The sequence below is a fragment of the Anopheles cruzii genome, chromosome 3 (assembly GCF_943734635.1).
Source record: "Anopheles cruzii chromosome 3, idAnoCruzAS_RS32_06, whole genome shotgun sequence".
In the NCBI taxonomy this organism is placed as follows: domain Eukaryota; kingdom Metazoa; phylum Arthropoda; class Insecta; order Diptera; family Culicidae; genus Anopheles; species Anopheles cruzii.
Genome location: NC_069145.1, coordinates 82261094 through 82332240, shown reverse-complemented (window position 1 = coordinate 82332240; position 71147 = coordinate 82261094). Strand labels below are relative to the sequence as shown.

At 51.7% G+C, this 71147-nt stretch overlaps 3 protein-coding genes across 4 annotated transcripts; 2 read left to right on the top strand and 1 right to left on the bottom strand.

Moving 5' to 3' along the window:
• The first annotated feature begins 15274 nt into the window (after nt 1-15274).
• Nucleotides 15275-35946, top strand: LOC128275579 (inactive serine protease scarface). 2 transcript variants are annotated; one of them, XM_053014131.1, is made up of 7 exons: nt 15275-15413; nt 16628-16881; nt 20845-20997; nt 32681-33778; nt 34067-34221; nt 34304-34581; nt 34663-35946. In XM_053014131.1, exons 1-7 carry the CDS (start codon nt 15275-15277, stop codon nt 35076-35078), a joined length of 2493 nt encoding a protein of 830 aa, XP_052870091.1. In that variant the 3' UTR covers nt 35079-35946. The 2 variants fall into 2 exon arrangements, with proteins under 2 accessions (XP_052870091.1, XP_052870090.1); XM_053014130.1 differs by having other exon boundaries at nt 15275-16322.
• On the bottom strand, nt 35942-37238 carry LOC128275580 (probable GDP-L-fucose synthase). Its single transcript, XM_053014132.1, has 4 exons — nt 37054-37238; nt 36749-36992; nt 36465-36689; nt 35942-36401 (listed from the first exon to the last, which is right to left on the bottom strand). Exons 1-4 carry the CDS (start codon nt 37179-37181, stop codon nt 36027-36029), a joined length of 972 nt encoding a protein of 323 aa, XP_052870092.1. The 5' UTR covers nt 37182-37238; the 3' UTR covers nt 35942-36026.
• A 783-nt stretch (nt 37239-38021) lies between these two features.
• Nucleotides 38022-38718, top strand: LOC128271140 (uncharacterized). Its single transcript, XM_053008579.1, has one exon. It carries the CDS (start codon nt 38022-38024, stop codon nt 38700-38702), a length of 681 nt encoding a protein of 226 aa, XP_052864539.1. The 3' UTR covers nt 38703-38718.
• The last annotated feature ends 32429 nt before the right edge of the window (nt 38719-71147 follow it).

The following is a 71147-nucleotide window of genomic DNA, read 5'->3' as shown; positions in this document are numbered from 1 at the left end:
CGGGTTCTCGATCTGGTTCGCGACCTCCCACGGATTCGGAATCTTTCGAAGAGTCGGATCTGTTTTTAGCAAACGCTGCCTAGCAACTCTCTTTGACCAAATGACACAAATCCGGCGGCCGTCTGACCCGTCCGGTGCCGTCGCCTAAGCTGACAAACCATCCAACCGTCTAAGAAACTGTTGACCCGACTGTCTTCCAGCCCAGCTTGGGGATTTTGATACCGGACTCGGACTTGTTGTTGTGTTGAACGAAACTGATAGGTGCCATTATGGCAACTTTTTTGTTTCTTTCTTCTTGGTCAGCTCTGAAACGCGGGAGAGATGTTTTTCTTGTCCGCATCAGTTTCGTAGGAGGTTGACTCACGCTGTTGACCAGGGAAGCGAGCATTGGTCTAGCCAGCCGACCCGATCCCTCTCTCTCTCTGCCTCTTCGGCGAGGAATGTCAAGGAAAGGTCGCGCTTCGTCCCCAATCAAGGCTTTCTGGTTGACGCTGATAAAGCAGATGTTCGAGAGAAAATTAGATGAACACATATTTTCGATCCCTCGACGGCGTTGACGATCGAGAGTCAAGCGCTAGGCGCATGGTGTCACACACGATTAAAAGAACTTGTAGAAGATGAATTACATTTGTGTGAACGTCATCAGTCGTTTTTATGTTTGCCCACACGAAACGCGACTCATTAGCGCCAAACGGTGAGATAATTGTCCGCGCGCTAATGAGACCGTAAACGCTCCGAAGGACGCGTGAAATCGTTTTGACATCTTCTTTTCTGCCAGCAGCCGACAGCTGCCGACAGCGGCCGGAGTGGACTTCTGGTTGAATGCTATAACGGGCCAAAGCGTACTCGAAGCGGATCCGGCCAGCGGATGACATCCGGTACACGGTGCGCTCACCGAGAGGAGCTCCATTTTTGTAGCTGGCTCCCCGCGGTTAGATTCTACGCGGGGGCTACAATGGGCACTTGAGTCACAATGCCCGCCTGCGCCATACTGGGATTCCGGAGAGTGCTACACGGTCGCCAGATACATGACTAACACGGCGAATGGGGAGGTCGCTTCTCTTTGGAGGTCGGGTTGCATATGCGTTCGGCTGGGTGGGTGTCATTAGCTCCGGATGCCAGTGACCTTCGTAACGGTGGATCGGACCCACGCGTTGCACAAGGAAATCCGTTTTGAGTCATGTTGGTTCATGATCGTGGATTAGTGGAAAATCCCTGCGCAGCCAATTAGTGGAGCTCCCGCGCTGGAGGATGCATGAAATTGGTGGCCGTTAACCTTGCCGGTCATGAACTTCAGTGAGCTAAGCGCCAACTACCGTTAGCCCGGTAGTTTTGGGGATCGCAAGCTGTTTAAAGTTCTGCGACCGGCCACTGGCGATGCGCACTGTACCGTTGCCGGGTTGCGAAACGTCGTGGAAGAAACGGCGGTAACCACAAAGGGCCGTGGATTCGCCGTGAAGATGTTTTTATTACCGGCCGACCAAAGTGCCTCGTTCTCCGTTACTGACCAACGGAGTGCTGGCGGTCCTTTCCAACATGTGCTAATGACATTTACCCAGGGAGGGCTGCTAGGACTAGGCCTTCGGGCCGCATCGTGGGGCCTCCCGTTTTCGCCATTTTGATTTTCGCCCCAAGCCCCAAAATCGTGAGATTTACTCCGTTTGATCGCGGTTTCGCGGACGCGAAGCGCCTGAATGTCAATGCAGCCGGGCACGAGAATGGGCAATTAAAACGATATTTGCTCGTTTGACCAAGCTGACGATCGAGTGGTCCGGCGGCAAGTAAATCGTCTCCCTGTCCGGCCTTTCCTCGCCATTGTTCTCGTGCACGGCGAAACGGCGATCCGTTCCGCGATCCACCGTCCGCTCAAGGATACGACCGAACGAGCATAAATCATGCCGCACGCAGCGCCGCAGCGCCATCATCACCAGCGTCGTCATCATGATCATGATCCGAGATTATCTGAGCGTCCCCTTGGCCACCCTGCGGAAGCCAATGTCGGGAGGGTTGGCACAAACTCCCGGCTGCGGTGGCATTTTCCCAAACGTGCCGCCTGCCTGGGCCGGTTTCGCATGACGAACGCCCATAAAGCTAAAGGTGACATCCGCCAAACGAGAGCCGATCGGCCGTGAGTTCCTTGATCTAAGCATCGCCGACCGCACCGTGGCTTAAGTAAGTAATTTTCCGATAAATCTGCCACTGCGACGCTCGCTCGGTCCGGTCCGAAACGTTCTGCTCCACGAACTAGACGAATGAGATTAGTTCGTGATTTTAATCAAAACTAAATCATCGCTCGGTGAGACGTTCTCCTTAGACGTTCTCCGCAACCGGTGGCCGGGTTTGCTGATTGGCCACTCGGCCCCCATGTGAACCCCGAAAGCGGCGAAGATGCAGATTGTTGTCGTTTTTTTTTTTCGATTTTGCTGACAGACTTAAATCTTGTCATTCTGGTTCTTTGGCGGGTCTCCTTAGTGGCTGACCTTTCTCCGCTTTTTACCGCCGACCGCCGAAGCCCAAGAAGTGAACGCATCCGTCACTTGACACTAATCTCTTAATACCGCGGTCGTCCGCTCGAGTGGCTTCGCTTGGCGTGACAGTGCGCAGAATCAATACCTGAAGCTACTTTCGTCGCGGACCTTCGTTCCGTGGACCGGGGGAGATGTCATCATCGGGCGGTTGAGTCTCGGGCGGACGTCTTGCGCAAGTGGCGTATGTGTCGGTGGCGACATTTCATTCTGACACTTTCTTAAGCTGCGTTGGAGAGGAGAACGACGCCTTGAAGAGGCCACGTGAAAGGGACACCGTATGGTTAAGCGAATACTTCTAATTGGGTAAGACTTAAGCATAACAAATGACCGAACCGGTGTGCCAAATGCTTCATGGGCGACAGGATTCGATTGTGGGTTGCGCGCCAATAGGATTGATAGGATTTGGTGCGTTCCCCAAATAACAAACGGCGGCGATTGGCCCATCGCCCTTGGCAATTTTGCGACGTCAGCGGCTAAGTGTCCGCCGGCTGGCCAGAGATTTGTGACATTTTTGCCATACGTCAAGTAATGCAGCCCTGCTCTTGGCAAGAGTCGTAAACATTCCGGACGAATGATCGAATTCACCGGAATGATTCGCTGTCGCAACTTTTGTTTTCGAAAACTGGCCTTCCTTCGAAGGCTCGGGTGGCTCGGTTGGGCCTAAAACAATCGGGCGATGGTCGGCGGAGAAAAAGGTTCGACAACGAAAACGACAAATTTCTTCACCCACTCATTAGAAATAGGTCGCCCAAACGGCGTGTTTACCAATCTCCGTCGGCGATGGCAACGTCCACCCTTCGCGCGGTCCCGCGGATGGCGCGTTCGGCGGAAGATTGCTACTTGAAATTTGCATTTCATTATGAATCGTGTAGTAATACCTCCGCCCTTCAAAGCTAAACCAGCGGAACCGCACCGCGGCGGCCGCGGCCGCGAGATGGCCGGCGGGCCTGGCGATGGTCCGGCATGGTTGGCCCAATTCCAGCGAACTAGGGTGCCCGACCCGATCGTCACCGATGTCTATTGGTTTGTTGTTTCTTTTTCTGTTTTCGGTGAGCACCGAAACCCGTCGAAGAACCCGTAGTGCTCAACAATCGACTTTTGCGTCTGTAGGATCGGGTTGCAAGATGAGGCTGCTGCTTCCTACACTTGATCGGAGAACTGAAAATGGGTCCTACGTGGTCCTATCACAGCCCGAAACGGTACATGGCTCATCGAGTTGACTTGTTCTGCACTTACAACCCTCCACAATAATGGACCATTGTGTTCGAATGCAAAATCGTGCCCGAAGGAAGTTTCAACTCGCTCGCCGAGGTCCGAAGTTCGCGGATCGGTCACGGGCTGTGTACACGGTATGGATGGCCTGTGATGTTTTTGCTCCACTTTAAATAGGTCCATGCATTCTTCTCTCACCATTTGAAGATAAGCCAACGAGGCAACGATTTCAGGTGAGTAAAATGGACCAACGAATGGACCAGCACGTGTAATGGTCAAACAGCCTCGAGACGAGGTTATGCAAAAGACTGTGACAATTTGCTCTCACCCTGTTGGGCCGTTGGGATTCGCCACTCGCAACGTGTCCGATCGCGCAACAATCACGCATAACCGCACCGAAGATGACGATCAAGTACGCGAACAAAAGCTGGGTGAAGGTGTTGCCGGTTCGACACTCACGGAAAACACCAAGAGAGCGGGCGGTAAACGGCGAAAAATGACACAAATGGCTGGCAAACGTTTGAGCACGCTGAATTCAATAATTGTTTGACGCGTCCGTCGATTACGCTGCTCGGAATGGACGGTTGTTGTTGTGCGTAATCGATCGGCACGCCTCGTTTCAAATCCTGAAGAAGAAGAACTCAGAGCATGAGCTATAGTTGGTTGGCTTGACAGTTTCCGTAGGTTGCTGTGAGCAATATATGAGACAGTTTTGGGTTTTGAACATAATAATAAAATAGTGTACCGTGTGTTGAATTTTGCTACCGACTTTAAACCTATTTTCGTTCTTCTATTTTATGATCGCATCAAAAAACAACCTAAGATCGCCTGGCAGTGGGACCCAACGACGACTACTGTTGCGCTTCTGGTTCTGGTTTATGACCAAACATGGCATGTGCCGTTTTCATTTGGCCCGTATTTTGGCACCGAGTTTGCGGAAAAGAATCCCCCACACATATATTGCCACCAATTTCGTGTGGGCCAAACTTTTCCGACAGCTTTATTGTGATGCGATTGCCCGTCGACACGACAAACAATGGCGACGGCGTTGGTGGTGCACCACCCTCTCTCTCTGATAGGCACGTGCTGCCGTCGCCGCGGACATCTTCCGAGCCGCCGAAGTGAGTGAGTTAATGTGTGGTGATTTGCCGAAATGACCGCTCTAAGCTGGTGGAGGCCAACGGCGATGCTGACCACCACGGCGCATGGCTAATGGGAGGGCTGTGGGCCGCCAAGGTTAGGAAGCGACGGACCGAACCACGCCGCACCTTGTGCGCGGTAATTATGGGAGCTCCGGTCGAGTCCTCCGGAGAGCGTTATAAAACTATTTTCGCTAATTCGGCATCAGATCGTATTTTCGGGGGGAATGTTTCTTGCTTAGGGAAGGCTTGTTTGGGCGCGTGATCATGTTTCCGCGATGCTTCGCGGGTGTGTTGGAGATGATTTATTGTGCCTCGCCTCGGGCCTCGCTTTTGGGTGGAGAATTAATTGGAAAGTTCCCTCCGGTTGAAGTCTTTTGGGTGACGTTGAAACTTGAGATCAATTAGGCGCCGTCTGCCTTGCTGACTGGGCCGGCTCAGAACCGCTACTTTGAAACACGGAAATGTTGGCAAAAATTAAGCGATCCGCAAACGAAACCGGCTAGCTAACTAGCCGGGTGCTAAAGTTAAGTGAAATTTCATAGCCCCGCTGTTTTCCGGTATTCGGTGGAGCTGCTTTACAGTTAGAGGGACCCCGCCGCGCATCTGAAGCCTCCCTTCCGGTGTGCGAAGATGTCCTCAAAACCGAAACACGTTGATGGAGGCATTAAAAAGGCTGTCTAGACGACGGCCCCAAAATAGAAACAAACGCTCGGCCTCGGGTGTTTTTGCAGACGCCGGACAGGAAAGGGAAGCGCCCGACGGACCCAACGATGAGATTTCGAATGACCGGAGGGTGTAATTGACATTTCGCAGATTCGGGCCGTTTGGGGCCGGGATGAACGACCGAACCGGAGCTTCCTGGACGGTCAAGTTCAAGGGAACGAATTTGGCAAGCGGATCAATTATTGAAATTTAATCCAGTCGGACAGAGAAAGTTCGGCAGCTGTTGGCGAAAGTTCATCGAAAGATACCGATGCTGCGTGCTCTGTATCCTTTCACTTTTCCCCAATATGTTTCGCCGCTGACACGAGCCGATAACGAGAATTCAGCTCAGCCAAGTAGCTTTGTGGAACTACATTGTAGCTCGGTAGCAGATAAGGAATGCATGAGCGAACGGAACATTCATATTCATACGTTATCTTTTTGCTATAATTTTGCTCCACGTGTCGATGACAAGGGATCGTAATGCGTTCTAATTATTGCTCGTGCTTCGAAACATGCGTCTTCCTCTGACCGTCTGATGCGTAACTCACACGCTCCCCGTGGAACACGCATCACTAAAGCGTTCCATTTGTACCGCGATTAGATTTCGTCGGACGATTAGGGATGTGGCACGTTGAAGTTCCACATTTGGATGTGAGCTTGGACTTGGTTAGAATCGAACCACTACAGAGCACGTGGGAAACTTTTAACTACCGATGATGCTGGCCGTTTGTAGAACGATGGGAAAAGGGTACAAAGGTTTGGTTGTAAATTTCCCGGAACTGTTCCAGTTGGCTAATTGTTGGAGCCGCCGTCATGTGGCACCACAAGAGTGATGAGTTTCTTGGAGCTTAGGGTCTTCGGAGTAGGAAATGGTTCCGAGGGTCAGGAAGTTGAATATTTTAAAAGTCTGCTTACAATTGAATGGTGAATCCCTTCAGTGGAGATCCCTCCTCGATCGCTCATCGCGTAGCAACTTTTGGTGGCGAATCGTGGGGGAACGAATTCTGCCCAATTTCGAGTGGCCGTGCCCATAAAATGACACCAGCTGAGCGTGAAAAATCGTAAATGGCGTTTTTTATGGGCCCATCCTCGGCTTGGCCTGTAAACTTTGGTAATTCTATCAGCTCAGCACTCCAATCGTTGAAACGATTTGTAGTGGAACAAACCGAACGAACGGGGCAACGTGGGGACCGTTGTGCAGTTCCGGGATGTGCCAGGATTCTGATCGACTCCAATCGTTGTGTCGTTTCGGATCGGTTCGAGTGCCACGATTGGCGTTGTGGAAAAAACCCCGAAATAAAGCCCCACGATCGATGCTCCGCCTCGAGACATCCGGGTGCGATGGAAATCAGTCCGCAGGGGACGGGACGTCCCTCGCCAAGCGCGCGCCGGGCGGAAAGCGTATACGCGAAAACGGACTTTGTGCGGGGCTGCGGATTTGCTGATTAATGGCCGCCGGTATGACGATCTCAAGTGGGGAGCCGTCCGGCGATGACGACGCAGACGGCGATAACGGCAGACGCTCGCGCGGATGAAATCTGGGAAGAAGCGGTTTTGTCGGTCGGGCGATGTTTTTGTTTTGCAGAACCCCGAAGAGGGGTTTTTATGTGTAGCAGCGTTCCATTTGTGGCGTCAAGTGGCGTTTTCTCTATTTTTAGCGTATTTCTCAGAACCAGTCTGCCGGAAATGGAATTTAAAATGACAGACCATTCGACTGCCCGAGAGTGTTTCTCTTTGTTGACCAGACGGAGAACAGAATTTCTAATGGCACGGGTTTCCCCCGACCGGATGTGGATATTGCTCTGGGGCTTGAGCGCCGTTCGAAGTATGTCTTCTTCCTTAATTATGAACAAAAAAAGAAGGGTTAAAAATAATTTGGGGTTTTTGTATCGTTTACTTTATTCTCACCATTGTAGGATCGTGGCCAGGACCCGGCATGCCGCCCGATGTCGAAGCGAACGCATTGTCCGAGCAGTGCACTTTGTAAGACTGGTGGTAGCTTAACGCTCCAGTGCGATTCGCCCGTTCCGCGTTGCAATAAAAGGGGTAATTAAATTGCAATAAATAATATTCTTTTGACGCGTGCACTTCAAACAGTACAACGTTTTGGGTAACAAAATACCGACAACACTCGACGGGTCAGCAAATCGGCGTTTGTGATCCGCTTTTTTGGGAGCCACTTCTCGGAGCCACTTGAGCCTCAAGCAACCTTGCAAATGGCAGGAGAACACAGAGTGACGTGTTGTGGGGCAGTTAGGTTTAAAAATAGACGGCAATGAGCAGATGCAAAATTAATTATCGACAAGCCATTAAAGCACAGTTACACGTGTTCTAGGGCGGGGCGCAGGCCGGAAGACCGACTGAGCTGGGTGCGGTGGGAAAATTGGACTTCCGCAAAGTCGCTCAGTCGCTGGCAAATAATGTAATGAATTTTCTTTAGCCTTCAGCTCAGCTGCGTGCGAGTGCGCCGCGGTTAAGCCTGTGTAGATAATCGATACACATCGCGCTTGGGAACCACTGTGAAGTTGTATTGATTTATGGCGCTTTATCGCTGCGTGTGTGGTGGTGTATTATGTTTCTGCTGCTGCCATCAACAGGGTTGAGTGATGCATTAGGATTAAAGTAAGACACCCAAGCTAAATCATCATGGTAAATGCATCTTCATGTTTCGCTGCCGAGGGGACAACGAACTGGCCGATCTGTACCTATTCGGGACTACACTGACTGGGAAAGACTTTGCGCAGGGAAGAAGATGCTAATGGATGTCCTTAAACAACTGTCGATTATCTGACGTCTGTGCATCTTTGCCTATAAGTGGTGCGTTGGTGAGCGGCGTAATAAAAATGTCTCTTCGTCACTCGTCCTGTGATCGGTCCCCAACGATCGGCACGCTGATGGGATTTCCCATTAAAGATCTTTCCGAGCTAAACGATTGGCTCTAAAAATTACTCATTACTGTGGGGCATTAAAACTCTTGAACAGTACTCCCTCCTGCCGACCTTTGGTTTTGTTCTGCATTCGACCGGCTGGATCCGGTCCCGGGAACTTAGTCACCACGCACTGCACGATGGCACAGTAAGACCGATGAATTTATGATCCTGACTTTGGGCCCGCTCTGCAGAAGTGCAGAAGAAGGTGATCTTGGCCTCCGGTGGGCAACGCACAGCAGCCCAGGGGGTTTGGGAAAATCACCTTCACCTACTCGTCTGCCGACAGCAGAATGTCGGCCCAGATCACGCACCGGGCGATCAATTCCGATGTTTATCGTCTGCCCATCAGCAAGTGACCACCCCGGCACCGTTCGGCGTCCCGGTAGCACGCCGGTGGGTAAACATTAAACGATGCCACCGGTGGTCGTTGGCCTGGAATGTTGGCCGATGGTGTCGAGAGGCTGTGGCTGCCCACGGAGCTCGGCTGCTGTCAAGATCGAGGTGGCAACGCAGATCGGAGGAGGTCAACCCATCGGCAGCCACAAGAATCGGAAATTGATTACTTCTTTTACATTCCCATTTAATCGGACCCAGGCGCATCGATCAATGTCATTATGCTGCACGGCGTGCGCGCGCGCGGTGCAGAAGGCGGCAGCCGGGTGTGCAGCTTTAATTGGTCTGCTGATTGGTTCGTCATTACTGATCGTGCTGTGAAGCGTGAAGCATTAATAAGGCGGTGATAAGTGATCAATTTTTCTGGGCGCCCTTTCTTACTCGTCGCGTCATCGCGTTGTTCTGTCTGCCTTCTGTCGTTAAACTTTATAATTTTTAACACAATTTTGTACTCAAATTTACCGCAAATAAAAAAAAAATCGAGAAGCTGTCGCTCAGATGCTCTCAAATCGGACAACGATCTGTGGTGGCAAACGATCAGCCGCGATCGGCGTCGGTGGTGCGAGTGGATTTGCATCTTTCTCATCCCGTCTCGAGTGAGCACGGCTCACGCGAGAGCCTCACTCACACCGCGCGGTTTGCGAAATCTCGCTCTCTCGTGGCGCCGGCGCGAGAGTGAGTTCCGTTCGGGATCGGCGAGCCGACGCTGCCGCGTGGTTGTATTTTCGCGTTCGGGTACGCGTGCTGGAAGAAGATGGGGTTGATCCGCGAAATTCAGCTCCCGCGATCGTAACTTTTCTAGCGCCCGGTTCGATCGGGTTCCCAGCTTCTCGCCGTCGGCGGTCACTCACGCGCTGCGCGAATCCGCCCGCCGCGCGCAGCGAGAGAAAGATTGAACCGCCCTGCGGCGGGTCGTAAGGAAACCCCCAAATGATGACGCCGCCGCCGTTGGCGTCGTCGGCGCGTCGGCCGTTGCCGCTGAACGGAGGTATATAAAGTGTTGATCTTGGCGTCCCGCACTCATAGTTTAGGTGATCGTTCACCAAAATCGTTCGTTTTGCCCGGCTCGAGAGGTTGCCGAGCCACCGCCTTCGGATTACTAACCGGATCCCAATTCTGTGCCGGGGCCCGCAGCAGTGTCGAACGTAAAATTGTGACAATCGGAAGAATACTATGTTTGAGAAGTGCAAAAGGATCATTTAGTTGAGTTATATTTGATTTAACAACCACGAACCGTTGCGAGGAGCACGCGTTGCTAGTGAAACGAAACCGAAAGTGTTCGGAGGTGTGTTGTGTTCTGGCACGTTCAGCAGCAAGTGGCAAGTGTGGTGCACGTTTCATCCGTGACGGAATTCTGCTTCCCGTGTCCGCACAAGGATAGCATTCAAAGTAAGCACCGATTGGCGACTGGAACATGGATTAAGGACAGGACAAGTGTTTGGTTATTGGCGATCAAGTGAACAGTTGGATCTGAAGAAGTGATCGTTTGAACGCCGTAGAACAATAGAAAAGGAAAATTAATGTATGGTTAACACTTCATCTTTAAAATTGGAAACATTTCGAAAACGGATTAAGCGGATTGTGTGTGATTCGTGTCGAACAAAACGGAAATGGTTCTACCGTTTATGTCTCTTTTCCTGGCAAAGTGTTAGGCAAAGAAATGCGCTTGTGAGCAGCATTATTAAGCAAAAAAAAAATGGTTGTTTGAATGTTTTCAATTGTGAACTTTTAATGCTCAAACTAAATGCTTTAATGTTTGAAGTAATTATCATTACTTCAAACCTCCATCCTTTCAGTTCAAACATTTTTTTTTTAATTCAGAATATTTCTTTTATTATTTTTCGATATGAAAATATTCTTCGATTGAAAACGGAAGCTTAAATGTATGAAAGTTTTCAAGCTTTTCAATCAAGCCCTAAGACAATGCAAAAGCGGGTCACACAACATTCGAAAACCTGTCCCTTTCGCCGGTGAACCCCTCCGGAGTTACCGCCAGATGGCAATCGAAATGACCGAAAACGTTTTAAAATTTGACACATCCGCTTGTGTCGGGCCCGAAATTAGCTGTGCCACTTAAACGCCAAAGAAGCGATTGCCCGACTTATGATCCGTGTTTTTATTGCTTCCATCGCCGTTAAAGAACCGATGTGCGAAAAGCGGAGCGGTGCAAAACTGTAGCAACAGCGGCAGACAAATCGCGACAGCCTAGGGGCACGCGTGTCAACGGATTTCGAGTTAATCCGAAATTGATTAAACACTTTCAATTATCGTTGACTTTGATCTCTGCCCAGGGGGTGGTTCGCCGCGCACGCGAGTCACTATCACCGAGGCCCTGTGCCGGCCAGACGACTGGGATTGCAATTTGTGAAAGTATCCATTTCTTCGGCCGGTCGGCCGGGCGGCGGCGATCGAACACATAATATTAGAGTAACATTAATTACGCCACGCGATGATTATTATTTTGTTTCTTTGCGCCGGCTTCGGCCGACGGTGCCAAAACTGTAACCGTCAAAGTCCGTCAGCGAAATCTAAATGCCACGGCTTGGCAGCTGCGAGAGCAGAAAAAAAAACCGCGTAATGCCCTAGGGCACGGTCAGGGTCTGGGAGTCGTACATTAGTCGCCGCCGGCCGACAGCCGGCAGCAGAATCGGTTTCGTGTATCTGCCAAAAGTCCTTTGCGCGATCTTTGCCGCCGCCAATCCTTGTCCGCATTAAATAATGCAACTTTGTAATTGACACTTTATTATCGCCGTTGACCTCCGGGGAGCCCCTGACAACCTGTGTTTTTCTTCACTCTTTTCTAAGAGTAACACTTTAGGCCAACACATTAATTAGCTGCAGAGGAGCGTAAAGCGAGTGTTCGAAATGTTGCCATCAAATGTGGAGTGTGTTTTGAGTCAGTAGAAAGTGGCACTGTTATCAGTCTTTAACACCCACTTATCGCTCTTTTTTCCATGATTGGCATTGCACGGTGCAGACGTCGATAAACGTTTGGGCCACAGCCCGCCATCCCAAAGCCAATCGATCATTTAATCGAACTCGGCTAAAGGTGTTGTCGATGTCGAAGGCAACGGGCGAAAGGTCATGCCGCACTGGAGTTGGCTGTGCTTTTTGTAGCTGCGCTCCTCGGTTTGGCCAAAAACAAAAGTGTGACCTACACCACCGCGGCCCGATGCTACTTGAAGGATGGATCCCCAAACAAACAAGCGAAAAAAAGGCTCTCACTCAGCTAGTGGTAGTGTTGCGAAGTCTAAGCACCGAGATTGGGTTGGGTTGCGTGAGCTGATCGCCGCCGCCGCCGCCGTGCCGAAGAAGGGTTCGTAAAGTTATGAAAAATCCACCCGAACGGCGGCCGCCCCGAACTGGCTTATGCGCGGTCGGTAAGGTCAAGTTGAAGACGAAACGGCACCGATTCCAACCAACACCTTAACGCTGCCGCCGCCGCGCGATTGGTGGCTTCTCCGATCAAGCGCCGCTTAATCAATCGCTATTTTCGTGCGACGGCTCCGATCGGCACCGGTTACCCAATACCCGATGGATTCCTCTCGAGGTCGCACATAACATAACAGGTTCGATTCCGATTCGAAGATTATTTTTCGATCGCTGCTGAAGCTGCCGACCGGACCTGTTGATATCTAAATTAACTCCGGGCGGCGGAGCACTGTGTCTTTGGCAAACAGTGTCCTTTTCGGCCGGCGGACAATTACTAGGGCGCGGACTACGAAAGACGGACAGCGTCACAGCCTTTGGGTTTCACTTTCTTTCGGTCGCCACTTTCCGGTCCGCTTTCCCATTTCTCGCTTCGAAACCGTGCCGGTGCGCGCCGGGAGCACGCGACGGACGACTTATGCAACCGGGAACTGGTTTCCGCGGTGTGTTCCATTTCTCGGGCTCCTCTTTGTGGCCGACTTCGATTCCGATTTCCCACTGACCGAGTTGGGGGCCCTCCGCACTACCTGGTGGATGAGTCGTCCGCGCCACGAAAGGGTCCTCGATGCGGTTCCCTGCCCTAGGTCAATTCGGGACGACGACGACGAACCCATCAATCTCCCTGTGCCGTTGCATAAGCGGCTCATCCGTGCCGCACACACAATGTAACCGCCGGTGGTGCATTGTTGCGAGCTTCCATCAATTGACACCTCGCGATCGCGAGCCAACCGAATTCGAACGCCCGATCGCGCTGGCGATCAAGACATCGAATGGCTACGGGAGGCTAGCATTAATTTTCACCTTTTCCCAAGTCGCGGCGCTGCTGATGGATTGAGCAAACACAAACAAATTGAGCCACCCAGGCTCCACAGGGGGCGCCTTCTTGTGTTTTGTGTGGCAAATTCACGGTGGCGCTCTAATTACCAGGCCGCTGATATAACGATCGGTGGCATAGGGCGTACTAAATTGTGCTTGGCGTTGTTTGCGGAGCATAAAAAGAGCTTCCCAAGAATACCCATAATCTACGGGATCGCTCCGCTTTGGGCCCTCGATATGTTGAAACGACATAGAGCTGTTGCCGGCATGACATCAGCTCACATTAGTAACCGAATTCGAACAAACATAAAACTAATGATCCCGACCCCAACGCGTGGCACGCACGAGCGGTTCTAAGGTCGACATTCGACAACGGTGCTAACAGCTGATCGTAACATCTTCGTTAATCAACCGTGCCGTGCGCACGATCGCCTTGATTCTGGGGCTGGGCGATCGCATCGATAGACGCACGCCTAGTCTACGGCTGTCGACTCCGTGCTTCGAGTATCGGCGAGGCCATCCACAATCCGCGCTGGCAAACATAAATCTACCTCACTAATCAGCGTGAACGAGGAAGCGGATGACTAGCGGCGGGCTTGATTTATTCATCTCCAAAGCGTCTTCGGTAAAAATGCACGCAAGCCTTGCCGCAAGCCGGACAAAGAATTTGATTCGTTGACGATCGCTAGTGTGTGCCCAAGGGCCTAAGGGTGGGCCAGGCTCGGAAGATCATCTGTTTGGACCGAAAATTAGCCCCCCAAAAATAACCCGCCTCGTAAAGTGGCACCTTTGGAGCCCCGTTTGATGGCCTCCGTTCGCTCCGTGGTAACCTGAGTCCGATCGGACAACGATGCTCCCTCCGGCGGATCACACCGTTGCTGGGCTGTTAAGGTCAACGGCAGCGACGCAGGAATGAGATAAAAACCCACAACAGCAACAACGATCATCCTCACGGCAGTAACCCATAAGGTCGCGATTGCGTTTTTATGTTAACTTAATTTTATTCGTGCACCACCAATGGCCTAGTCCAGACCGGGGGATGCCACCGTGCATCGGCAGCATGAAACGAGGGGGTTCGGTCCGATCGCCAAGATATGAGTGAACAGGGAAAAAAGATGTGTGCGAACGCCCGGCGAAAGCGGTACGTAAACCGCGGGGTATGGTTTAAGTGGCCATGCGGCATGCTACATGCTACCAGCGGCGGAGGAAAAACGGAGAGAAGCGGACAACGCGGACGAAGAAAAAGGAAAAGAAACGAACCGAGCAAGAAACAAGTTGTTGGCCGCGGGCAAAGAAAGGGAAGATGCTTCGCTCCGTGCCCCGAGAGAAGGTGGTAGATGAAGTTCAAGGTTGGCAAGTTGTTGTTGGCCCACAATGCCGCCGCCATCCCCCTGGCCCTCTGGCCCGCCGCACCGTATTATAATCCGGGGTGCTGTCGAATGGAAAACCAAAGAAAAGGCGACCCACTCCGGGGATGTTAGGAAACTCGTCCACCGTCGCCGGCTTTCGCAACATCCCGGAGTGCGTGCGTGGCGTTAGCATACGCGACCACCGTTTGACTACCATTTCCTGTCGCCCGCGAGCATGAAGATCGAACGCGGCGGCGGCTCTCGGTAGACCTTCGTCGGCTAAACGCGAGCCAAGCGGTTGGGTTCAAAATCGATTAGCGCGCCCGCGAAGGGTTTACTGGAGGTTTGGGCGAGGGCTGGGAGACGCGTGACCCGCGGTGGCCTTAAGCGACGCGCGGTTGCCATCGCCATCGGAGTTAATTAAAAGATGTTAGCTAGCGGCCCCCCTAAAGCGCCCTTTGGGAACGGCGGGTGGGTGACCTGCGCAGGGGGTCCCATTGTATGCACGTGACAATGTGCGATGCGTATGCGGTTCGCGTTGCGTAAAGTAAAGACGGTCCCGCGACCGTGAGATAGGAGTTAATATTTTGTGGCCGCGCGTTCGGGGTTCGTCGCTTGCGGCGTTGCGTGAGTCTTTCGTTTCGGCCCGACGACTAGAACCGCACGCGGCCACGTGCTAATGAGGGAACGGTTTGCGGTCCGGCGACCGTCTGATTGCACTGTGCTTACCTCTCTCTCTCTCTCTCTCTCTCTCCCTCTCCGCCGGATAGATGAACCACCGAACGAGGGCCCTGGTGGGGCTGCTGTGCATAGCGGGTCTGGCGTCGGCGCAGCTTAACCAAAACTACCGGCCGGAGTTCTTCTCGCCCGGGCAGGGCTTCCAGTCGGTGTCGGCGCAGATCTCGAGCAGTAATGGCCAGTTTAAACGTCAGGCTCCGGGTGGCGGTGGGGCCGATGTCATCCCGCATGACCAGAAGAAGCAAACCACCTTCTGGTGGGTGGCACCGGACACCCCGTTTAAGGCTACTAAAATCGGTGGCGGTGTCCAGGAACCGCCCGGTGCCGCTGCAGATGGTGATGACGCCGGTGCTGCTGGTGGTGGTGCTGCCGGGGCTGCTGCTGGGGCCGCAGGTGTGGCGGGCACGAGCGTGTCCCAGACGTCCGCGGTACGAACGACGGGCCAGCAGACGACGGGACAAGCGTTCGGTGCCGCTGGTGCCACCGCAACCTCCGTCCAGTCGACGTCGGCCGCCAGGACGATCGGAACGCAAACGCAAGGCTTCCAGGGAGCCGCGGGTACCGCCGGAACGATCACTGGCGGGCGGACGACGGTCAGCAAGAGCTCGACCAGTTCGACCAGCACCTTCGGTCGGGGAGCTGTCGCGCAGCCCGGGGTCATAGCCGGGTCCACGCGGACTAGCTCGACCACCTCGAATACGCAGGTCAGCACGGGAACGACTCAGCCGGGCGTTGGAGCGGGCGGTGTGCGCACGTCCACGATCATCCGCCAGTCGAAGACCCAGTCCACGACCGGCGTTGCCCCGGTACCGGCCCCTCCACCACCACCACCATCGACGTCGATCCTGAGCACGACCACCGGCATCCGGACGGACACGGTCACCTCGAACGTTAACGCTCCGCCGCCGACGACCGTTGGCATTACTAAACAGACTAACGTAGATACGCAGCGTACGGATACCTTACAGACTAACCTCTACCCGGGCCAGCCGGGCCAGCCGGGCCAGCCGGGCCAACCGGGCTCGACCTCCACCTCGACCGTGGTCGGGACGGCCACCAGGACGACGGGAGTGAATCCAAGTAACCCTCTTTGCTATGCTATCCTAGTAACCCGCTAATCCTACTTCAGTTTTCAGCCACCAGCTCTCTAAGGGAACTAGAATGCAGGACAATCCGGTATCGAGTTTTGTTTCGTAGTCCAAATTATTAACCACTGTAGAAACGGTGTAGAGAGCCTTAACGATGCATGAGCTTTGGTTTAGATTTGCGCTTGTGTGAGCTTAACGTAGCAGAAGTTGGATAGATTGGACGAAGTGTCCGAAGCTCAGGTGTTCACCCCCCCATCGGTACTAAAGCCTTTTCTTTACCCGGTACCCGCCGTGCAGATAACTATGGCGGAACGACGGTCACGAAGACGCAGGAGCGTACGGACGGTGGCATCACGAGCAAAGTGATCACCACCGGCACGATCACCCGGCCGTTCTTCAAGCAAACGCAGGTCACTTCCGATGGCTACAACTACCCGGTCCCGGAAACGATTCCCTGCTACGAGCCGAACAAACTGTGCGCCCCGAACCAGTTCTGTAACGATGGGTTCGTGGACGAGTCGCAGCTGAATCTGTTCAACACCAACAACCAGGTAAGCCGCAGTGGAGTCGCATCATAAATCACCGCGGCTAAGGGCCGCGCAAATCGAACGCAAATCGAGTAATAATTTCAGAAGGCGACATTGCTCAACCGCGCGCGGTAGAGGCGTGTGTGTGTTATGATTAATGACGGCGGCCTGGAACGGGGCGAATATTAGTTTGATTAGTTTTGACATTTGACAATGCGCGGTACCATCCGCCGGTGTCCTGTCTCCGATGGCGGCATTCTCGGTGCCGTCCAAATGCCAGACGCCGGCACAAGATAGCGGCGGAACACCGGAGATTTCGTCAACCGCGTCGATGGGAAAAAGTGAAACTTTCAAACAGCTCACGCACGATTGATGATACGTCGATTAAACGCACCACCGTGTAACACATGTAACACATGCCCGTCGCCTGGTCCGGGTCGCGGATTGACACAAATTGATCAGTTTGTGTCAGCCCGTCAGTTGGATCGGCCAGCAATGTACGATCATTAGCCATTAGGGTGCTTCATTCGTTGGGCGGATTCTTATTGAAATGTCAGCTCGACAAAGTCACGCAACAATCGCTCGCTCGCCCGCTGATGGCGTTTTTGCCGCGCCGCCACGTGAGTGCAACGTTTTAATCCTTTACCAAGCCGCGGGTCGATCAAATGATTCATACAATGATTAATAATTTTATAGCCACAGCAGCATCGATTCGAGCGCTCGCGCACTGATTGATCCGCGCTGAGTGGCCGATGACCCAAATCCTCACTGCGGATAAACCCATCCCGTCCCGTCTGCCCATAGTGGAATGCTAATCGCGACCATTCTTCCGAACATGAATGCGCGAGTGTGGCGAAAATAGATAACCCCGGACCCACGGAACGCCACGAATTATCAGCCGGGCGTGAAATGTTACACGTTCCCCGGGGACGGGACAATATTTGGCCTCTTTTCGTCGCCCATCGGTCGCACTGGAATTGAGTCCTCAGCCACATTTTTGGCCAGGCTGATCCGGGGGAGGGCGCATAGTGCTCTTTTGGAATGTTGCCCGGGGACGGCGGGCGCCTTTTTTGTACTGTTTGTTACCAAATCGTCGGATCGGACCGAAGACGGGCGATCGGTTTGTTGTCGATTTAGCTAAAAAAAAATGAAAGAAACACACACAATCGTGGCGGAGTACACGAGAAAATACACGTAATCGACGGAACGTTGACGGCTCGTCAATGGTGACAAATAAATTAGTTCCTTTTGACGTGAGCACGTGCACGCGCTGGCCGTGTAATGCTCCGAAAGCCCGCGAGACCGAAAAACGGACGTATCGAACAGGCGTGTAAAAGTGACAAATGTGCTTGTGCTTGTTGTTTTCGGAGCATCGCAGGCCCGATGCTTACGATTAATCATTTTGGGAGTTGTCATGCTCGAAGCTATGCGCCCGGCTTTTTCGGTGACAAGAATGTTAACCAGTTCACGTAACGGTAGGTTCTGGAACGTTGCGCAACCGCCCCCCGGGATGATAAATCAACTGGCCGCTAGAGCTCGCTTATCATTGGCTTGGCTCGCCCGCCGACACGAGTGCGTTCGAAAGCTGCATCCTTGTTGCATAAGCTTTGCATAATGCACCATTCCAATTTGTCATTCAAATGAGGCAACCTTGCTATTTTGCCGGCGCTGGCGCTTGCCGTGCGCACTCGGAATGCAGACAGGATTTGAAATATCGATATCGAAACAGAAGCACCGTGTGTTCGCAGTTGATTTGTGGCGCACGCCGCGCAGAACGGCTGCACATCCCCGGGTTCGACGGGTGATAATTAAAATAGAAGCATTAAACGATAAATTTCTACCGACCGACCGCAGCGGCTCGATAAACATTCCTGCTGCTGAGACACCGGCCGAAAGAGCAGCTCTCCGTGGCCGATGCTCGAGGCATATTGCGCCCAGCGGTCGATAGTTTACGCGTGCGTACCGCCCGTGTGTCCTGCTGGGAATTAATCTAAGATCGCCGCGCGCGAAAGGTTAAGCAAGGTTGCCATTTAAATCGCTTTTAAATCACCCGACACTCAGCGCGGGTTGATTAAGCAGTGGCGCACGCGGGGATGCATCTAACGGGCCCCCCGGAGGTAGTCGGACCTGTCACTGGCACCGCGAGACGAGAGAGCGAGTCTGGCGGCCTGCGACAACGGTTAGCTTCCGAAGAAGCATAATTGTGGCCGCAGCGTTTGGATGGCGCAACGTCTTGTTCTCGTGCCCGGGCCCGACGGACGGTGGCCTATCAGATGGTGTATTCTCGTGAAGCAGGAAAAATGGCCGATTGTATCAGAAACATGCATTTTTGCATGCTGTTTGCAACAGCAGGCGATGCACGCAGCGTGGTGGTTGCCGTGGGAGAAATTTATGCGCAACACGACGCGGAGCAGGCTATGACCATTCGAGGCATGCGCTGCTTGGCGTTTTCGGCTCCGAACTGTCAAAAGTTTATGCCCACAGTGGCCGTGGCGCTTAACGATGGCTTTGCACGCTGCCGCCGGCGCTGACTCGCTTCCAGTAACCCCGAGACACGGGAAGGAAGAAATTTAACATTTTAACGCGATAATGGATGGGTTATCTGCGTTTTTGGCCGTAGCAGCAGGTCTCGGTCGGTGTCTGGTGATGGCTGTGGCGTGATTAGGAAACATTTGCCCCGAAATCTACGGCTTGCTAGGCTTTTCCGGTCACGCGCTTAAGTGGTGTTTCGGAACGGACCGACTGTGAATGGATAGTCACGATAGGACGGAGGCCCCCAGTGAGCTGATTAGCGAAAATTCGCATGCGAGAGAATATTTATAGTTATCACTCGCTTCAACTCCCTGCAACACCACATTGGAGGTGTTTTTTGGTTGTGTTTCTTGAAGTTTTATTTCACAGCACTCACGTTCCTCACAGCTCCAAACAACGTTTAGGTTTTTTCTTATAAACACCAGGAATTTAATAAAAAATAGCAGATGGAAATATTTGAGCAAAAATAGATTTTTGCACTAGATAGCGGCGCGTGATCGATTTTGACCTTCGACGCGGTTTGTGACTTTTCTAACGAATCAACTCAAAAAGTGGTTCTTGATGAGGAAATTTCGATTTTAAAAGTAGGAACACGCCACTCGAGTGTTAGGGGCTATTTAAAAAAAAAAACTTTTCGAACTGTTTTCCAAAATTGGAACAATTGTAGATGTAGAAGTATTGCATAGAGTAAGGATTATTTTAATGGTGATGACAAAGATTGATGCCCAAACTCCCTGGGCAAACGTCAGAATGATCGCCTAATTGCTTGAGGTGACACAACAAAATGAGCAATGGTAAACAACCTAATTGCAGACGATTGGAGATCAAGCTTGGCCCCATTACACTTCAAAGTTTTGCCAAGGTAAAAAATAAATAATAATAGATCTACCCGAAATTTGATAATGAGCGATTCCGGACACTTCCTGGGAGTCGCGTACGTTCACCATTCATCATTCTCACCGTTCTGTAGCCAATGATGTCACGCAAAGAACTTGGTGTGTGTGTGGTTATTAATTGGCCATATCGTAGGACGGCCGATGGGAGGCGTACAGCCGAATGCGGAACCGCAATGACACACGGAGCACCCGGGGTGTCGGTAAATAGACGATCGGCAATGATCGATGCCGTCAGCCCGAACACCCCTCAATCGAGGCCGAGGGTTGGGTTGGCCATCCCTCGGCAGGCAGATTCCACCACATTCTTGCACACCCCACCTGGCCGGTCCGTGTGAAGCTGCTGATTGTTTACGCGCGCACGCGTGCGGCTACATTCTCACACGGCCATATAAATATTCATCGACATCGGCGGCACCGGGCGGATTTTGGCGGGTTGGTGGACTGTGCAGCATTAGTCAAACGAGGCATTAACATTCTCCCGCGTGGCGCAAGGTGGCGGATCCTCGGCGGAATGTCTGGTTTCTCACACCACGTCTCGTTTCTCTCGCATTTTCCACAGAACTGCAACTCGGCCACCGAGCAGTGCTGCAAGATTCGGCCGACGCCGGCCACGCGCTGCCCGGACGACAGCTACGTGTGCGTATCGCCCAGCTTATGCAACAACGGTCTGCTGAACTTCGACGCCCAGAATGCCATCTCCACCCGGCAACCGGTAAGTCCAGGTCCCGCGACCCGTGGCGCGCGAAGTGCATCTCGCCAGGCTCGCTGCTGCGGGCTCTTCCTGTCTCATTTAATCGTCGCTTCCCTCTCGCTCTCTCGAGCGCGCTCGGGAAGCCAATCAGTTTTGGAAATCGTAGACGTCCGCAAACGACCCCAGACGGCCTTGCCGGACTCGCCGGCTCTGGGGTGCCAAATTCGGGAGGGTCGTGCCGCGGTGATTGCCGCGAGCGTAAAAGCGACGACCCGGTTCGCCGATTTTACTTTCGTTTTTTGGTGACCATTTTTTTCCCCGTTGGGCTCAGCTCTTCCTGGTCGGTGAGTGAGAGAGACGGCTAACTGGTCGTCCTGTTGGCGATCGGGTGGCTATCGAGCTCTCCCCCTGTGACACTTTCGGCCGCTCTCGGAGGAAATGAAGGCGATCGCGACTCCTACAATATAATTGCGTATCGAGAGCGTTACTCGGGTTCCTCCGTCGTGCGTTGTTGTTGTTGCGGTTTTTGCTCGCTGCCGGTAAGATGATCGGCCATCGGCCAGTTGCGTAACCCGTGGTCCTCGCCGGGGCGCGCGCGTACAGGATCAGTCACATTAACCACAGCGGGCCTCCCTGTCTTTCGACAGATATCGACATGTTGATAGTGAATTAATAAACGAGCCAAAGCGGGTCCCTGCCGGGTGGGGCCGGAGTGACCCCCTCCTCCCGGCGCTACTGGCCACTGGCGTAACCATCAAATCGGGTTGGCACAAAGGATGGGCGTCTGGAAGGTGCTTTCGATTCTGCCCGCGCGACGTCCTCGCGGCCTTACGACTTACGTAAAGTCGGGTCACTCACCCACCACCCTCGCACCGGCCACCGACCGGTCTGTTCCGGTAGTCGTAGCCGTCATCGACAGCATTTCGCCACCATCATCATCATCATCATCATCGGCATCATCATCGTCGGCATCTTCGATCGCATCTCGCGTGTTGGACGCGAGCGATGACGTCAAATTGTTGCTGTGCGATGGCGTAATCGATCGTCGATCGCGGAGGTGGGCTGGTGGGCGCGTGAGCTTTCGCACACCGCATACCCCGGCCGGCGGCCGGCGGCCCCCCGGTAGTTACGCGGGTTCGGTACAGGGTCGCCGGAGAAACGAGCCGGCGCAAATCGGCGATGCTGCAGGCTGGCTGGCTGACTGGCTGTGGGATGTTGTCCTAACCTTGACTTTCGTGCGTTAGCGTGTCGTTAGAGGCATTTCGCCTCGCCGCGCGCCTCGAGGAAGTGCTTCCCAAGTGGAGGAGGAAGTAAGCGCTTGAACACGGAGCGTCAAGTTTGTTGTGCGATGGGTGCGTAAATGCCAAGGAACACCTGATAGCCGGGTGGCATCTGGCTCTCGTTGATGCTGACGCTTGTCGGGAGACTCATTCTCGGGTCGGGCGCGTGGTTTGGAGGTTACCTAAAAATTGTCTCGGGTGTCATTAGTGGCCATTTGGAGGCCATAATTTTCTGTTAAGTGTTTTTGGGCTTTTTTTCTCTTTCCGCGCTCCGTCGGTCGGTCTCCGTCGCTTGGTTTGATAGCCGGCCACCGACCGGCGATAAATACGATATCGATTTCGGTGGACCCACCACGGTGGCGGCGGATCGCCGCTACAGGCGATCGTCGTCGGGTGAGCGAAAAGCGTTTGAAACTTTTTATTTCTCAATCCTTCCCCACCGCAAAAGGCTGGGCTAAATGCCAGCCGGGCCAGCCGGAGGTGCTTTGGGTGTCAAAGGTGACAAATGTGAGGATAAAAGCCGAACCCGTGTGTGCGTGTGTATGCGGTCCGGTGCGGCGCACCGTACACGACGCCAAATTTTCGATGTTGATTAATTTCAAACGACAGTCGAAGGTGAGACCGTGTCCTTCGGCCGGGGGTTTTCGGGTGGCAGGGCGGCCTGATTGTGGCCGATTAGCAGCCGATTACTAGCAGACGACGACCGACTGCTCGCCGTGTGGTCGACGTGATACTGGAAATATCAAGGATTGCTCACTGGGTGCTTTGTTAGAAAACACAAAATAATGATCATGTTTGGCCGAGGGTTAGCTCCTCGCGCGCGTTTAACATGTGCTTTGACCCAAATTCCTTGTCAATACCCAAAAACCCAATCGTTGCGCAATGTCCCCCGAAAAACGGTGGTGGAAAAGAATCTTGCCGGATTTGCCGGAATGCGCGCCCGGGATACACCGGCGGCCGGGGAATGATAAATTGAGAGGGCACACCGCACCGAAAAGCACGTCGAAAGAAAGTCTCGACAAAGCGGACTGGCCGAAAACGGAGTCTGGTCTGTAACGAAATTAAATCGTCAATTCATATATCCCACCGTGTCCTGGCTTGCCTGGTTGCCTTGCTGTTCGATCGATCGCTTTCGATTCCGCGCTATCGCGCGATCGACAAGTCGCCCGGAGTTCGCGTACTTCCATTGCTCCACTTCATTAAGTTGTAATTGATGGAACTTAAGCAACGGCGAAATAATCGAACACACGGAGCACTGAATTAAGCACCGGTTTGCAATGCTGGCATACTTGGGGGTCGCTACGCCGATGATATCGGGTAATGACCATTATTAATCGCCAGCACGGTAGCCAATGATTACGCACTCGGTCTCGCACTCGGGATGGATGTGATTTGTTTTGTAATTCATAATTCGAGACGAGTTTTGCAGGAATAGGATCAAATTAATACTTTGGAGTGGCAGCTTCTTCGAAAGGAGTGCTTCAAGTTCAAGATCATTACGTGGTTGCCTTTCTTCTTTCACTTTCTCTCGAAAGGTCAAAATCTGGCTTTGATCGACACGGTAACGGCTTGGCACGATCACTGCTCAAGAGGCGGCGTGACACAATTTGAGTTGAAAGTGACACTCAAAAACACTTCGAAAGGCTCTGTAGCCGAAATTAACGATCGGCCGGCAACCCTACTTGGTGCCCTCGGGTTCGTGTGCTCGTCCTCGATGGTCAGGTCAACATTCTCCCAACAGCATATGAACGTGAAACCGTTCCGTCCCATGTGGCGGCGGCGGCGATGATGGGTGAGTGAATGATCCCCACAGATCATTGGTAATGCATTTTGCTGCGGCGGCGGCGCAATCGACGCCGCTTGTTGTTGCACAATACCTTGAGGGGAGGGGGCGGGGCACCCTTGGGGTGTCGCAGTGCGCAACGCGTGTCCTACAATTCTCGCCCGAGATGGCCCCGACGTGATCCGTTCGATCCGTGGGGGCCGATGAGCAAAAACTGAAGCCAACAACACGTCACAAAACGACAATTTCAACCCCACGGCACGGCACGAAGCGCGTTTTAACTGCATATGAGGTCGCAGCGGGTCAGAGTAAAAGTTCGATGCATGATTTGCATCTTCAAAGTTATTGACATCCCCGCGGGGAGCGTGACGTAAAGAGTGACGAACGAGCTGGGCTGCCTGTCGTAACGAGGTTCTACCTTCGCCACCTTCGCCCCACAGTTACACAACTCCGTTAGGAGTTGAGCTCGAGTTTTTTAGATCCGAAACCCAAGAAAACTATTGTTCCGTAACCGTTCCGTGCGTTGTACGATCGGCACGCACCGCAGATCCTCGGAAGTAGATAGGCTTCCGGGGAACAAAAAAAGGTGAGGCGTTTTGCTCATGCATCTTTCATCAATTGCTCCGAATCACGCTAATTACTCGCGTGGCTCGCGGGAAACGGTCAAAGAATGTGGCATCGAGCGCACGAGTAGAATAATTTGAACCCGGATTTGAGGCCTCTCCGCCGCATGCCGATCCGATCTGAGCTGGGCACGAGCTGGCCGGATGGTCGGCGTTATGATGCGCGCTTCCTGTCGTCAGTACGCCCGTCTGCCAGATCGTTCTCAGCTGATCCGGGTGAAGTCAGCACTTACTCATCGGCCATCGGTTATTGGGCAAGCAGAACGCACACTGCTGTAGGAAGGTAAAAACCCACGAGCCCACGGTACTTTGGGACTTCTTGACGCCGCGTAGGGGTTTTGACCAGCACATCCGGGTTCGCGAGCAGCGGCCCGTGACGCTGGGAATCTTTCGTGTACCCCAACCGAGGTGGCGAATAAATTCTTGGCCCCCGGGGGCTGTAGGGCGGATTAATGGACTAATTGGCTCGTTGTGGTGTGGTTTTCGGACCGATGTCTTTGTGAGAAACGGAGTCCGATGCCCACACACGATGTGAAAGGGGATCCAAATGACAGTTTAACATTCGCTGACCGCGGTTCTCGTAGTGAAAATAAAGTTTTTACGTCCGCTCCGCCCGAATGTAGGTCTTTCCCTGGCGCACGGGCCCTGGCGCACGCTCCGGGCCTCTTCGCCGCGCGGTCCTCGCGAAAGGAAACGGTTGATCGAATTATGCAAATGGCGAATAAACGGCTAATTATAATAGATTACGAGATCGATCCGCGATCGATCGGTGCGATCGGTGGGCCGTCCAAGGAGCACTTTTCCCAGCGCAGCGTCACGGTGCCTTTTTGGGGCCAAAGTTTCTGGCCCAATTCCACGGGCGGCCTGGCCGCTTTGCGGTTTTATGATGCTCACCGTGAGGGACCGGAGGGTGTCTGGTTTTTGTGGTCGATTTCGCTGTAAACCGAGAAACAATACAATAAAACCCGGAGGCGAAGCAAACGGAAAAAATGGGGTCCAGGCTACACTTTTACTAGGACAGTCCGAGTAGGCATTGCATAACCGGGGACGATAGACAGCGGCCCATTAATCAAATTTCCCATGATACACAATCGGCAGCAGGGTCCGGCCGAAGGTCCGGCGTTGCGGGTGGAATTCCGCGGAACTGCCCGCTGGCCGGAGCGCGGATTGTTCGAACCGCGTTCCGTTATCGCTCGGCGTGTGTGTGTGTGCCAGGCATCTGGCATCATTGTTATTGAAACTACCGCAGAGCAGTGTAATACAGCGACGACGACTTGCAAGAGCAATCGCGGCACTTATCGCGTGCATTGTTCGCGAGAATCGAAGCGAAATGATAGCGAATAACTTCGAGATGACGAGTGGTGAGCAATTATGCAAATAAAGGCTGCTCACCCCGTAATGAGCGAGTTCTGTGCACCCATTGGTGTCGGTTAAACAAACAACGCTTCCCTGCGATCGATGGTGGTGTTGGAAAATCAATCACCAAGATAAACGCCCGATCGTGTGTTGTCCTTAAACCGAGGCCTGAAATTAATTTTCAATCAACTGCCGCCGTCTGCTGCTTGGAAGCTAATTCGCGCTGGCGTTGATGGACTGCTTGCGGTTGGACCGTACTTGACACCTTCGATCGTTTCGATTCGACCCGACTCGGAAAGGCAACCGAAGCGTGCCCGAGGCTACATTGTTGCAGCGGAAGGTTCTATCGGAACGTGCCCAATCGATCAAGCCAGGATCGGGTCCAATAATATTTCTGAGCAGCTAGGCTTGACGCGGGCGCGTTTCGCACCACCTCCGGAGTCCGGATGGAGGTCCCTGGTGGGAGTGCCGATTGTGATTTGATTGCCGATCTCACGGAGATCTCGGCGGGTGCCCCCGCAGATGAGCCGCAGATTCTAATCAGTTAATTAAGCCCACACGCCACCAGACAATGCGCAGCGCGTCCAATTAATGACGTGCGAGCCACGACGCTGCGCCTGAGTGGCTGGAAAAAGTTCCCGCGCTGTCCGCGGTTCCCCGGAATCAATCTACTCTCGATCGTGGCTTGGATCTTGCGGGGTTGTGGTTGGTTCATAATGGGTTTTTGCTGGGAACATCATCATTTGTCGCTCATCCGCCTGTTGCGGGTAGCCACAACCTTCAGATTTCGAGCACCTGACAAAGTTGGTGTCCTTTGGGCGATCTATTCTTCGATCGGAAAAGAAGAGCACGCACTAGAACAGAATACGAAAGTATCCGATCCGATGGCCACGAATCCTGTGGGGTCCACCACAAAGGCACAATCGTCGATCAACAGTTTACGAGCCCATAATCAGCGGGCTCGACGGTCGAACATGAATTTTTACCTTTTTTTTGCTTTCTGCCAATCAAGCTCGATTGGATGAATATTCAACAGAGCGTACCGAAAAAGTTCCCGATACCACCGGGCAGTTGGGCCAGTTTAAGGGCCCAGTATTTCATCGTCAAAAGGCCGGAAAAAACCGTGGATCGCATGGTATGACCATGCCCTTAACGAGACATTTATTCAAATAAACCTCACTTCACCACCAGGATGTCGCTGGGAGGAACCGATAAATGCCAACCGTTGTTGTCCGTGTTAGCTTAATAGGCCCGATAATAGTTCTCGGTGCGAGGCCCCTGCGAGGTCTGACGCGTTATAGCGCCAGACACAAAACAAGGAAGTCCGCCCGGGGCCCAGCGTTTACAAAGCATTCAATGATGATCGTCAACGAGCGCACTCGAACAGTGTAAGAACTCAAATTTGTCTTTCAAATTCACACTCTTCTGTCGGGTGCTTCCGTGAGGGCCGCTGTCACTTGAAGCCTGCCACAAGGTACACATACAGTAGCAGCAAAGGAGGCAAACGGTTGACGCCTTCGATGAGCGGGCAAGCGACGAACGCACCGCACGCGATCGATCTACGCGACCGGTGGCCTCGGTTGCCAGAAGTTCAAGCAGATCACTTAATACCGAAAACGTTGCCCTAAAAAGGAGAAAGTAAGGTCACAGCCAGAGTTTTCCCGTTGGGTCAGATTGGGGCGCACCACATCCGCGTGAAGTCTCCGTGAAACCGCGACGTTTGGTGAGTGTTTTAATTGTTTTGGCACGGTTACGGCGTGCGGTACGCCGTGCCGAAGCTCCGATCACCTCGAACCGGTTTTTGGCATCCTCACACGTTGCCGGACGATTAGAGAGGCTGCGCGCGCTGACATTCGCGTGGAGAAGAGGAGAGAAAAATGGTGCCGGTGACAAATCTCCGGCGCTGACAGCAGAAAACCATTACCAGTCTTATTAAGGGTAAACTAATATCATACATCGTGCCGTTGCCAGCCAGCGGCCAACGGCGGCGTTTAATGTCAGGCAGCGAGAGGCGCAAACTGTGCAGCCGGAGCCCGGAGCAGATTCGCCGTCGAGATCTCTAACACGCACACTGCCGACGAGTTCGGGGCGCCCATTCCGCAACACCCGGCGACCCGGGGAGACCATTTTTGGGACTGGCGCAAGGAGCTCATTAGGTATTCCGCCAACGCGCCCTGCCCGAGCCGAGGTTCGCGTGTCTAACAAGGTTGGAATCTAACACCACCGAGATCTGCCGCGCCAGGGTCTGCGCACGCTAATCCCACGTAAATTGGGTGCTTCCGTCGATGATTTTATTACTTCATTCGGTGACAGTCGTCGCCGGTTGTGTCATTGGCATGTCGGGCACGTGATTCACGCCGTGCTTTCGGCTGGAACTTAGTGTCCATTAGAAGGTGACTTTCATTCATCACACAAGTTCCGTTGCCAAATCGCACACCGTGGCATTGTTTTAATGTAATCCCAAGGTCGTAGTGGCAAATATTGGCTGCTCGACGGAATAAAAAAAACCGAACGCGAATCCTTGAAGTGTGGCGAGTGTGTAAATAGCCACGCAAGGCACGAGTTTGCATTGGGGAGGGGTCCCAAATCCAAATACGTTTTGCCATACCGACTCTCACACACACTCTCTTGCCAGCGGCACTCGCTTAGAAAAGCCGAGTTTGTAAATTACACACCGGCGTTTCTATTGTTTGCTCTCCCGGATGGAGCAGAAAATCTTGTCACTGGTCAGTAGCGTAATTTGGATTTCTAGGAATGCCAGCATTGCGTCATCTGGCGTCCGAGTGATCGGAGGTCAGTTACGATGGGTGCCCATACCATCGCAGCCGCTTGCTATTACGCTTAACTAGCATTTCTCTACTAATTTGACCTTTCGGCATCGGTGAAAGCGATCGATTGGACACCGGGAACGTATAACGGATCGACATAACGGGTCAGCCCGCCGGGTGCCCCAGAAATCACCCGGGATCAGCTGGGAAAATGCACATAAATTACGCACGTTATGTCAATGCTCGCCGGCGCCCGGTGTGTAATTGTGATTGGTCCTTTTTCTCCGTCGTTTCTTTTTGCATGTCTCGTTACAGCCCCCGCCCGGGGGGAAATAGACCTCCCCGAGGGAGGAAGAGAGAGAGAGAGAAAAAAAACCATTAAACCAGCAATGTTTTCGTTGGGCCAACATAATTTACGGGCGCCCGAATAAGCGAACCGATACTTACCGCGCGCAGCCGCAGGAAGAAAGTATTGCAGGACTCTTACCCAATTCTCAAACTGTCCCGCCCAGGAGTCCCGCGTTCCGGTGACACTTGACCGCACGCCGCACGAAGAATGTCGTTTTCGGGGCAGGTTTCGGAGTTTCGGAGCCGATTTCGCGTTGCGCGCGTTGTTCACTTTTGGTCCCGCAGTCGCCGCTCACCACGCGTCCAATACGGTGTCCAAACCGGTTACGGTGTCCAAACAGGTGATTGGGTCTGAGTTCGACTTCCTTGAACGTCCGTTTAGCCCGCGTCGTCCGTCGGTTGGCCGGCAGCAAAGAAGAAGTCAAACAATCAGTTGACCTCTCGTTACGCCGGACCGACCGACGCGTTATCAACGCGTCTGTTCGATACGGAATAGCGGAATCGTCAACTGTAGCCCCGGTTATGCAATCGAACGGCGACAGGATGTGGTAACTCCGCGCCGCGTTTAATCAGGACGAAGCAAAGGGAGTACTGGTGCTCCGTCACATGCGCTTCATGAATCATCATGCGCCTCCATCATCGAGTGCGTTCGTTCACCTTTCGGAAGCCATCGGAGGTGATGAAACTTCATTAATGCCGCTAACAAGTTTATTACCCCGTCGCTGGAGGCTGCCATTAAATCGCTAATCAAATATTGCTAATTAAATTACTCGGCCCCAGGGTGTGTTGCGGTCCAAACAGGATTTCCTGCTTCCAAACAGAGTTTGGTTTGGAAATGTTTGGTCAATGTTTTGGTGAAAATTGTTCATTTTAAACAAAACTCACGGAGCTTAGATAAAGAATGTGGCCAACGCAAGAATGTGTGCCCCACGTTCCACTTGCTACAAGGTCTCGCGCTAGACAAGGTCACCGGCTGTCGCTGCGTCGCCAGCGCCACATTAAGGGTGGCTTGATTTATGGCCACCCTTTCGGAAGACCCTCCGGGGCGGACCTAAGATACACGTGCACCTCTCGCTGCCGGTCCGGTCGGAGGCCATAAACGTGGCTTTAGTATCGCCGAGCCCAACACTACGATTAGTCCCCCGGGGCGGGCTGACGATAACATCGGGTTGATTCGTGTTCGTCGTATGTTAATGGGGATGGTTTATGCTCTATGTGCGCTTTTCCCTCTCGTCACTCTCAAGAACGGCAGCCGTGGTGACGCCGCCGCCGCGAGGATGGCTCGCAAAGAAAATGGTCCGGTCATAAGATCAAACGGCACGAACCGCGGTTTAATGGTAGCCCAGCCGTTGACGGATCACCAACACTCCGTCGGGTACACGAACCGGACATCTGAAATGCTGCTGTCAGCCTGTCTTCTTATGGGTGCTTGCCGCCTCGCGGACCGCACCGTGGCTTGTCGCGGTGAAGAAATGTTTACTGCTTCGTGGCAACCATTTCCAGGACCCACGGTACGGGGCCAGCGCAGGCAACCGCGATCAGATTTCGCGTGCCATGATTGAATCCCCGGCCAGTCTTCGCCAGTCAATCATAACTCCTGCTCCGCTCCGGGCCGGCGTTCCGTGCCCGTGTAAGGGAGCCCATCGAGCCCGGACCGGCTCCAATCCAATCTGTAAATCACTAAATGACGACACGAAAGCGGCACTAAAGCGAGCTGTCGCGAGTTGACATTTGTTTACGGCCGCCACGCAACTGTGTCAATGGCAAACGGAACCCGTGCCCTGTGCCCAGGCTTAATTTGAGCTCAACGGCGATCCGCGCGGTAGCGGACCCCGTGAAGCGGATCTGTCGTAAATTCCAGCACCGTTCGAGAACCGTTCTGAAGGCGCACGCCCCACCCGGATTCGGGCGATTCGGGGTGGGGTCACAAACCTGTGCAACCCGCGGTTCGGGGCCCAAATTTGCCTGATCACCCCGCCAGAGGCAGATGATAGGCGTTTTGTTGCGTGTTTTTATTTTTGGTTTACGGCCCTCCCCGTCCCAGTGGACACGCAAGGGGGGTTGTAATAAATGCTGCCAATTAGCATACGATTTGCATACATCAGTGTCGCGCTCAGGCCGGCCCAGCTCAGGCTCAGAACGTAGCTTCGAGTGCCGGAGAAGAGGCTGTCCCTTGACGTCGTAACCAGGATGTGTCGAGAAGCTTAAAAATAGGAGTCGGCCACTCAGACTGGGGAGAGAATAAAGCACGGTGGATGCTTCCTAGAATCGATTGGAGCTGGGTCGTAATTTTGGGCCAATAAAATCCCAACGATCAAATATTGACGCGTGGCATCAGCACCGCCCGGCGGCAGGCAATTCGTCACGCCGCGGCCTCAGGAATGTCGCGCAAAGGCTGACGTGTCCGATCGCCACTCGAAATGGGTCAATATTTTCTTATCACACACATACGCGCGGTCGGGATGGCACCGTTCGATACTGGTCCGAGCGTGTCGTGATCGGGCCACAACCATGCTGATGGATTATGTAAAAAACCCGAGAGAGCATAACTCGGCTCGGTGCAGCGCGCGCCGGTCACGCACAAAAAACGAACGAAACAACGTGTTCAACGTTTCTTCTTTGGTGTAATCCGCGACCCACGAGGGTTCGAGGACTGGAAGCAGAAAAAGCAAATCGACCCAACCTACCGACTGGCAACCGCATTTCGATTATGTGGAGCGCACGGGCGCGTGCGAGAGAGAGACCTGCCAGCCTGCCAGCTGGCTACATCCGGGACTGGGCCGGTTTTTTTTTCGGCCTGTGTCAAGGCGACACGGCCACTCCCGAGCGAGCGAATGGCGGCGAGGATCGTGCAGACTCGTGTCAAGAGCCGTTGGTGTCAAAAACGGAAAACCTGGGGACGGAGACAAAAAGATAGGCAAAAGATTACGACATGATGGGTTGATAAGCGATGGCGCACAGGACTTTCGCAGCTCCGGCGTCCTCCCTGGCCGCTGGTCCCGGGGGGAAGTGAAGGATTACCGGGCTGCATTTAGTGCCTAATTTGAAGTGATCTTTCTTGTGCTACCGGCGTTACTTGAGCCTCCGGATGGCCGGCGATCGTCACGAAAGATCAACGCGCCTGGTAAAGCCTGGTGGCAATTAATTATGCAGCCGGGTGCGACCCACGGATGGCTAGAACTCAGACGGTAATCTCTCGGCGGCGATGATTATAGTGGTACGCCGCCTGCCAGGCACCATTAGCGGGCTCTCGCCATTTTTGGTAAACAGCTTACGGCGGCGCCGGGCCCGAGGATCGTGCACTACGTGCGCACAGGCTTGATCGGTCGGTCGTGGATGCTGCATCGCTCGTTAGACTCGCCGCTGGCTGGCCCGTGAAGGTTGAGGAAGATTAATTTGCAGAAGCGTTTGGGTGAATTGATCGATGACTAGTTTGTGCAACGGACCACGGTGGCTGCTTCTGGCGGGGTCGGTCAGGCCATCACTCGATCTTCGCCCACAGTTCACCCCAAGCTAATCGGCGATCTTGCGTTCTCTTTCTTGCAGGCCGGCGAGTGCTACGCACCGGAAGTTTGCTGCAAGCAGCAGTCGCTCCTGTCCGAGTCGACCGTACTGACCAACGAGGGTTACGTCGTTAAGGTACCGGAAAATCAGTACCTCCCACCGGAGGGTCAGAACACTGTCACAAACATTCAGACTGCACCCCCACCACGACCACCCACCACACCTCGCCCACCCCCACCGCCCACCACACGATATGTGCCACCGCCCACCACCACCCGGTACGTGCCGCCACCGACCACCACCCGGTACGTGCCGCCCCCGACGACCACCCGCTACGTTCCGCCACCGCCGACCACGCGCGCACCGTTCCATGGCGACGAGTACATTCCCCCGCGGGAGGAGGTCCCTGCGCCGTCCAACGACGACCCTAACAAGATTAGACCTCCACAGGACGAGATCCCGAACCCGGCCAACGACACGCCGGTCGTGCTCCGGCCAACGACCCAGCGGCCCTTCCAGCCGCCGCCACAGCAAGGTCCACCGGCCCCGCCACCCCTACCGCCCGTAGGATGCTCGGCCGCGATGGTGTGTACCGAGGAGGAGTACTGCTCGTCGACCGCCGTCATCTCGAAGACGCCCGTCGTGCTGACGGAGGAACAGAAACTGTTCCGCGTGCCCGTTACCGCTTGCCGCGACCTGGGGCGGGGCTTTACCGGGGTCTGCTGCCGCGATCCGGACTACGTGGATCCATGGCCCGTCGGCCAGCTCGGTCAGTACAACCCGGAGATCCTGAACGCGGCGTTCGACGATGGGTCGTACCGGGCGAACGGCAACGGTAACGGCAACGGTAACGGTAACGGACGGCGTCCGGGCGAGCCGATCCAGGCGTCCCCGTCGCAGGTAACGTCCACCCAGGCGTTTGCACCGAACCATTTCGTCAGCCAGACGGCAGTGACACGACCCAAGTCGCAGTACGATCGTGGCGTAACTGCGTCCGCTTCCTTCCAGTCGACCGCAGCCCAGCGGGTCAGTGTCCCCGGACAGTCCGGACTGCAGTTCACCAACAGTGGCAGCACGCGCTTCCGGCCGTTCCAGCGATCGGAAACCAAAACGCAGCAACAGTGCGCACCCAGGAACTACGTAAGTGATTGGCCGCGTCGAAGGCGCTCAAGGGCAAACCTCATCGTGTGTGCCTATTGACACACAACCGGTCAACCGATTTATTGGGGCCATAAAGTCGGAGCTACCGACACCTGACGGGTGCCTTTTGATTCGAGGTTATGTTAATCTATGTGGAAACTATGTAGAAATCCGTTGATCCGTTGATCCGTTGGTCTTGTGAGGTCACTCGCGGGTTATGGTCTTTTAAGGGCGGAAAGAATGGCCATTTTCATCATCCAAACCGGTTGCCCTTTTGTGTACTTACAGAACACCCAACCACGGGGCGCAGGACCCCTCGGAACCGGCTTCGGTGAGTTCCCGTGGCAGGCGATGGTGCTGCTTCAGACGAACAAGAGTCTGCTGTGCGGTGGAGCCATCATTTCGGACAACACCGTTGTCACGGCCGCTAACTGTGTTTATGGGTACGCATCGGCTGTGGCTCAGTAGCAGAGGGGTCAGAGCGTGTAAAGTACGGCCCGCTGATCGTCTTTTGATCACTTGCAGACTGAACCCACGCACGATCCAGATCAAGGGAGGCGAATGGCGCCTAGGAGTGGATGCGGAACCGAAAACATTCCAGATCGTGAACGTCAAGGACATCGTGTACCACCCGGCGTACAATCCGACCAACCTGAACTACGACGTGGCCATGCTGATCCTGGAGGCGCCTCTGCGCTTCGATACGCACATCGGCGCCATCTGCCTGGATGAGAACGACGTGGTGCCGAGTGCGTCGTACGAAAACTGTGTCACCACGGGCTGGGGCAAGGAAGTGCTTCGAAGTAAGACCCTCTGCCGCCAGAGCTTGGCGAGTTTTCGCGTCTCACTGACTGACTGACTGACCATTATTGTGCCATTTACAGTTCACATTTCAAACGCTCTGATGCAGCAGACGCCCATCTCGCTGCTATCGGAAGCGGAAAGTCAAAGTCAGCTGCAGGCCAACGGATTCACCCCGGAATCGCACATCGCGGGCCGTCCGACCGGCGACGCGTGCGAGGTGGACGTGGGCAGTGCGCTGGCCTGTGCCGACACGAGCGGTACCTACTACCTGAAGGGTGTCTACTCGTCCGAGAACGGTTGCAACCGGCCGGATCAGATCGTTTCGTTCTCCAACATCGACGTGCAGTGGCTCAAGCAGGCGCTCAAGAACCCGAGCCAGTTCCTCACCCCGGGCCCGACCTACCAGACCGCGGCCAACAGTCCGCAGGTGACGCGAGTGCAGCTCCAGTCCACTCAGGGCCCAGCGTACAACAACAAGTACCTGCCCCCATTCTAAACGCGGGCGGCGAGGGCGCCACAGCCCCACAGCCTACTAACACCCAGTGATAGTGATCCCCACATGCACCACCACCAACACTACCACACGAAACCAACCAACACTAGCCCATACACCATACCACATTACCAGGCCCAACATTCGCCTCAGCGTCGGGAGATCCTTGTCTCGGTGCGTTGCCCTCTATCGAGTTAAGCGAGTTTTCTTGCCCCAAGGAGGACCAAACGTCCTTCGGGCGAAACGCCCTTTCCCTTCACCACACACGCCCATGTAACGCGATCGCTTATCCCCCTAAGCTGCATCAGTGTTTCACGCTCGTTTCATGCCCTTTAGCGCTGCTTATGGATAGATTTTAAGTGAACCGCCGACACACACTAAGACACCCATCATCCCGTCCCATTTTGAGTTCTTGTCTCTGCACCGATAGTGATAGTAAACGGCGCTCGTATCCGGATCCACCGTGGCCCAGGGATACAGTGGTGGATAGCAACGCATGACAATACTTTCCATAAGCTCATCAATTCCACACACTCCAAAGCCACGCGCGGAATCAATTCCGTAAGCGTTCCGTGGCATTGGTCGGTAGGATACACTGTTCCAGGAGATTCCGACCCCTAACACACACACACACACACACACAACCCGTTTAGAGTACCAGTTACCAGGAGTTTGCTTTGACGCGCACCGCGGTCGAGGAGGAATCACAATCGTCAAATCCACAGATAGGGGAACGGCCTGATCCGGGAAGCATATTCGTGGACAGGGCGTGAAGTAAAAGTATAGCGTAACGTTACTATTCTTTTGATATCTGTAATATTATTTAATTACCTGTACATAATAAATAGCGTAAGCTTTCATCGTTTTTAGGAAATAATTTCCCATTGGGCTGTGGTTTTATTTGCTGCCGAAAGAAAGAAATCACAAACGAGGAGATGAGGTTCGCCCGGTTCACTTTCTGGCATGCTCGTAATGGTCAATGTACCATTTGACCGTGTTTCGGATTGCGAAATCAAAATCGGTAAACTGGAAATCGGGCAACAGGCGGCGTAGTTTCGCGTTCGATGCCGTCTTCTTGTACTGTCCGTCGGCTTTGCTGGTGTCGAACTTGAGTTGACCCTTGAACCCGAACGCACTGACCAGCGACTCGGCCAGCTGGGCGATGGACACTTCGGACGATTCGTCGACGGACAGAACGATCGGTTCAACGCTTTCGTAGTGGCGGAGCACCCAAACGAACAGCTTGGCGAGATCGAGCGAGTAAATGAACTGCCGGAGCGGTTTGCCGGTTCCGTAGACGGAGAACACTTTGCTCTCTTGCGGTTGCTAAAATGGAGGCAATTAAATTAATGGCATTGAACGTGTTTCCGCACAAACATTGGGACGTACATCGGGATCTTTAAGATACATAAGTTCGTGAAGACGGTGTATCATGCCGGGAATGACATGGCTTACACCCGGGACGAAGTTATCGTGCGGTCCAAACACGTTACAAGGCACGACGGAGGTAAACATAGAGCCGTACTGCTGATTGTAGGCCCGGTTCGTGATGTCGATCAATCGCTTGGCGTAGCTATACCCGAAGTTGGATTCGTGCGGTGGTCCGTTGTGTATCTAGCGGGGCGATAAACAGTCTTTACTGCCATCCACGGACCCTCCTGTCGTGTACGAACCATTGTTTCGTCGATGGGATAAGTGGTAACGTCGGGAAAAATGCAGGTTGACAGACAAGACACCACCTTTCTGACTCCCAGTTCGTGGCTCAGCAACAGAATGTTGTCGTTGATGAACATATTTTTACGCAGGAAGTCGAGATTGTTGTTCATGTTGTGAAACAGCCCGCCAACCATCGCGGCCAGGTGGATCACGTGCGTTGGTCGGTACTTTTCGAACATTTGGCGCGTCGATGAGAGGTCACTGCAAGCCAGCAGAGACACTTATTGAGCGACAGTAACAGCATTTCCCGGTGCTGACTTACGTTAGGTCAGCATCTTTTGATCCGACGAAAATCCATCGCTCGTCGCCGGGTTTCTCTTCGTTGATAACCGTCTCGAGAGCCTTTCCGATAAGACCGGTTCCACCGGTGACGAGGACCACTTTGCTCATAATGATCAGCCGAAAGATGGGACACGAACGGACGGGAACGGCAGTAGCACTTGATTAGAAAAATCGGTTGCCACCTGCACTTTAACAGCTTGCATCTGCTGGTTTATCCGTATTTTTCCGGAGTTTGCCGCAGCCGCACTAATTCATAAGAGAACAAAGTTTTACGAACTAAACTTTTTTCAGAAGCCAGGAAAGAAACCAAAACAAACTGAACTCATTTGGCATTTGACAGCTCAGCTCATTTGACAACTCAGCTCATTTGACAGCTCAGCTCATTCTCGGCTTGTTTATGTTTTTCTTCGACGGTTTTGATTTTTCCACCAACCACGAATTTCCATCCCACAGGGTAAATTTGCGTTCGCTGCTTCGCGTGAGTGCGATATTATGGCTTCAAAGAAAAGTGCGGCTCCAAAGGTAACTGCTGATGAATTGGATCGATACAATATGATGGAATGTACCAAATTGGATAAAGACAACGCCAGAAGGGAACGAAAACGGGGAACACGACGGGCGAATACCGAGCGGCGGAGAATGCTATTGGAAGAGAAGTGGGATCGACAATATGCTGTAACTCCCGGCCCCTCCACCTGGCCAAATGTTCCTGACTACCTGCCCGAATTAGCCGATACTCCGTTATCCGAAGATGGCTATGCCGACGACGAGGACGCCGTGGCGGTGGACAGTAGCAACAGTGGTGATGGCAGTTGGATAGTTCACGACTCGTGAACGTTCGAACGTGAACTCGTTCGTTCACGACGGTATTAATATCCGTGTGTGGCATTGTTCAAAGAGGCTTCGAACCTCTTAAACGATAATAACACATTTGTTTTCTTTCTAGCCATGGTTGAAGAAACAACATTAAACGACTTCATAAGCTCAACAACTGAGACGCTCCGGATTATAACGCGGCAGCTGGGCATGATTGCCAATAGTGTTGATGAATTAGTCACGGGCATGAGCGCGGGCTTCAATGGTCTGCGGGAAGAAGTGCGGGCTACATTGGCATCGACGTGGAACGACGATCTGCAGTCCACATCGGATCCGCCCGAAGCACTGGCCCGTCCGTTCTCCCACAGTTTTTTGCCCGTCAAAACGGAGGACGACTTAAGGAACCTGGAAGTTGCGGCGGCCGGCGATGCTTTTGTGACGGATGCCAAGGAACATTTTCTTTCCAAGTACCCGTACGAGAGGTACCAGGGGAACGGAAGGACAGTGCTTCTACGGCTGATCGACGATTTTTTCACCAGGCACTTCATAAGCGGTTGCTTGTGGACGGGTTTCTCGGTAACGGACGAGCGGAAAATAGCGTTTCGTAAGTACAGGGAAACGCTCAGGCTTCTCAGCATCTTGGTGCAGCAATCCGATCCAACATATTCCTACGAACGTTGTGCGTTCGATCTGAAGAACCTGCTACAGAGAGCGTCGAAGCGCAGTACGCGGGTGTTACGAGTACCGTCGGCCAGGCGCAATTTCAAGCCAAAGAAAGGGAAAGAGAATATGGATAATGCGTCAGTTACTTAGTTTTGTTTAGGATATTGAGACTATTATTAAGATTATTAAGCTGATACCTTGGTTAGAATGTATTGGAATAATGGAATTAAAAGCAGCGTTTAAATAATGAATGAACCGTTGTAACGGTAACTCGACGAATTTTTTAGTCTGAAGAGAGCCGATCTGCCGAGTGAATAATGAAAAAAATCTATATATATAGAAGAAAATCGTTTCCGTTACGGCACTTATAACTCAAGAACGGTTGAACCGATCGGTCGATCGCGTTCTATGGCTTGGGCCTAACGTTCTTAGAATTCGTAGCTTATCTGTATTGCTTATGACGCTATTTTGGAAATTGTCGCGTGAAACGGACATAGTTGCTCCTTCGGAGGGGTCTTAAAGCGTTTTGCAATTTCAGCAACTATGTAGTGCTCGTGTGCACCTTGTGCTGCGGAAGACTGAAGGGTGCCAGCACACGGTTGGGTTTTCGTTTCCCTGTCTCAACTCATCGCGATCCCTTCGATCCCTGATCCTTTTCCCGGGCGACCATTTGTGTGTGACGATCGTAGCAGTCAGCCGGGGCCGGTTTGCCGAGTGATGAATTGGAAATTTACTCGATTTTCTATTTTCTTTCTCTTTTCTTTGTTTTCGATTTGTGTTTCTTTCATACAAAAAAACGTTGCTTCTTCTGCTTCACCAATTCTAAATAAAGCAAATAAATTAGCAGCAGAACGGAGCCCGCCACCATCCGCCATTAGCAACGGCACACGATTCCAGTACAAAGTAATTACTAGTTCTCATTTCGTACTTTATTCGCCTGTGTAGTTTTAGGGCCACAGTAAGATGCAATCTTCTGTTATGCTTGCAGTGCAGAAGATACGTTAACGATACGATAGATACGATACGTACTCCTGCACGTTGGCCAACAACTTTGCGCGCAGCCTCGAACCGATGCTACGCTATCCGAACGGACCGCCGCCAATATAGTGAACCGCAGTAGTTACCATTCCTTCCCATTTCGCCATTTCGTCCTTCGGCTCTCTTTCGAGAGGACAACTCTTCCTATTCCTTACCACATTAGATATACGTACGACTAACCCAATAACAGAGAGTGGTGGCTTCTGCACAGTTTCTCCAACGCAATACTAATGCACAAAGCTCTATCCATTACACACACGTTAGCTAGGGTAAAGGCAATTGACGGATCGGATGGATCAAAGAGGCTTGTGATCGTAAGTTTAATCACATAAACATTTCCATATGAATAAACATGATATTAATAGTATTAATCAAAGACCGTGCGTGTTACGTCTAATCCGAAGGGTCTGCTGACCCCTCCTTGCACAGAACCGTTTTATCAAACTCATCCCGGAGCTTCCTTCCTTAGCATCGTGATGAGAAATCATTCTTCGAGTGCTGAATCTTGTTGAATTGGAACATGCCCTTGCAAGAACAGGGAATAGCAAGCAATTTGCGACTAACGGTGCGTGTTGCTGTCTGAATTCTGGGTTTTTATGTGCCTTTAACAAGCCCCACGGCCGTCCCTGGCTACGTTGTGGCGATGCATCTTCGTGTTGATGCTCGTGTCATCGTTTGAATGTTTGCTACAGCTGTATGGCACAGCCTCGCCCGCGAACTTCGATGAGCGATTCGTAAAGCCCGCTCTGGGAGGAAAGCGTCCGATGAAAAGGAAGTCGTTTCTGGGTTTGTAAACAAATGATGCCCTTCCTTTCTTGCGATTCGGTGTCGACAGATCGCCGTTTGCGGGAGATTTGTTTTCTGAGATGTTACGGTCAGTGCATTGCAATGCAATGCAGTGCATTGCCATGCATTGCAACCATGCAGCTGAAAACCATGCATTGCATGTCGTTTAACGTTTTGAAGGTTGGCGACAATCGTCTTATTTGTGTATAATTGTTAAAAGTTATGCAGCTTTCGTAATTCGCTTGAAAACCAATGGATTAATGGATATCACAAACATACTTACAAATGATAGAAAATTCACCGAATTTTGTAATATGATCGTTTGGGGGTAATAAAGACGATTAAGATCCTGATCGTTTTTATCAAGCAGTGATTTAATTTATTTCCATTTTGGACTCTTCTCTGGTCTCATTAATTCACGAAAAACTTAGCTCTCACAAATTTGATGTATTCCTCAAACGCATTGAATGGGAATTGTGAGCTAAACATTCTAATCTTATTTCACCTGTAGTGGTGCGATACTTATAGATATACGAGAGAACAAGATCGACCAGTGGGTCAATCGGATTAGTAATTTATGGATTGAATCTATTTGCTACTACAGGGTATGGAACCGTGTACTGACAGCTACAGTCTTACGTAAGACCTCAAAAGTTTAGCGTCACACGGGGACATGCCGAATGAATGATTAACGTTGACGTTGAGTTTTCAGCGAGTGCTTCGGCGCAAGTGTTTTAGGCTTTCAATAACGCAATTGAGGCCTCATTAAGGTTTGAAAGGAGATCTTAAAACGTTATGACTACCTCTTACGCAACTTAAGTCGAAACTATTATTCCAGATGCCGTATCTTGAATTGAAGTGGAAAATCTTGCACCGATCCTCATGTGCATGTTAAGGATGGAGTCGTCGAAAATCAAAAGAGACAAAGTGGTGGATATATATAGAAGTAGAAAATCCGAACGAGAATTCACTTGCCTTCCATCTCGACCGAGAAAAGAACATCAAGTTACGTTGTCCAGGACGGTAAAGGATATGATAAGGAAAAATGTACCGCTACAAAGCGCCGTCGGACAAAGAGATAAAACAGGTCATCAAGGACATCATGGTTTTCGCCGTGGAGAAGAGGGTTCCGTATCCCGGTGCGATGCCCCACCTTTGGCATTACTCTTCTTGCTAGCCGAAGGCGATTTAGCACAACAACCCTCGTTTGGTACGAAATGTCGTCTTCCGGTTCGGTCCGCTGTAGTTGGGGAGGACGTCATGTTCTCGCAGCGGAACGTTTCTCCACACTTTATGCACAATCCGCAATCTGTGCACCCCTCTGTGCCGCATAGTGGTTCTATACCTGTAATTAGAAAAATACATTTTATTAGTGTATAACTAATGGATGTCGCCATGCGAAATCTACCTGTGACATATGCCCGTGTGGCAGGGCTGGTCAGAATTCCCCGGAATTTGAGGCTTATCCGTTTACCATTCACCATCAATGGTGATTCGCACAACTGACGTGCCTCGTTGATAACAGGGGCGAGGAACTGCTCCCGCGAAGGCTTACCGTCGCCAGCAAACACGGCGACGACAAAAGGATCGCCCGGTGGTTTTATCCCTTCGTGTAGCCGTCCTTGAATTATCCAAGATTGGAAATTGGGTTTTGAGGGGTTGAGGTCGAACGGCACCACTCCGACGTGGACATCAAATGCGGCCTCTTTGGTGTCGCTGGCTAGGTTAGCAAGAATTCCGACTTCTGTAATGGTAATGTAAATGTAATGTAAATATAAATGTGTAATTTTATGATAATGTAAATATGATGTAAATCTAATTAAATACATTTAACAGGCAGGCGTACTTACTTAAACCCCGAAACCAGAATTCATCAGATCCGATCCCCGGTTGTATCTCGATGTCCAACTCTGCCCCATGTCCCGAACTCGGTCCTGCTTCATGGTCGTCGGCCTTCTGCTTCTGCGATGACATTCTGCAACAAGAAAAAAACATAAAAATATGGTGAGTATAACTGAGTTTATAGGGGTTGGTCGACCGCGGCAACGTGTCCGCCCTAAGGGTCCTCTAAGTTCTAAGTCGAGGAGATCGTCCGACGAGAGTGACCTCACTCCCTGCTCAAAACTACGCTCTGCTAACAGGTTACGGGCCCAAAGCAAGTTACGGTAAAAGTGCAAGTGCCGAACGGATTAACGTACGTGAAGTGATGGCGTTGGAACGCGGATCGAACGAAGCAGTGGGTGTTCTAGTGTAACCGACTCCAATTGGGATCTTACACTATCCACCTTGTACACCACCCGTCGTTGTTGCACTCACAAAAAATTGAAACGGTCTCCGTGATTCGTGTATAGCGACTGATTTCTGTATAGCGACTGATTTTGTTTATTACATTCTATTGCTTTTTATACATTCGACCTCCGCGTTCCGTCGGTGCCGTCGCTACCCGAGATCGTCTTGCCCGTTCTCAACGCTGCATCTTGTGTCGTTAGTTTACCCCTGCAGTCGCCGATCGTCTCGCTGTGTTGGGAAAACCCCTCGGTTGGTGGTGTGTCCTAAAGGACCAAAGCGCCGTCGTCCTTCCGTGTTGCGATCCCAGGTAACTGCTGGGTAGGGCTTCATTATTCATTCATTGCATTTCATTGCTGGGAAGGGCTTCATTCATTTATGGTGGGTTTTTCGGTGCTATTGTTGCTGCAGTTGTCGCGCCGGTCGTCTCTGCGTTGGAAAAACCCCGCGGTGGAGGAGAAAACTCTCTAACACATTTGAGGACACGGGTTTAACGCGTCAGTGCTCGCTGCTGCACAAATTGATAACAACCAATTTGGTTAATTGCGGTTCGATGGAAATCGGATGATCGTACGTAAATCAGAAGATCGCTACCGCGCACCAGCTAATTGGGATCGGATTCCCGTTAAACGATAAATGGATCGGAATGTTATTGTTGGCAGGTCTAGAGGCAGAAGAGTATCGACCGATGGTAATGGGGCTAGAAAATACGGGTCTCGAAATAACAGGTGATTTGAAAAGGACCAAATTGCTCCAAGAAACGGAGACAAATATGGTGAACCGGCAGAACCGGCATTATAATCTGCGCAGAAATGGTCAAACGGGCGTCATAATGACGCGAATGCACAGAAAGGCAAAGGACCGAAATGTTGGCGATGTGGAAAAATTGGTCACATCGGTGCCTCGCGACAAAGAAAGGACGCGTTTTGCACGGTGCTGTCGATACCAGACACCACGAACGATAAAGATTTGTTTTTCGACTCAAGATGCGTAAAACACCTTACCAATAATAAAACGACGCTTAACAAGTTGAGAGAAACAAAGAGTACCATATACGCAGCAAATAAAGAACGCATTTATGAAGTCGCGGAAGGATCTGCACTGCTAAGATCAACCTGCAATGAGAACACAATCGAAGTAAAAACCATCGATTTGATACCAGAGAGTTGGTTCTTAGTTTGCTATCAGTGAGCAAGATTACCGATCAAGGCCACACAGTAATATTCAAGCAAAAGGGATGCGAAGTGATCAACTCCGACGGCAAGGTGATTGCCACCGGAGGCCGCGAGAACGATTTTTACAAATTAAAACAGAAACGTACATCTGTGTTGGCGTGGAACTGGAACGACAGGAAAAATTTTGCACCAAAGAAAGGGTCATTTAAGCCATGGAAGCTTGCTAAAGCTAAAAAGTGGTGTGGCACACGGCAAGGCCGCAGACCGGGACCGGATGAACCAATACCGGCGCGGTAGGCATAGTTGGATCGCCTGACGCAAAAAGCGCACCACATCAGTTGGTGGATTAGTCGGAGCAGCGGGCAGAAAACCGAAGAAAAATAAGGTGAAAACAGTTGGTACTGTTACAAAGGCCGCGACACCGATGATAACGGCGACAGCAACGAATTTCACCCGAACTTCTTTGTCACCGCAACACGTCCGGGATGTTTCTCGGAAACAGTTCTCTCGATCGGGTGAGAATGCGGATCCCCGGAAACCGGGCTTGCGCCGCGCGACCACGTAGTGTTTGAGAACAATACCAGCAAGTGGCAAGCATGTGTGCATCAACACGGAGCTCGGAAAGCAGAGGAGAGAGACAAAAGCAGCGAACCGTCTTCAAGTACCAGGCCTGTAAGGGAAAGTAAAACAATACCCAAATGCTTTTTAGATTATTCCCTAGGAATGACGGCGTTCTCTGGGGGACGAATGGAGGTCACATATGGACGAAATAGACGTTGTGAGCTAGCCTTACATGGAACTGTCCAACGGGAAACTGCGCAGTAACGCCGAAGCCAAAAAGCTACTGCGCGAGAACAAACAGCGGGAAAAAGCGATCAGGATGACGCTTGACGAAAAGTACGAGATCGTCTTCAAGCGGCTAATGGGACTGGAAAACGAAACGATGGCGTGGAAAGCACGTTGGGAATCGAGCAACGACAACGTGCAGAAGGTGCTGGATGATCGGATCGATCGTGAAAAACAGTTCACGAAAACGGCACGTCAGCTGGCGCAGTTGCAGAAACTGTGCCGCGCCCTGCTGATTGAGTTGCCCTACCACTAGCGGTAGCACCCAAGGGGCGGGAAATTCGGACGAAAAAACCGCTGGCAAGGAGGTCGTTTCCGACCATTCGCAGTAGTGCAAGGAGGAGGGTACTACCTAGATCGAGATCAGAAAGACATATGAGGGCGAATATATTAATCAAAGCTCTAGGGACAGTTAAACACTAACAACTTCTCTTCATTACTGGGTTTAACAGACGACTAGGACGCACCGTTTGAGGAGGAGTATTGAAATATAGCAACCGTTAGCAATTAAATACAAATAATTAATTATGTTGATCATAAGCAAAAATAACAAACATCACTTACATTGATTCGATTCGCTCCTCGCCGCAGCACTCCTCTTGAATCACTTGACCAATTTCGGGTTAACACGCAAAATTGGACACAAAAGACACAAAAGAAAAACTTCGTACTTCGAATTCAACGACTTCACTTTCAAACAAAATCTCACTCAAATTCTCTCTTGAAAATGTTTGATAAATTTGACTAATACGGCGCACTTAACAAATTATACGATGTTCCACAGCAGAGATAAAATGGCGTGTTCTAATAGCTTGAACTTAACGGCTTGCAAAATTCCACTGACAACCGACAGGAACTGGGAGAGGTGAGTTTCGGTGAAGTTGTATTTTCTGCAACTGAAGCGTGGTGTGCTGGAAGAGCCTAATGAGGCTGAATAATTTAGCGGGATGATTTTTACTTAAAGTAATTTTTCACCCTTGTTTTTATCGTTGTTCTGTTGAGAAAAAATGCAATCAATTTACAATTTACATGATTTCGCGTTCACTTACCAGTTGCGATCTTTTTGTCAACACCTTGAAACCGTTTCTTAATCGACTCTTTTGGCCTGGGACGGACAGGGTAGATGGGTACTACTACCTGATCGTGGAGGCCTCGAGAGAAGATTGGTTTCCGACGGAGTGGTGCAAACGAATGTATGCAGTCAACACCCGGAGGGATCTCACTAGCGGGATCAAACGATCCAAGAGTAAAAGACTTAAGACCAGAGCGTTCCGTAGTCTAATGATGTCTGATTTATTCTTCAAAACTCCACGTCTTCTATAGTAAAATTTCCTTAAGATTATGGCATTCTTGTCTCTTTCTATGCATGCATTTATTCTCGGTGGTGGCCTACCTTTTTGGGTTTATTTTCATTTTATTGATCTAGGTCCTATGCTGTGGCCATGTGTTTCCTACGCTTATCTGGCGTACTGTTTACATTACTCTTGCCTGCAATGTGCAAGATGCAGGATGGATCAACGCGGGTCCTGGATGTTTTTAAGATGCAACCAGGACCCACGCTGTGTTTTCTTAATATTTGTAAGATGCGAGCTGCACCCATGCTGTAATTTCTGCTTATTTGTTCAGGGTTCTTAAGACCCCTCAGTCGATAGCGTTCTATGGCTTGGGCCTAACGTTCTTAGAATTCGTAGCTTATCTTTTCTGCTTATGACGCTAGGTTGGAAATCGTCGCGTTCTCAACATACAAACGCAGATCAAAAATTTTCGCGACATTTGAATTTCCGCCGGCTACGTATATCCGAATTTCGATTTTGTTGTGGCGTTAGGTTTTTAAACATGTCGGTGACTTATGGTGAAAAGTTTAGCCATTTTGAATAATCAGTCAGTTTTTACAGCCGTTTTGCTTGGACAAGATTTGGCTCATCTAAACATAGAACAAAAAAGGTAGACCACCAGCGAGAATCAATGCATGCATAGAAAGAGACAAGAATACCATAATCTTAAGGAAATTTTACTATAGAAGACGTGGAGTTTTGAAGAATAAATCAGACATCATTAGACTACGGAACGCTCTGGTCTTAAGTCTTTTACTCTTGGATCGTTTGATCCCGCTAGTGAGATCCCTCCGGGTGTTGACTGCATACATTCGTTTGCACCACTCCGTCGGAAACCAATCTTCTCTCGAGGCCTCCACGATCAGGTAGTAGTACCCATCTACCCTGTCCGTCCCAGGCCAAAAGAGTCGATTAAGAAACGGTTTCAAGGTGTTGACAAAAAGATCGCAACTGGTAAGTGAACGCGAAATCATGTAAATTGTAAATTGATTGCATTTTTTCTCAACAGAACAACGATAAAAACAAGGGTGAAAAATTACTTTAAGTAAAAATCATCCCGCTAAATTATTCAGCCTCATTAGGCTCTTCCAGCACACCACGCTTCAGTTGCAGAAAATACAACTTCACCGAAACTCACCTCTCCCAGTTCCTGTCGGTTGTCAGTGGAATTTTGCAAGCCGTTAAGTTCAAGCTATTAGAACACGCCATTTTATCTCTGCTGTGGAACATCGTATAATTTGTTAAGTGCGCCGTATTAGTCAAATTTATCAAACATTTTCAAGAGAGAATTTGAGTGAGATTTTGTTTGAAAGTGAAGTCGTTGAATTCGAAGTACGAAGTTTTTCTTTTGTGTCTTTTGTGTCCAATTTTGCGTGTTAACCCGAAATTGGTCAAGTGATTCAAGAGGAGTGCTGCGGCGAGGAGCGAATCGAATCAATGTAAGTGATGTTTGTTATTTTTGCTTATGATCAACATAATTAATTATTTGTATTTAATTGCTAACGGTTGCTATATTTCAATACTCCTCCTCAAACGGTGCGTCCTAGTCGTCTGTTAAACCCAGTAATGAAGAGAAGTTGTTAGTGTTTAACTGTCCCTAGAGCTTTGATTAATATATTCGCCCTCATATGTCTTTCTGATCTCGATCTAGGTAGTACCCTCCTCCTTGCACTACTGCGAATGGTCGGAAACGACCTCCTTGCCAGCGGTTTTTTCGTCCGAATTTCCCGCCCCTTGGGTGCTACCGCTAGTGGTAGGGCAACTCAATCAGCAGGGCGCGGCACAGTTTCTGCAACTGCGCCAGCTGACGTGCCGTTTTCGTGAACTGTTTTTCACGATCGATCCGATCATCCAGCACCTTCTGCACGTTGTCGTTGCTCGATTCCCAACGTGCTTTCCACGCCATCGTTTCGTTTTCCAGTCCCATTAGCCGCTTGAAGACGATCTCGTACTTTTCGTCAAGCGTCATCCTGATCGCTTTTTCCCGCTGTTTGTTCTCGCGCAGTAGCTTTTTGGCTTCGGCGTTACTGCGCAGTTTCCCGTTGGACAGTTCCATGTAAGGCTAGCTCACAACGTCTATTTCGTCCATATGTGACCTCCATTCGTCCCCCAGAGAACGCCGTCATTCCTAGGGAATAATCTAAAAAGCATTTGGGTATTGTTTTACTTTCCCTTACAGGCCTGGTACTTGAAGACGGTTCGCTGCTTTTGTCTCTCTCCTCTGCTTTCCGAGCTCCGTGTTGATGCACACATGCTTGCCACTTGCTGGTATTGTTCTCAAACACTACGTGGTCGCGCGGCGCAAGCCCGGTTTCCGGGGATCCGCATTCTCACCCGATCGAGAGAACTGTTTCCGAGAAACATCCCGGACGTGTTGCGGTGACAAAGAAGTTCGGGTGAAATTCGTTGCTGTCGCCGTTATCATCGGTGTCGCGGCCTTTGTAACAGTACCAACTGTTTTCACCTTATTTTTCTTCGGTTTTCTGCCCGCTGCTCCGACTAATCCACCAACTGATGTGGTGCGCTTTTTGCGTCAGGCGATCCAACTATGCCTACCGCGCCGGTATTGGTTCATCCGGTCCCGGTCTGCGGCCTTGCCGTGTGCCACACCACTTTTTAGCTTTAGCAAGCTTCCATGGCTTAAATGACCCTTTCTTTGGTGCAAAATTTTTCCTGTCGTTCCAGTTCCACGCCAACACAGATGTACGTTTCTGTTTTAATTTGTAAAAATCGTTCTCGCGGCCTCCGGTGGCAATCACCTTGCCGTCGGAGTTGATCACTTCGCATCCCTTTTGCTTGAATATTACTGTGTGGCCTTGATCGGTAATCTTGCTCACTGATAGCAAACTAAGAACCAACTCTCTGGTATCAAATCGATGGTTTTTACTTCGATTGTGTTCTCATTGCAGGTTGATCTTAGCAGTGCAGATCCTTCCGCGACTTCATAAATGCGTTCTTTATTTGCTGCGTATATGGTACTCTTTGTTTCTCTCAACTTGTTAAGCGTCGTTTTATTATTGGTAAGGTGTTTTACGCATCTTGAGTCGAAAAACAAATCTTTATCGTTCGTGGTGTCTGGTATCGACAGCACCGTGCAAAACGCGTCCTTTCTTTGTCGCGAGGCACCGATGTGACCAATTTTTCCACATCGCCAACATTTCGGTCCTTTGCCTTTCTGTGCATTCGCGTCATTATGACGCCCGTTTGACCATTTCTGCGCAGATTATAATGCCGGTTCTGCCGGTTCACCATATTTGTCTCCGTTTCTTGGAGCAATTTGGTCCTTTTCAAATCACCTGTTATTTCGAGACCCGTATTTTCTAGCCCCATTACCATCGGTCGATACTCTTCTGCCTCTAGACCTGCCAACAATAACATTCCGATCCATTTATCGTTTAACGGGAATCCGATCCCAATTAGCTGGTGCGCGGTAGCGATCTTCTGATTTACGTACGATCATCCGATTTCCATCGAACCGCAATTAACCAAATTGGTTGTTATCAATTTGTGCAGCAGCGAGCACTGACGCGTTAAACCCGTGTCCTCAAATGTGTTAGAGAGTTTTCTCCTCCACCGCGGGGTTTTTCCAACGCAGAGACGACCGGCGCGACAACTGCAGCAACAATAGCACCGAAAAACCCACCATAAATGAATGAAGCCCTTCCCAGCAATGAAATGCAATGAATGAATAATGAAGCCCTACCCAGCAGTTACCTGGGATCGCAACACGGAAGGACGACGGCGCTTTGGTCCTTTAGGACACACCACCAACCGAGGGGTTTTCCCAACACAGCGAGACGATCGGCGACTGCAGGGGTAAACTAACGACACAAGATGCAGCGTTGAGAACGGGCAAGACGATCTCGGGTAGCGACGGCACCGACGGAACGCGGAGGTCGAATGTATAAAAAGCAATAGAATGTAATAAACAAAATCAGTCGCTATACAGAAATCAGTCGCTATACACGAATCACGGAGACCGTTTCAATTTTTTGTGAGTGCAACAACGACGGGTGGTGTACAAGGTGGATAGTGTAAGATCCCAATTGGAGTCGGTTACACTAGAACACCCACTGCTTCGTTCGATCCGCGTTCCAACGCCATCACTTCACGTACGTTAATCCGTTCGGCACTTGCACTTTTACCGTAACTTGCTTTGGGCCCGTAACCTGTTAGCAGAGCGTAGTTTTGTGCAGGGAGTGAGGTCACTGTCGTCGGACGATCTCCTCGACTTAGGACTTAGAGGACCCTTAAGGCGGACACGTTGCCGCGGTCGACCAACCTCTATAAGCTCAGTTATACTCACCATATTTTTATGTTTTTTTCTTGTTGCAGAATGTCATCGCAGAAGCAGCAGGGACAGAAGGCCGACGACCATGAAGCAGGACCGAGTTCGGAACATGGGGCAGAGTTCAACATCGTGGAAACAGAGATCCGTGACTCAGAAGGCAACGTAGTTAGCTCCTTCTGGCATCGCGGTGTAAGTAAGTACGCCTGCGTGTTTAATATATTTAATTGGAATTACATTATATTTATATTATCATAAACTTACACATTTATATTTACATTACATTTACATTACTATTACAGAAGTCGGAATTCTTGCTAACCTAGCCAGCGACACCAAAGAGGTCGCATTTAATATCCACGTCGGTAAGGTGCCGTTTGACCACGACCCGTCAAGACCCAATTTCTCAATGTGGGTAATCCAAGGACGGCTATTCGGAGGGACAACACAATCGGACCATCCTTTTCCCCTCGGCGTGTTTTCTGGTGACAGTAAGCCTTCGCGGGAGCAGTTCCTCTTCCCTGTTGTCTACGAGGCACGTCAGTTGTGCGAATCACCATTGATGGTGAATGGTAAATCGATAAGCCTCAAATTCCGGGGAATTCTGACCAGCCCTGCCACACGGGCATTTGTCACAGGTAGATTTCGCATGGCTACATCCATTAGTTATGTTCACACTAATAATATGTATTTTTCTAATTACAGGAATAGAACCACCATGCGGCACAGAGGGGTGCACAGATTGCGTGTGCATAAAGTGTGGAGAAACGTTCCGCTGCGATAACATGACGTCCTCCCCACCAACTACAGCGGATCGAACCGGAAGACCAAACGAGGGTTGTTGTCCCAAATTGCCTTCGCCGGGCAACAAGAGTGATGCCAAAGGTGGGGCATCGCACCGGGATACGGAAGCCACTTCTCCACCTTGATGTCCTTGATGATCTGTTTTATCTCTTTGTCCGACGGCGCTTTGTAGCGGTACATTTTTCCTTATCATATCCTTTACCGTCCTGGACAACGTAACAACGTAACTTGATGTTCTTCTCTCGGTCGAGATGGAAAGCAAGTTAATTCTCGTTCGGATTTTCTACTTATATATATCCACCACTTTCTCTCTTTTGATTTTCGGCGACTCCATCCTTAACATGCACATGAGGATCGGTGTAAGATTTTTCACTTCAATTTAACGGCGTCGTCTGCCTCTGGAATAATAGTTTCGACTTAAGTTGCGTAAGCGGTAGTCATACGTTTTAGATCTCCGTTCACACTTGAATGAGGCCTCAATTGCGTTATTGAAAGCCTAAAACACTTGCGCCGAAGCAGTCGCTGAGAACTCAACGTCAACGCGTCAATCATTCATTCAGCATGTCCCCGTGTGACGCTAAACTTTTGAGGTCTTACGTAAGACTGCAGCTGTCAGTACACGGTTCCATACCGTGTAAGAGCAAATAGATTTAATCCATAAATTACTAATCCGATTGACCCACTGGTCGATCTTGTTCTCTCGTATATCTATAAAAATCGCACGACGACATGGCCAGACATTGTGGAGCATTTCTAAGATGATATAAGATAGTAATGTTTAGCTCACAATTGCCATTCAATGCGTTTGAGGAATACATCAAATTTGTTAGAGATAAGTTTTTCGTGAATTAATGAGACCAGAGAAGAGTCCAAAATGGAAATAAATTAAATCACTGCTTGATAAAAGCGATCAGGATCTTTATCGTCTTTATTACCACCAAACGTTCATATTACAAAATTCGGTGAATTTTATATCATTTGTAAGTATGTTTGTGATATCCGTTGGGTTCAAGTGAATTAAGAAAGCTGCATAACTTTTAACGCTTGTGACAAACAACCATTTTTATATATAGATGGTCGAACTTTTCACCACAAGTTACTGACATTTGTAGCAACCTAACGCCACAAAAAATAATCGAAAATCGGATATACGTAGCCCGAGAAAATACAAATGTCGCGAAAATTTTTGATCAGCCCTCGTAAATTGAATATTTTATGACACGTAACGCAACCGGAGCTCATAACAGTTGTCACGCTGTCACGCATAAAAGTTATTAGCGTTACGTCGGTTGCACGCAAAACAATTGTTGCATGCGACACAGTACATCGTTCGGCCGTCGTGTGCGTAGTGGCGCTGCTGGGCTGTGAATTGATTTCACTTTTTCGCAATAGTTGATTACGAATTAAGAAGAGGAAGAAGTGTGAAGACATGATGAAGGTCTCGAAGGCACAGGAAGTTCACCAGATGGATCGGAAATTGAAGTCTTTTAAACTCAAACGGATTCTACGGATCTTCGGGATCATCAGAATCTGAATTTTCGCGAATTTTCCTTTTAGTATCGTCGCGTAAGTCACATTGATCGTAAATTTTCATTCCACTAAATGCGTACCGTTGCACAGTTTTGGTTGGTTGGTACTCCTAATGGGTACTCAAATGAACAAATCTACTCTCATGTTTGTTGTCATGTACTATACGCTACTTTTGTATTATACTAAATGGTATAATATTCCTTCAGAGTATCGATTAGAAACTCTTCCAATGGCATGCGGATGCCTTCTCGGCAATGGAATACAATGTAGCGATCCTCAGGAGCCCGAGGTCAGGTCTCTTGACCGTGCAGAAAACCATACGGTGCACACACTAATGAGCCCCATTTGGCTGTAACAGGGCTCAAGTCTTTTGGCGAGGGGTTTTTTTTTCATCCCTAAGTAAACTCGTGGCGTTACCGGATCGACGAACCGGGCGGGAGATATCGCGACGAGATTAAGAGGCCCTCTCGCTGCTCGGACGTCGCATTGTTATTACGTTCATATTTCAGGATAGTTACCTTCTGCAGTACCGTGCCAGAGTGTGAACCGGAGTGGCAACGATCACCCGGCTGATGGCCGAAGCGCGAAATCGAATGCGTGGCGCGAGTGCGACAATCAATTGCTGCCCTGGCGCTGGCCTTCCACGTCGCCGGCTGCTGCTGGTGGCGGCGGTCCTGTACCCTGAAATGTCCTAATAAGCCGCTCAGGGACATGTAAATAACACCTCGGCGCCCCCGGCCCACGAGCGTGCGGGTGCGAGTGGCGATTTATGCATTTCGTCCAGCCCGATCCCCGGTGGATCCGCGCTCGAGTCCCGGCTGTCGCGATCGTGAAACGTGGCGTGATTTACTTGGCGCGAGTGCGCGGCGCGCAAGTAATAACGCTTTGCGCGATAAGAGCAACCTACGCGGCGACGGTGGCCGTGGCAAAAGTTGATCTCCATTACTGGGCGCTGAAACCGGAGAACTGGAAAGCCAACCCCAGCGAGCACAGCAACGCACCCCGCATATATGGCCATGGTGCCGGGTGTGACGATTTTTTTTGCACTCATTATAGGAGGGTTTTAATGGCGCCCCAACAGCCGGTCTGGGAAGGATTCTATTCGAACAGAGCCGAATGATCACCGGTAGATGCTGAAGATTACTGCAACTCCGGCCGCAAAGAGACAAGATGGTAGTTGAAGGCACTTGAAGTGAACTATCGCAGCACGTGCACCAACTACGAGGTCGATTTACAAATAATCAACATTAATAACAACAGCGACCCAGGCGTCCCGCAGGAGAACGAGCACTCCGGCAGCCCGTGGGAGAGTGCACCTCTTAAACGGATCGGTCGAGGGTCACCAAAGCCGCGCTGATGTCCGTGACCGCCCGATCCACGGGTCCACGCATGTGCTAAATAAAGGTTTAATTTATGCCTTCATTCTTCGTCGCGGCGCGGATGTGTGTGTCCTTCCGTGGCCGGTAGAAAATGGACGCACCCTGTCCCGGCGGTTCCGGTTGTCAAACCGCACCGCACACCCGACCGCCGGTGAGCGCAGAATTTATGACGGGATTGGCGGGGATGTAAAATGCGTTTTGATTATGATTTGAATGGGTGCTAAATTTAAATTTCTGTTTTTACGGCCCATCGTTAGTTAGTGTTTAATTCAATTACCCCGAGGGTCTCCCGGTTCCCGTGGGCTCGGTGTCTAGCGGCGGACGGTCTCTATGGGCTCTAGGGCGTTCTTTTGGGGCCATCCCGTGACTCCTGTAAATCCTTGGTGCGAGGATGATCAACGCCGCGCAACCTTGCCGCTGAGCGCTAGGATGGGTGCGCCACGGACCGCCGGCGACCCTCCACGGAGTGGCTGCTTAATCGAGTGAATGATGAGGAAATTTGTATTTATTAACTCTGACACAAGCCCGTCGCTTCGGATGACACTTTTTGCAGTCACTCGTTCCGGACTGGTCTAGGAATTACAGCACAAGCAGCACACCCCCGGACTGGTTCGGCGTGTTCTTTTCCGTCGCGATCCGAATGGCTCGTTAAGGATGCCTCCGAAAGCACATGAATCATGCGCCAAGCCGGGGCTCTGGTCTCGGCCCGTTGAAAGGGTGACTAGCGCTCGGGTGACGCTTATGGGCGATTAATGTGAAGTTTAGTCACTCGTTGAAAACTTTGCTGATGAGCTGTTTCACGGATGCAAGCTGCTGGCCAACGGTGACAAATATCTTACTTTATGCGTTTTCGCTCGTGTGGACGACGGAAGGAGGTGGTACGAGAATGAGCTTATTCCTCTTTCTCTGCCAGCTTCTGTTAGCTCAATTCCCTCTGCGACGGTTCGGGTTCTAATCAACCATAAAAATAAACATCAATGTTACACAACACTTCAAATTAATTGTATTGTTATGGACAAGGCATTCGTCACACTCTATTGATCGTCATTATGGCAATTAACGACCGTTAATCAACCTACCATTTTATGACAGCTCAATTCAGAGTTTCTTAAACAATTACTTGATCATTAGCGATTGTGTAGATCTCGTTGTTTTGTGAACTGAATGTGCAGACCGAGTCTTCATGTCATCGTTTAAAGTGTATACTAAAAAGTACATTAGAAGTATTGGCCTATCTATGACTTCTTTCCTGCTCTTGTTGCCTTTCTTGTCGTTCGACGCGAGTAGCGTTTATGTTGGAAGATCATTTCCTTAACATCAGCATTTGTCTGGTATTATCGATAATTGATCTGCCGAGTGTGCAGGTTGCGTAACCCGACCACTGGGAGTGAAGTGAACTGTCATCCAAGTGTCATCCGACCATTGAATCATCCAGCGCATTCTTCCCTGGTCTGATGATCTCGTTGGCGCTCGATCAACCGGAGTAACGATCCATTTCGTCATCGTTTGCCATCTTCGTAACGTAACCAGCGCACGACACTGCAAAAGGTTAGCAATGGGACCGCACAAAAGATTCCGTATGGAATCCGTTTGGCAATCGTTTTTACTTAATAAACAACGAAACCCAAAACGAGGCTATTCGTCAACCCGAACACCCGGGACAATTCTTCGTTCGTGGGCTTTAGGTTCGGTTGCGTACTTTCGATTCCGCTCGGAGTTCCGTTTGCCCGGAGCGGGAATCACGTGCGTGCCTACGGTAAAGAGAGGTTCGCCAAATCGGGGACATCGAGCTAGCGGGTGTTAAGCCTCCGCCCCGAGGAGGACACCGCGTGGGTGCCGTCAGCCGGAAGGCAGTTATGAAGCCGGCTGAGCGTCAAACGCGGGCGCGAAACTTTCACCTTCTCTTCAGGGCTGGGGACCTTCAACGCCAACAATGGGACCGCATTGATCTGGAGGTATTTGCCGATCGGACCCGGCGAGATGGGTTCCGGGTGATGATGGCGTGAGTCAACGCGATCACGGGACCTTTTTCGAGGAAGGACGGCCGGATACACCTCGAGCTCGTCAAACCCAGAAGGGTCAACTTGGCATCCAGGAACCCCGGACTTTGTGGCAAATTGAGGTTAACCTACATTCCACCTCACAAGTCTCACCTTCCCGAATGCGCCATTTCCGTGCTGGCGGTACCGTAGTTTTCATCTCCCTGCCAAGCGCACCTGGAACTCCGTGGTCCGGGGCTGGCAATCGTGCAGCAACTTTCATTTTCTACGATCCTCCCGACTGGCCGGCTGGCCGTCCGGAGCGCAAGATGATCGACATTAGTGTGGCGGCTTCGTTTGCGTTGGCCGCCGTCCGCCTGTCATCATATCGCACGGAGCGCTGGTCAGCGGTTTGGTCCTACAAAAGGGCAGTAGCACCGGGGTAGCGCACCGACGCTGGCTGCTGAAGAGACGGCGATGACAGCGTAAGTCCGATAGCGATGGTGTGTCCGAAGGGACGGATCCGAACGGAGCGCGCTCCGGTGAAGGTATTTGCGAGGTCGCGATTGACGAGCTTTGAATACCGTTCTTCATTAGCCGAACCGAGCGGTCAGTTGCGTCATCGCTTGCGGCCTTACGTAACCCGTACAAGGGCTACACATTCGACGGAGCGATCAATAATTGTTCTAACACAGAGGCCCGAAATATCGCCAGAAACTCCTTCGCTGGATCATCTCCGTTTCACTTTCGCGCACAAAAAGTGAAAGCAACTCCGTCACGGTCCGCAGCTCCCGTCCGAGCGGATTGATTGACAGGATAGCTCCATCCTTGGAGCCGCTACGTTTGCATCTATTTCCGCCACGGCGATCGGGTCGCTAGCGATATGACATTTACGGCAAGCTCGTTTACGGCAAGGTAAAGGATGGCAGGCCGCCGGCCTAATGATCCTCTGGCCAGCATTGGCCGCTGACGTCTGACGCAGAAAGCGATCGTTCCACTTTATCGATCGCGCGGTGCGCGACTATTCTCTGTCGCGGCGGCTTCGGCGGTAATGGGCACCTTCTTTTCGTCGCCACCTGGCGGCACATGTTGGCCACACGGGCTAGCGGATTAGTTCTGCCACACACACACACGCGCTGTCTTACGAGTTTGTGCCGTAAATCAAATCTTTTAAATGTTATTATCGTAAATTAGACTTAAACGTGGCGAGACGTTCGCTGCGTGCGCTTCTGGGGTCTCCGAGATCTGCATTCCAGATCGGGCCACCCGACCGCTTATCGGCAGGTTTCCTCCTCTGCCAGCCAGCCTGCCTGTTGACCTGTGGCTCCCGCCACCCGCAAGAAGTGGCCGGGCGAGACGAATCGCGCGGGCCCCGCGGGACCGGTTGGACTTTGGGGCTGGACTCCCGCTGGGTTCCCGGCATACGGACCAGGCCGGAACGGTGGTGGGCCATGAATAAAACAAACAGCACCGCGGACCACGGACGACCGGAGGCCCCGTGATGGGGTCGTAAATGGGGCCGGCCGATATTTTGGACAAATCTTTCCGACGCGATCTGCCGGTTCGAGGTGGACCGATGTGGCACTTCAAAGCTGAGCTTCCGCATGGGCCGCATGTTCCGGTGCCGAGCGCTGAAATATGAGGTCCCGGCGAAGCTTCTGCCGCTGACCTACAACGAGCGTCCTGGAATAAATTTCGCACCGGACGCCCGCTTTTGTTTCGCTATTGATCTCATTTTTGTCGTCCGTCCGTCTGTCCGTCCGTCCGGTCCGGTCTGGTCCGGTGTCTTACCGGGAAGGTGTCCGGCGTCGGTGGCATTCGGCGCGTGAGATGGTTTCTAAGATGGCGGGCGTGCGTTTGATTTATGGTGAATGCAGCTCATTACACCGGCGGACCCCCGAGAGACACATGCGCCGCGCCGTCCGATCCTTCTTCTTTTTGGGTCGCTCGGTGTCTCTCGGTGTTCCTCGGCAGGGGCCTTTGGCGGTGTGCTCACGGTGTAAAATATGGCCGCACGGAAGGCACTAAAATGGTGGAACAAATAAATCACGCTTAGTTGCTTCATTACGCGAGCCCCACACACCACGACCGGACATTGATTGTTCGCCTGGTTGAGTTGATGGCCCACTTGGCACACTCGATTTCCCAACGCGAATCGCGAATCCTTCCCAACAATTGCAATGCGCGGAATGTGGCAAACCGAGCCCGGCCGATTGATTTCGGCAGATTAGTGGGGTCCATCGCAGCTTTGTATGGCGTTAGTTTAGCCCCTAACGAGATGCTGATTGCATGGGAGAATGAAATCACCGCGATACCGATCGATCGGTCGATCGATCGATCGAAAGCGGAGCACCTACCATAAACAACCTACCGGCCGATGAGCGATGGAAGCCAACCGATCGCGATCACGATCGATCTCAGGGCTCAGGCTCAGGTTTTGGCCCGGTTTTCGGGCGACTGGCGACCGCGGCGGGACCCACTGGGCAAATGGGCTCATAAAATAGTTAACTTCCTCGTGGCCCGCGGCCAAACCCGTTGCTGGTGCTGGCGCGGCTCCGATGATACGCTCCGCTGTCAAGCGTTTCATTGTAATCAGTTGATTTAATGGGCAACTTGCCGTTGTTGGCTGCGAACCGGACCCAGGGCCGAGCCGAGCCGGGGCGCGGCTTGTGGCTGTTTGTAGAACCGGTACTAATCCTACGCCCGAAACAGATTGATTGCCATCAAAAATACGACACATCAAGATTTGTGTTTCCCGATTCTTCCCGTGGGCCTCCTCCTTTCGGGGAGGGTGTCATTCGCCAGCGTTCGCCTGCTCTCCGTGGGCTCGGCCGTGGGCTCGCGTTTACTTTTTATTATTTTCCGGTTTGTTCGCGCGTCCTCCCCGAAATTCGACGGATCGTGTGACGTTCTGGAGGCCACAAGCGAGACAGAGAGAGAGAGAGAGAGAGAGGCGGGCTGGTCGGCAAAAGTACAAACGCAGAGGCGAACATTTCTATCGTTTTGTATCTGGCGTGTTTCTCCGATTTAATCTGCTCGGTTCCGCGTGCTTTCCACGGGCGAGCGACAGTCCGCGGACTCCAAACGCGGCCCTCAATGAATCCGGATCGGGCGATGGTCTAGTTTCGGGCGTGGGGTGCCTAGAACGGAATTCGGACGTCTGCATTCCCCGAAACCGGACCATTGCACACGATTCCTTCGCTCGAATCACGCAGGATACGGGTTGGGCGCGACGAATTAACATTATTCCGATCCGCGAACCGGATCGCCCCGGCCCGGCCCGGCCGGGTGTTGGCGCGCCGGGGATTTCTGCGAACATTAAAATTTTCGACCGAACGACAAAACAACATGTCACCGCTCAACCGTTTTATGATGTAGATGTCTCACCGGGGATCTAAATCTTGGCCGCGCTCCGGTTCACCTGGCCCGCGCGCCTTATTTTTTTGTTGCTTCTCTTTCCATTCATCAACCAACCGAACACCGATCAAACCGGACCCTCGGGAGGCTCGGTCTGGGCCTGGCCGAGCCGAGCATGTAGCCCATAATTATGGACTATCGATCGAAATCGATCGCCTCGGCTGGTCGGCCAGTCGGCCGGCTATTGGCGCGCTTGGCCAGGGCACACACAAGGACCGTCGGAAGAAGATTATCTGCACCAGTCCGCGGGACCGGTTTCATAATTTACAGCCCCATAACATCGCTGGGCCCGAACTGTCCACCGACTGTCCATCACGGACCCGGAGACCGGTTGCTGCGGGAGTGTGGCGTTTTTGGGTATTTTTTGCCTCTCGTCAGGTTGCCGCTGCGCCGTATCGTCGCGGATCAGCGCCGAGGGCAATCCGCGATCCCGGGACAACGACGGAGGCTCGGTGGCCGCCATCTGATAGACCGTGGCCGTGTTTTGTGACGGCCGGCTACCGGAGTGGCCCAGGGAGTTGCATCCATCAAGTCCATCACGGGCATCATGTTGGCGTAATGTTCCGGCCACTCGATAAGCATCGATCGGCAGGGAAGGGCGGTCTAATGAACGGTACTGGCACCGGGCGAGGTAAAATGTAAAATAGGAGCCACAGCGTTCCGGTGCATTTATGTGCCGCCACCGCCCTGCCCGATGATGGATCTCGGCCCACGGGGTTGGGTGCGTTCAATGGCCTCTTAAGTTTTCGCGCCTCAGTCCGCTCGCTCGGTGGCCGCAGATGGCCCGATGCGCCGTTCCGACGCCGACCCTCCGGCGATCGGTTGTCCGGCCATGTTGCCCGGTGACGCACAACCGAACCGGGGGGAGGGAGGCGGATGGCCGAGGCGGTTCCGATACCCCAAATAATAATGTTTAAAGTTTTTGCGGAGCGGAATGGGATCGCTTTCGGGCAATCGTCAAACAATTTTTGACATAAACGCAGCGCAGTTTTCGGGGATCCGTAATGGGGCCGCCCAAGCAGTGCATTGACCCGATTCCTTTAATGTCCGCTCGCAAAGAGGCTTCGTATCAATAAACATTTATCTATCTCCGACAGGACGGTCGGCCCCTGGGTCGCTGCGGGGCTTTCAAGATGGTGGGTTAATTTTTCAACATGTTAAAGGACCTCTTCGTTGTTTTCCATGAACAGGAATAAGTGCATCTGCCTGATGGTCGGTGGTTTGTGAAAATTGTGACGCCATCTTGAAATGGCTCATAATGTTCGGTGAGGCACTGAGTCCTTTCGGCGAGGAGCAGTAACAATTTTCAATAATCTGACCTTGTTCATTTTCGAAGGCAAATGGGCCGATGCTGGGTCGCCAGATCGAAATCCGCACCAAACAGTCACTCGTTTTGGGTGCATTGGCTTCTCTTGCACGACGTATGGGTTTTCCGAGCTACAAAAATGGCAATTCTGCATAATAACATACTCACCGAGATGAAAATGAAATGAGCTTTTCTTATTGCCTACACTTTGAAATTAAGACCGCTTTGGATATAAGTTTCTAATATTTCGTAAATGCCAAAGTTTTTGCTAAATGGTTATAATTTCCAGAATGAAGTTTGACGTTTCAAATGTCAAGTAATCTGCAGTTTAAAATCCAAACATTTGATGGATCATCCTTTCACTGTGGCCAAACAGAATCAGGAATTCACTTATACCTCGAAAAACCATTCTTTATTCTAAATTTATGTCATTACCTTTAAAATAATCCCTTCTCTATGCGATACATCTTTGTCATTTGTTTCTATTTCCGAAACGATCTACCAACCTCAACTCCTTCTTTGGAATGGTCTTCAATACATTCTTCGTTTCGACTCCTATCTCAATTATTGACTGTAAAAGGTATCCTCAGATCGGTCTCTTGAGGTTAGCGAATAGCCAGAAGTCACATAGTATTAAGTCAGCCGAATACGGTGTTTGCGAAATCTTCTCTCCAGCAATCCGGTATTTTTTAACCCACAGCATTACCCAAACGACACACAACACCCAAAATTGTATTCTTGCCCCTTTTGGATGGAATCCATGACCAACCACCAAGCTAATCTCAGCAAACTGTTTCCCGTTTGCTTTTGGTCACAGTAGTAATGTCGTTTGTCGTGCTTTGTCGTTGGATTCCGGCACTCAACATAACCTCAAATCTTTCGCAGCCACGTTGCGGTTCAGAACGTAACGCTCTCGTGGTTGCGATTGGCTGAACAGATAGTGAAAACGCATCAAAGGGACAGCAAGAGACGTCAACCGTGTGGCCGCATCGGTGTCCCCGCGGTGCGTCCAGAGCGTCCGCCGAAAGCGTCGTCGCACTGCGTGATTTATGGGTGCAATTTATAACGCCAGTGTGTGAGGCCCACCATCGGTGCGTTGCTCCGACCAGCGCGCGGCGGCCGTCCGGGGGTGATTACATAATACGCACGAAACCTTCCTTCCGTCCCATTTCTGTGGTTCTGTGTTCTTAAGCCCGACTCTTTCTTTACCGCCGCCCCGCGGGTTCGTCGCTTTCCCGTCGCTGTGCGACACCCAAGTCCTCTGTTTGATCAATGAATCGGTCGGTTCGGTTTTTGTAGCTGGTCGTCCGGTTGGTTTCCTGTTCCCGGTCCCGGGCTTCTCGGGCTTCAGTCCACTTCAATCGATGTGACAGATAAATTCGATCGCCGGGTGGCAAAGTGACAAACCGGCGCGTAATCGTTTTATCAAGATCTTACGCTCTCCCGACGCAACCCGGGGCCGATGGCAAGCTCCGCGGCCACCAACCGACGGGCGGACCGACGGGTGTCTTTCGGTGATAAAGCGATTCCCATTTAGGAATGGTTCTCTCGATCATATCGTAATCAGATTTGTGCGTCTCGCGCGCGCGGGAAAGCGCGCGTCGTTCGCGCTCGGCGCACATACGTGCGTCGTGTGTCGTCTGCGTGTGTGTGTGTTTTTTTCGTTTATTTAATCGTCCTCCCTTAAGCTGGGAAAATATTTGTCCCGCGGGTCCCGGCATTCGGGACGCCGGCCGCCACCGGCGCACAAGCCACACGCCTCCATTAGTTAGGCTGCGGGATGCGATCGGAATGTTCCGCGTCGTGGTGCTGCTGAACCCGTTTACCCGGGCCCACCAGGATTTCGGGATGGTTTGTTTCAGTGTCTGCGCGTTCCCCGGCCGGGCGGTGGCACAGAATTAATTCTTCCGTAATTGTTGCAATGGATCTTCACCGATTTACATTTCACGATCGTAATCACTTCAGCCCGCGCCGCGGTAAACGGGACGAATAAATTTGGGAACCGCTCGTGCGGCGGACATTTATCATCACTATCTCCCATCCGCATCTTCCCGGAAACGGTGGGGGATGCGGTGTCGCACGCCGTGTGGTCGGAAATCGATCAGCCATCAGGCGTTAAGCCAGCAGGGCCGCCAGTGTGCGGTAGCCGCAGTCCGACGCCGAGTAATATGATGACCCCGGGAGTGGGCTTTAGCGCGACGCGAGTTTAACAACATAATTCGCTTGTAATACATCTCCGGTCTCCGCGTGCGTGCACCGGGTTCGCAAGTCCGGGCCGGTCCGGGTTTCCATTTGTTCCTATTTGTACCGGGCGCGCAAGTCCGCGACACGTCGACACAGAAAATGATGAATGATCGACAGGCTGACCGTTGGTGCGGCCGCTAGCCTTTTTATGGTGGCAACATTTTCCACCCGGCTGCACTAAGCGGCCGACAACGATGATGCCGATTGCGCGTCCCCGTTGGGTGCGCGTTGGGTAGCAAAGGAACCATATATATATATTGTCACTTCGTCACCCATTTTAGATATCTCACAGAACGGTGCGGCCGGAACGGATCGGATCGTAACGGGCCGGGGAGAGGAGACAGAAAGGAAGGAGCGCTAAGTAGAACGCGGGGACAAAAACAGGAACGGCGCAAAAGCGAAGCCCTCTGGCCGACGCCTGGGAATGTCGGAAGGGAAAAACAGGTTCAACCGGGACCGGGAGCGAAATGTTGAAAATTTCATTAGAAGTAATTACAGCCAGCTAGTTATGAGGCTGAGCGCACACCGCCACCGTCTGTCCGTGTGTCCCCGTGTCCGTGTGCCAGTAATCAGTTTGCCGACCGCTTCTCACACTTGCTGATTACGCTTAGAAATCTTTGACATCTGCTGTTGCGGGCCGCGCGGGTCTTCTTGGCTTGGAATTGACCATTTTCCTTTCCGATCGGCGACACAATCGTCCATTGTGTCGCTCGCTGTTTCCCGCGTAGAGCACACCTGTAACGCGCGCGCGTCCGCTCCGCTCGGGCACACCCATCCTAGGGCCCATCATTATCAGTTCCACATTCTTGCCGGCGGACGGCGCGGGGACCTGCAATCCCATTCACGGCACAAGACGTGCGACAATCCGGAGTTCGTCGTTTCGCAACCGTTCGAATCGCGGCGGACAGTTGGAAAATCGGTCCCGCGGTCGCGCGCGGTGGGTTTTTACCGCTGCCGCCGGTGGGCCGGTCGTTAAATGAAATATAGATACGTAGTTTAATTATAAAATATTTTCCCTATACACTGAGGCGGGCGAGGCGGGTTGATTAAAACCTGTTGCTGGCCCCCCGCGTGCCTAGGAAAACGCTTTCCATCGGTTTCCAGTTATCCACCGAGGGCTGCGAAAATATGCCCCTGATTAATTCTTTGGCCCGCGTGGTTCCCGGAACCCGCGCCGGCCGTCGAGAGACAATGTAACCGAGTGTGCATTGTGCACCGGGCGAGCATAAAATATTGATGACTGACTGACTGACTGGTAGCGTGGTGCATATTGATGAGCAGATTACGCCTTGGATGCCCGTCGAGGTGTCTGGGTGACTGTGAAGGCTCCAGCTCCCGCTCCAGATATGATCCGGTGCCAAGCGCTCGCCATGCACAGCTCGCGATCGTGACGGGATCAGTGCGCACGGCGCATACTTTCACACCCCATTGTGGCCTAATTAAATAGACCGGAGTCCTAGCCGAGCCGACACGCCGAGGTGTTGCGTTTTGGGGCTGGCTTGTGTCGACGGCATCCAGGAGTCCAGGTCCATAACTGCGCAACCGGCCGGCCGGTCCGCAATGGAATGGAAGGCCGTCGGGTGAAAATGACATCGCACCTGCTACGCAATTCCGATCCAAGCTCAGCGAAGTCCACCATCGATGCCATCTGGTTATGGCGAGTCGGGCGGGCGAAGGTATTTCGCGATCGCGACCGATCGCGTTGCTGAGGCTGGAAAAAGTTACAATTTCAACACTTCGCACAGTACGAGCTGCATTATTTATAAGAAACTCAACGCACTCGGACTCGGGAAGCATCAATGTTTTTTTCTTCTCCCCCCGGTGCCGAGTGGCCGTCCGGTGTCCGGGCTAGCAGGGTAGCATTTGGAGAATGTCGACACTTGTTTTAACGTTGTGCGCTACTTTTTGCTGACCGCGTGTGGAACTCGTGTGATGTCTTTGGCTTGCACCATTTTAAGAGTAAACAAATTCTTCCCTGGGTTTGCAAACAAGTTTCGGTCCAGACCCAGATTCAGAAGCCAACCCGAAGCCGGCCGGCCGGCCGGCCAGCCAACCACCCGTCGGGCTTTTATTTATGAGTGTGGAATTCATAACCGAAACCCACCGAAATCCAATCCACGGCTTCGCGTGTGATATTTTGTTTGTTTTGCTAGCCGCTCTCACCGGGGCAGGGCCGCGTTTGCTGTGGGTCACTTCGAAACCAAACACCATGGGTCAAAAAGTATGCAAGGTGACGAGGTGATGGTGTTTCTTGAGGAACATGATCCTACATGATTCGCAGCGAACTTTTTTTAAACGAAAGATTTCTGTTTCAGTTTGAGACAAATGGTTCATGTTTGTGGCCAACAACTGTCTTCAGGACGTCAAAAAGTCCATCAGAAGCGACTTAAGGCGCAAACGTCGATCGGGAGTATATTTTCGGAAACATCTTTCGGACTTATTAACCCACGTGCTTACGTCAATCGCCTCGCCTTTTGGTGCCGCCACAACCAACTGTCGCTGCTGGCCGCGGCTTATGATGGTTCCGAACACGCCGAATATTCGATCATCGACATTCCTCGGCCCCAGATCGGGCTTGTTTCGAAAAGCACAGCGCAGCGCAGAAACAGAGGGAAAAAGAGAGAGAGAGAGAGAGAGACAGCGAGGCCGCCGGATCGACCAATCGATCGCTTGTTTGCATAATCAGCTCATAAATTATGATCGTGTCATTACAAATTGCAACTATTGCTTGGGAAGCTACGGCCGCGGCCACGGCGGACCGGACCGTCGGGCGGCCCCGGTAAATGCCAAAATGGTGGAAAAATCGTGACAACTCGTGAAAGACGACGGACGACGGCACCACAAAACCCGGGCTGGGGGTGAAGGAAGGTGAAAACTAAACACACGCGGCTCGCCGACGACGACGACGACGACGACGACGGATAACATCGATTATGATTATGCCACGGTGTCGCCGCCAACGGTTCCGATCGTTGCGAACTGGCTGGCCTCGTGCAGAGAGTGTGTAGCAAGCGGCGTGGAATCTGCGGTCGAACCAGATTGGCTTTTGGGGTCCGCACGGCGGAAGCGATGCTCCCGAAACGGGGTCAGCTAGATGGCGGATTGGGCCCTGGCGAACCCAAATCCTTCCTCCAGCGACTTGATGCAATTTCTCAGATATTGGTGGCGGTGAGTAGGTTAAATGAGCAGCGCCGGGCCACCAGAGTCACCGGAGTTGCACCATCGGGACGGCACAGCGTGGGACGGGCTCGACGGCGGTCTCTTTGAGGTCCCGGATTGGCGCACAAACCGCCCGACGTAATGATCGACTCCCAGCTCAGTAGGAAGCACATGGAAAAATGATTCATATTTCGCTCGAGATGCGTCATCTTTCATTAGCGTACTGATAAATGATTCATAGTGGCCCGGAAAAGGACAAACAATTTCGGGCACGGAACTCATTGGTAACCGAAGCTTGTCGGTGGCATTCGGCAACAAAGTAGCCAGTTGCAGTGGCCCCGAATTCCAACCTCTCGAATTCCTCGAGACCCGAGGGGCCAACTTATCGCGCGGAGGACCCGGGCTTAGGGCGACCCGATCGGTGTAACCCAAACCCGTGTTTCCGGTCCAAAAATGTGATAACAATTTTGAGGAATCAATTATTTGACCTCGACATTGCGCCGTGGACCCACACAGACACACACACAGACGGGTCCACGGTCTCGGTCTCGGTGCCCCGGGGTCTCGATGTCTTTCCGCCGTCGTAATGCGGTTTTATCGGTGAAACAATTGTACACCCATGTCAACATCAACATTCCGACGGTTGCGGCCTCCGAAGCCGCATCGGACCATTTACAGCGCCTTCTGTTGCCCGCGACATGCCTTCGCCGATAATAAACGCTCAAACACTCGAAAAAAAAGCGACCACGACGACGACGACGACGACGGCGAGCGAACGCAAAAACCGCTTTAGCTAAACCCCGGCGCGGGGCGCAGGTTTCGTGGCGGCGCGGTTCGCAGCCTTGGAATGTTCAGTACCGGGAATGGGACTCCTCGACAACATTGCGTTTCGCGAGTCCGACGGCTGTCGAGGGGCGAATGACAACAGCGCCCCGGAGACGGTCGGGTCGGGAGCGCAAAAAAGCGCAGCGCCGAGAACACCGAGAAACGATATCGCCTTCGAGGGTTTACCGAAACACAAGATAAGACCGGTGCTGCCGGCCCGCTGACCGGGGTTGGGTTTGATTTTTTCTTCCACACCGCGCAAGATAAGCGCACCGCGTAAGCGTTACTGAGTGGCTCAATTTGCACCGTGTGGCCGTTCCAGGGAGAATGTGTACGGTTGCGTGTTGCGATTCAGTTGCATTAGGCCTCGATTTTGCCCTAATGCACGTCGGCCGCCGTCACCGACGTCGGTGCGGTGCGATAAGAGGCGAAAGCGAACTGCGAGCGAGGACTTCCTCCTCGATCGATGGATTTCGCCGAGGAGCGCCAGGGTGTAATCGTTCGGAAGGTGATCGGAAAACGATCTCGGAAACGATCCACGTGTTATAGGACTTTCGAGGAAATATTACTCAGATGACGAGGATTCGGGAGAGCAATTTGTGAGGCAAGAAAGTATTTCTTTGCGATTTACGCTATTTTGGAACGCTTGGACGGACGCGGAACATTGCCTGGCTTACATTGAATGACATGCTGCTATTGAATCAAAATTAAACAAAAACTTTGAGGAATTTCCAGAGTGGATTTAGTGGCAAACTTGTCTTTTCGAAGGCAAAAAAACGGCAGTTGAATGAGGATTGTTCCAAAAGCAAACGGAAGATTGAACAAATGAGAGATCCTAATTTAAACATCGCTGTTAAATATTCCACCTCGGTGGCTATGTTAATAAGCAGTATTGTGGTTCGGAAAACCCACATATCGTGCAAGAGAAGCCAATGCACCAACCAGATACAATCGGAAATGTACTCAAAAATAGGTCGACCGAATGAGCTTCTGTCAAGCAAATCGTGGTGAACATTTTACCAAAAATGTTTTACACAAAAAATGCCATGAATCAACCTTTCAAATAAAAGTTCAAGCATCGAAAAATGTTAGGCCGTTTTTTTATAACCAAATGAAATCATGTATCGTTGATGAAACACCCTGTAGATTGTCAATTTACGTTCCACTATTAAGATGCAAACTTTTGAGTAATAAAGAAAAGTTATAAATAATTAGTGGAGTTTGTTTGTTGCCTTGGATGAAGTACCAGCATCCGAAGTTACTACCAATCGTCAATAATTGAGCCTAATGAAGGCAATAACGGAAAGCTCCATGCTGTGACGAAATTCTTGAACAATATTCGAGCATAGAAACGTGAATACACTTCTAGCGAATGACTCACGACGACCGACGTTGGCTCGACAGCAGCAATGCCATGGGGCCAGCATTCAGAAAGATCTGTTCGCCCAAAAAAAGAACACTCCACCGTGCTGGTGGCGGCGGCAGATTTATTTCAGCTTTTGCTTCACATTTTGGACCCCGCCACAGAAGTCAGTCAGTCGGTCTCCCGGGGGCCTCGGGAGGACCGCAACGAGCGACCATAAATTACGGCCATTATTTTGTAGCTGTCATAATGTGCGCCGGTTCGCGAGTGTCACCACCGCCGGAGGCCAACAGTTTGGCCAGCTGTTGGTCGTGCACACGACGACGGCGATGGCGACGACGAGGAGTCCGTCATGGAAGATCTGCCCTCTGATCCTCGGATGCTGTTTGATCTGCAAACAGCGGTGGCTCGCCGGAAGCAATCGCTCCGACGGCGCCGGAGTCTTCGCGCTCTGAGTCAGCCAACACGCGTTGCGTCGGTTGGTTAGCCAACGCGCTCCGGTTGCAACATTGTGCAACGGAATTGGCTCCGGCTCCGGCCAGATGGTTCGTCGCCAAACGCAGCTGCGTCTGGCTGGTTGTGGGTGTGTGCGTCATGCGTCTTGAGACGACATCTGGAAAAGAAATCGAAATCAACACTTCAAAACGGTTGTCTATCACAATGGGGCCAACAAATTTGTAGGCTGTCGGTCGAGACTCGGGCTAGGAGGTGTGCAAATTCTGCTGTCTACCTCCGTTGAACAAACACTGGGACAGCGCAGCCTGGGAAAGGGGGACCGCATACCGACTTTGCACCTCCCTCCAGGCGCTGGGAATGACCCCACCACCGGCCAGGCGGCCGGCCGGCTGGGGTTGATTTATGACAACTCCTTCGGCCGGTACAAATTTGACGTTTTGGCCGTAACGGCGACGGGTATCGTCTAAATATTAGATCGCATCGCCGAGCCCGTGGTCCAGCTGTGGCCGGAGCAGCTTCCGCCAGAGCCAGTCCGGACCGCAATGCACACGAAAAAACACCAACCAGCGTTAGATCGCCTTTACGTCATCAGTGGTCCAGTGGCCGCCGTCGCCGTCGTGGTCGTGAGGTTCGTGGGCCCTCGAGATTGATTGCTGAAAGCGTCCCAGGCTCCTATCGGAGTGCAATCATAATTTATTTTCACTTTTTAGCCCCACGCCGGTCCGCGGGTCGCCCACACTGGGCCTGGAGCCTTGCACTTACCGCGGCCCCGCGACCGCAGGTCGTGCAGGGCGTACGGCACAGCCCTGTCGGCGGTGTCTGCCTCGCAGGCCGCTCCGGCAAGAATTAAATCATCGAAAGTAAGGCGCATGAACGTGGAGCTTTCCGGAGCAACGAGCAGCAGGAGCAGCAGCAAGACTGTCAAGAAGAAATGCAATCCCCGACATCACACTGCAATCGATTGGCATTGGCCAGGGCCCTGTGGCCAGGCTGTGGATGATGAGGCGATGAAGTTGCACTCGAAATGATTGATACTCGCAGCAGCGTCTGGAGCGTGGATCGATCGGTTGGCACGTCACCGGGTGTGGCGTTGGTTGGCCCAGAACGCACGCAGGCGCGCGGGGAAGTATGAAATATTTTACCCACTGTCAGTTAGATATTGATTTACGGCCATAAATCAGCGATCGGCCAACACCAACCCGGGTTTGAGGGAGGTGGCGTCAATCGGCCAGGCGTACGCAAGAAATCGCGGTGTCGGAATGGCTTAAAACCCAACTCGGCGTTGTACTTGATTGTGGTTTTTCGGTCGACACCCGGGGCTAAGTTTTAATAAAGCTTTCGTCCCGATAAGAAACGGACTCGAATCGGCAACTCGCATGCCACCCGGCTGCTGGAGCGGTTTGTTAATATGGCCCCGATCCTTTGATCGCTTCCGAAAACCGGACAGAACGGCGGTACGGTGCGCCCGGGAAATGAGGTCGTGTCGGGCACATTAATCCGCGGCACGGCATCCGACAGCGGTAATGCGTGACCGCGTGGCCAGCCGACTCTCTCGCACTGGCGGCCCCCGAAATTCAATCAGTGTCCTGCGTGTGTGCGGGTCCCCCCGGACACGTTACCTATGGTAATGCGGTAAGAAGGGCGCGCCTTATTGATCGGGTTCAGTAATTCGCTTCAGAGCGAATGGTCGAAGTGGTGCAATTTTTGGGCCCAATTTGGGTTTTGTGTGTTGCTAGTTGTTTCTTCAGAAGATAATTTCATTTCAATTTATTCCTCAACTAAAATATCGAGCAACATTTAGTCCAAATGGTGCCACTTGTCTTCTTGTGCAATGCGCAGCTTCCGGGCTATCCGGACACAGTGCAAGCAATAGACTATTGCGCTCGATAATATACTTTATTTTGTCGATAATTGGTCTTTTAAAACAAGGTTAATTTAGAAGAGAAATTGTTAAAATGAGACGCATTTTCAAGCAACACCCACTAAAGCATTGACTAAATAGTTTGGGAAGGTTTTCAGGATCGTATCTTTTTAACAGTACCGAGTGTGATCCGAATTTAACTAACGTTGACTTTGAGACAGAGAGTTCTGAAGCCATTTGTTAGAACATTAACGGAAGCCTTCCGAACAGGTTTTAGTCCTTTTAGAATTTGTTATTTTTAAGTATTTTATTTTTTAAAGTATTTTTAAGTATTTTACCGTGCTACTAGCTTCCTTCCGAATCCGGCTCGGCTCCGTGTAAGCCAGACTTTCCCCTAAGCCAATCCTGAGGACAACTGCTTAACGAAAAACTGAAACGGTTGCGAACGGTGCATCCAACTCAACGATAAAACAACAGCAACCCAGTGGCGATCAAAGCAGTCCGATCGAAGCCCGTGGC

Excerpts from the sequence above, each read along its gene's own strand:
- LOC128275580 (XM_053014132.1), bottom strand. The coding sequence starts at position 37,181 with ATGAGCAAAGTGGTCCTCGTCACCGGTGGAACCGGTCTTATCGGAAAG. Across the intron at positions 36,993-37,053 it reads TCAAAAGATGCTGACCTAAC|TGACCTCTCATCGACGCGCC; the intron begins GTAAGTCAGCAC and ends GCTGGCTTGCAG. Across the intron at positions 36,402-36,464 it reads TGTATCTTAAAGATCCCGAT|CAACCGCAAGAGAGCAAAGT; the intron begins GTACGTCCCAAT and ends CCTCCATTTTAG.
- LOC128275579 (XM_053014130.1), top strand. The coding sequence starts at position 15,275 with ATGAACCACCGAACGAGGGCCCTGGTGGGGCTGCTGTGCATAGCGGGT. Across the intron at positions 20,998-32,680 it reads CCATCTCCACCCGGCAACCG|GCCGGCGAGTGCTACGCACC; the intron begins GTAAGTCCAGGT and ends TCTTTCTTGCAG. Across the intron at positions 33,779-34,066 it reads AGTGCGCACCCAGGAACTAC|AACACCCAACCACGGGGCGC; the intron begins GTAAGTGATTGG and ends GTGTACTTACAG.
- LOC128271140 (XM_053008579.1), top strand. The coding sequence starts at position 38,022 with ATGGTTGAAGAAACAACATTAAACGACTTCATAAGCTCAACAACTGAG.